The 60,948-nt window shown below is 40.5% G+C and overlaps 1 long non-coding RNA gene across 1 annotated transcript; it reads left to right on the plus strand.

The window, feature by feature from the left end:
* The first annotated feature begins 44,888 nt into the window (after positions 1 to 44,888).
* LOC149916520 (uncharacterized) lies at positions 44,889 to 55,343 on the plus strand. Its single transcript, XR_016469531.1, has 3 exons — positions 44,889 to 45,262; positions 48,803 to 48,861; positions 51,215 to 55,343. It is a non-coding gene; the product is annotated as an uncharacterized LOC149916520 (long non-coding RNA).
* Positions 55,344 to 60,948: the final 5,605 nt, after the last annotated feature.

A 60,948-nucleotide genomic window follows, 5' to 3' on the forward strand; every position in this document is an offset into this window, starting at 1 on the left:
ATTAGGATAGCTATTTATAATCAAAGCAGACTCTCCAGCAGCAGAGTAGATGCACTCAAAGCAGAGGTGGAAAAAAATCAAAGGGGAGCGAGCAAGAAATTGAAGGAATCAGACAGAATCACAGACTTGATAGAGATGAGAGGCAGACTGTATAGGCTTGTAATTAACAACGAGAATGTCCAGGGAAGGAAGAGGAAAAAAGTAGGGAAAGAAGTTACTTTAGTTTTTCTTGTGATAACATACAAAAGTCTTGTGAATGTGTACAGATCAGCTGCTAGCTGGAGTATATGCTGCAGCAAGCACTCGAGTTTGCTCTTTTAAAACTACCCACAGCTTCCATAGAAGTAGTTTGTTCCCAAATACCTCAGAACCTGGATTAGAAAGAGGGCTGCATAAACCCTAGTTGAAGCAAATTTGCATTTCTTAAGCACAGGGAGATCTCTTCTATCAGTTCAGAGCCCCTAGGCTGTTGGTTACCAACACCACACACTTCCTCAATAAACCACTGTGTTTAAAGAAGTAAAACACCAATGTAGGATCAGATGGTGGGGGAAGGCAATACAGCTCTCACTTCTGTCATTTTCACCTGCTCTGTTTATTATGCTTCAGTAAGAGCACTCTGTGTGACACTGACTGGAGGAGACATTTCCAGACAGTAGCAGCAGGTCAGTGACCCATCACTACCCAGAATATAAATATTAGCATTCAGCTAATTCTGCTTAGCAAGAAAGTGCCTTATCTTTTCAGAAGCAGAAAGCTTAACTACCAAAATAAAAATCCTTCAAGCTTCGTTATTCTAATAATTGATGGTTCCTGATGGTAAACATGTTTAAACCTTTAATCCTTTGAACTACTTTATTAAAGGGTAGAAGAATATGCATATGGTGGTTGAAATATCATATCTGTCCTAACTCATAGAGTAAAAGCAAGACATTTATCTTCAAAGTAGTCCAGACTTTTAACAGAAAAACAAATCTTAGGTCTGTGGCAGAACACAGCTAGACAATCAACTGTGGCTTTATAGGTGTCCTGCAGTACTTGACAAACCCAGGAGCACAAGGGCTCACTCAGCCACACCTGCACTGATAGTCTTGGATCCCATGCTTGAAGACAAGCTGGCAACTAACAGAAGATCCTTCCTTCCAGCAAAGCATCATAACATTTCCCCATGTGGCTTCTTCAATTAGTCACTTTGAAACCAAGGGCTTACAGGTTTGTTCTGCCAACATATCTTGCTGGAGCTTGAGCACTCCTTTGCTCAAAGAAAAATCATTTAAACTCACAGAAAATCTGCTTTTCCGCTTGTTGGCTGTAGCATCAGTAAAAGGTGGAGCCTCTTTGAAGAAGCCAGCTGTTCTGCATCTGTAGGAGAGCGTGGGCACAAGCTTCTCAAGAGCATCCCCAAACCAAATTGCAGATCCCAAACATCTAAAATTCACTGAGTTTGGAGATAGCAGATACTAATCAGAGACCCAGATAAGAAAATAAGCTATTAATTGATATCATTGGTTTAATACAGCCTGCAAGTAAGTTGGAAATATGAAAATCTATTTCCTCTCAAAAATATTAAGAATAGACAAAAAGTGGAGAAGCTTTCTCTTCCTGGCCTATAATACACAACAGAATCCACAGCAGAAACATGTTTAATCAGTGGAGTTTTGTTTTGGTTTGTGGTTTTTTGTTTTATTTATTTTTAAAGAAATTTCCACTTGACAAGCTGCTATCCTTTAACACTTCAGAGACTCAAGTCATACACAGTAACTTCCTTGACTCAAGCTGTCTTTCAGCAGAGATGAACTATACATAAAATCTGAGAGAATCTTAGCCCTGCAGTCAAGACGTTCTAACAAGATATTTTTAAAAAACAATGTTACAAACACTCAAAATTTAATTATGCATATTACCCACATGCAACACAGAACATTAATTCTACTAAGCATTCCACAATCATTTCAAGTACCTAGGATAACAGCAGGATAAGGTAAACCTAGATTAAGGAAAACATCAGTATAAAGTCTCCGTAAATTAAGTTATGCAAGTCTAGTACAGTCACCTTAAAAAAGCACAGTCAGAAGAATAGTGTGATACTTCCACTGTAGCATCTTCAGCACTGTCAGATTGGAAAAAGGTGAGGCACAGTTAATTCAAGATGCAAATAATTCAATTACATAGAATCATAGTTGAAAGGGGTCCTTAAAGGGCACCTACTGCAGCTCCTCTGCAATGAACAGGGACACCTACAGCTCCATCAGAGCTCCGTCCAACCTGACCTTGAATACCTCCAAGGATAAGATGTGGTTTCCACCACATCTCTAGGCAAACTGCACCAGTGCAACACCATTCTTACTGTAATAATTTTCCATGTATCCAATCTAAACCTCCCCTCTTTTTAGTTTGAAACCATTTCCCCTTGTCCTACCCCAACAGACCTTGAGTCTGTCTCCTCCAGCTCCTGTGCTTCTTCTTTGAAGTCTAATGGAAGACTACATGTAATTAACAAGCACATGTGTTACTGCCAGGTAGCCAAAGGATCGTAAAAAAAAATACTCTCTCATTCTAAGCTGTGTAATGAACACCTAACTTCTTGAAGTCTTCACAACTGGTAAGTGTACTACATAGTAAGCAGCTGTACTGAGCCCTCATTCAGGAGAAAGGGTTTACTTAGTAACAGCTGCATACACTACTCAAATTAGGCAGAGAATAAAGTATTCCCTTCATGCTTGAACAGAGAAAAGCTAGGTGTCCTAGGAGAAAACCTACTGCTACTTAACCATGAAGTAGGACCAAGGGAGATACAAATCAGGAATGTGCAACATCCCTCCAGAAAAAAAAAAAAAAAAAAGGATAAAATATTTAAGAAACCCTGATCCTTCTATAAACATTAAGAAACCACTACTTTCAGTGGGGAAAAATCATCACCTAAATCACATACACCATTTCATTTCCCCCATTGGAGAATATTTGATAGAGGAGAAAGAAGCATGTCAGGACTTAAAACCTTGCACTGTCAAGTCTGTCCTCAGCACCAGTCAGCAAAATGGGTGCAACCTGCCTCCCACGGGTGGAGTTTGGTTTAACACTTGAATTTTAATCAAGAATTCATGACCCTCAAATATCCTTTTTTAAAACAGCCTGGTAGCGATGTAACTTTGGCTCCAAGGCAACTCCTGAGAAGGGACTCAAGTTTCCACTGCGGTACATCAGCTTTGATAAGGATAATAGGGCTGAATAAAATTGATGTTCAGACCACGGTAGATCATAAATCAGAGGTTATCTGCTCTATAACAGTAACTATCATGAAGTGGCATTGCTCTTCAGTCCTTTTGTGAGGGTGGGAGGCAGTGGTAGGGGATGAGGTGGGATGAATTTGTTGTGTGGTATGTTTGCTTTAAAAAAAAAAAAACATTTCTCAAAGTTAAACTTGCAAGATGTTCAACCACCTTTGTTTCTACAGCACCACATGCCACAGTTGAAAATAAGCAGAAATCAGGCTGTATCCAACTGCAACAGCCAGAGTTCTGCTGCATGAACTTGAACCAAAAGGTCCATTCAGCATCTTTATCTCCAACATTAGTCAAGAGCAGACAGAAAGCATGCAGCTCTATACACATTCTCACACTTGAAATCTGAGACTCAGAGGCTTTCATGGACTACCTTAGATAGATTATTCTCACGTGGATTTAAGTAGCAACATTATAAAATGACCTTCTGTATCCATGTGGCAATTGTAGGAGCCACTGAATGCTTTGCTTACAGCCTTTATGTGAATCCAACCCATCCGTAACAACCAAATTCCCCCTGCTCATGTAAACAATCACTGACATTTCCAAAGCTTGACATCTTCCAATCAGAAACTTGTGATACCTAGATTACAGTTTACATGTTACCCATGTATGAGAAAAAGGTATACTCCTTTCTTATTCATGGCTCAGTACTGGAAGTGTTCCACATGTCCCAGGTCTCAAACAGCAAAAAGCATTCTTGATTATTTTAAAGAAACAAAAAGGAGTTTAAGATGCAGCAAGGGACTCAGAAATAACTACAGCAGTGTACACTACACCAATCAAGTAGCATGAACGTGGTGCCAGAATGCCAGCAGCAGAGGGAAGGAACCTGTGTGTAACCAGGAAAAAGTCATAATTCCAATGAAAAGCTCATGCTCAGCCCAAGTCTCACTTGTACTTTCTAAACGAATCCTCCAGCTTCTAAAGCTCTGATATGAATAACTGAACAGAATTATCACCTCTTGTTTTACTCTGTGCTGGACAGCCCTACAGACACGTTTTCTGCAATTGAAAAACATTATTTCATCCTCAGAAGATTTTGCCTTGGTCCTAATACTGTTTTCCTTTCTTTCACCAACTTTTACAGTGGCTATGTTTGTCTATTCACTATCTTAATGTCAAAAATATCAGCATTTGTCAAATAACATCCATTAAGTTCTACAGCATCTTGGTTTAGATTATAATGATGCTTACTAGTTGGTGGTTCAGAGGTCTCCTGATAAGATGAAAGAGCAGAACAGGAGGCTCTATGGCAGGCAGCACTTGACATCAACCTCTGAAACCTTGAGTACATCTCCTCCTGTCTCCCTCTATCAATTTGACTGCAAATTTGCAATAGAACACCTGTACTCACATAGCATCAACTGAAACTTCTCAAAGAAAAGCACTTGTCCAAGACATCTTAGTGCTGCAACTTACAGCTAGACCATAAAGGCCATTAACTTTGAAAGCTGTGCATGGGGGTCACCAGAGTCACCATCTCTCTTGCCTGGGAATAATTAAACAGCTCTGTTAAGGGGTTATCAGCCTGTGACTTGCTGTTGGCTTTTTAGCTGTACCACCAGCTATGTTACAGAACATTTGGAGAAAGATCAACAGTTTAGATGTTTTACAGAACAGGACTGCATCATGGCTCAGTACAGAAAGAGCAGTTACATCAACAATTCGATAACACCAAGGAAGAAATCACATCTCAGCATATCTTCAGGAAGCCCTTATCTCTATGCTTAGAATTTAACAAAAACATTCATTTCCTGCACTCTTAATCAGCTTATAGCTTCCCTTTGCCATACAGCACACAGTAGCTCAAATACCCCAGTGACCAGCCAGTTCCAAAGTAAATGCAGTAGTGACTGAATTTGGCCTGAAACATCTTCATAAAGCCAACTCCACTTTAATAACATTAAAGAAAAACCACAGTAGCTGTTTTACTATCAGAGGAATAATTGTGCATAAGCAAGAGTTAGTCATACACATAAGTATGAGATTGAATCTTATTTTCTCTGTTTACTTTATGACATAAGCCCTGCTGACTCCAAGACATCAAAATAAAGAATTAAAGGCCAAAAAAATCCATCATTAAGACAGATTAAGTTATATCCTTACTTCTAGCAAAAAGAGAAGCTAGGGAAAACCAGGTGAGGATGCAATTTGTTTTCTGTCTCACTTGGTGATGATGCAGTATAACAGCAAGAAGACACACATGCAGAAGTCTGCCTTCCTTTACTCTTCACAGCTGTTTAGATAGAAACTGTAAGAAAAGACAAATAGAATACAAATTTCTGCACAAAGGCACAAAGGTTGGAACAATCCCTTTACCTGCTTATAGTTCTTTTATTGTATGCATTTTAATCTTATTAAAAAAGTAATGAACCATTGCTCTGATTTCTCAGCTGAACTGCCTGGCAAGACTCAATTGCTTGTGTTCTGCATGAGGTTTTGGCATAGCTCTCCACAGCTCATACTGGTCTTACAGATTGATCTCAGCCCACCATTTGCCATATGGTGCTTACGTCCCTCCCCACTTTGAGAAAGGACACCTCATGGACGCTTTCAGTCACTAGAGCATCACAGTGCTGCAAAAGATAGTTTAAGATCTACAGGTACAAAACCTGAAGACAGACATGATGGTAAGAAGGAGAGGAGCACCAGTTCCATGACTTGTGGAAGCAACTTTCCACAGCAGACCTGTTTGCCCACACTGCAACCCTTGGCAGTGAGGAGGAAAAGAAGAGAAAATTTCCCCCCAGTTCTTTACTTTTCCTCCTTAAGCCCTCCTGAGTCTCAATACAACACCAACCATGAGCAAATAGGGTCCCTGCTCCTGTGGTCTCCTGGTTTCACCTGGCAGGCTTTTCAGTCCACTCCATAGACTTGACAGTTTTTAGTATCAAGTCCTGCAGTCATTGGCATTTTCAAACTGCCCATCCTATATTTTAGTTAGCTCTAAATATGTACAGTTGGTACAGAAACTGAGCTCAGCCCCATGCCTACCTAATGCTATTTGTGTGGAAGAACTGAAGGATTTGGACATAAGCTGCACCTGACAAAGAAAACTGCCCAGAGCAGCATACAAAAGCTGAAGTGAGCACCTGCAGAAGAAATCAGATACATGACAACTTTCATTTCTTTAACATAGTCTTCTTCTCTTTGAGTTTGGACAAAGTTTTTCTCCAAATTAAGCTATTTTAAGCAATATTTCCTACAGATACAAAGTGGATTCCATGGGATTTTGAGCAAATAAACCTGATAAATATTGGATGCACACAGCTTCATTCGTCCTCCTTGTGTGTCAAGCTGTATTAGGAGAAGCATCAAAATGCTAACCTCAAATGGCCACTTTCTGTTTGCCTCAGCATTCTACAGGCAGCAACTCTTAGTAGAAATTATGCACCATTTTCATCGTGGCATTCAAATTCAGCTTTATTTGAACCTCTAACCTCACTCTCCACTGTTTTCCATCTTCCAGTACTAGCGAGAAAAGCAACTCAGTAGCTCCTGCAGCTTCTTCTAAGCCTAAACAAACATAGGTTTCCTAACTGTAATGGACAAGTCCCCAGAGAGGAAATACAGCTCATGCTTTTACTTGGAGACATAGGTATTACACAAACAGGCAAAACTTGTCATGAAGTATACATCAGCTCTGCTTGCAAAGTTTGGACATCAGTCCATTCTTAGCTGAGGAAACAAAAAAAAAAATAGGAAAAAAATCTTTGTGTTCCTTAAAGCAGCACGTATTTTCAGCAGAGTTAAGAGACAGAAAAACAAAAGCAGTAGAATACTTAGCTCACATTATCCAATTCAGGTAAGAGGCTCTTACCTAGAAGATCCTGCTCTGGCACAAAGCAGTTAAAGCCATGTGCATGCCAGCACATATTTGCACTACAAAAGTTGTAGAAATCTTCACTAAGGTACCACAGCAAAGGAACAGCAGCATTTCTGTAGCTGTCATCTTCAAAACAGAAAAATCAGTTCAAACAAGACCTCTTCCCCTTTTTTTGAAAGAATCCATTGTTTGCAGCTCTGTGGTGACCACCAATCTAGACTCTCCAGCATGATACATTGCCACAAAGCTGCACTCTGATTTCTTAGCCCTTAAAAGAGTCTTCACATCCATCCTCCTGCTGAGGCATCAACGTTCACTTACCCTGCCCTCCTCAGATACACTCTTCCCTTAGAACTCAAATTAATCTAAACAGACATTTTTATGATTAATTGCCTATAATTTCAATTGCTCTTTGAAAGATGCTTCTTCCTGTTGCAAAATGTAACCCTAGTGTTTCCTTCCTTGCAGGGAAGTATTTGGACACCTCATTCTAAAAGCTATCACTTCAGTTTTCACAGCTGAGGACACCCCATGTGCCCAGTAGGGACCAGACAGCTTAACATCCTCCAGTAACAGAATCAAGCAATTTGAGTATATTTAGGAAGTTCAGCGATCTATAGAGACATTTCAGCTTCTGAGTTTGTACTTCTTGGCTGCAACTTTTGTTTCTGTTCCCCATTTAGGAAATGTTTTTAATTCTGCCTTAGCTACAGCACATACAATTGTCCCATCCTGCCTGGACAGTTCCTAGGCTGTGACAAATCCCTAAACAGTCCAGCATAAAGCCACATGCAAACCAGTTGCACAATTCCTGGTTTACAGGAAATGTTTGGAAAATGTGACCTCTTTGCTTCAAGCCAGCTAACAGCTTTCCCCAAGCACAGGGATCAGAACAGACAGAAATTTGGCCAAATCCCCATTTTCCCGTAAGTATTAATTACATCAGTGGAAGAAAAGAGGAAGGGGGAAAGTAGCAGAAGAGTTGCTACGTCATGCTGTTTAGGCACCTCTTAGCATTAGAAGGACTCCATGCTCCATGCTGATAGCATTGCCTTGGCAGCCTTTCTGCAAGAAGAATTTACATGATAATTTTTCTGGTTTTAAATCCAGCTCAGATAACAGAATTTGAACAGAAGAGTTTAGGATGCATGCAAGTTAAAAATACACAACAGGAGAGGTATGTAAGGAAAGGGTATGAAGTTATACCTACTATGCACAAGTACTTCAGTACAGTAATTATAAAAAGATGAACTCTTAATGAGATTTTCTAAAAAGAGCTTGATCGCATTCATGATATGAGGTGAGAACTTGATTATGATTTGACATTTACATGCTCATAACAAGGTCACCACTGAGATCAAGAGACAGTGAAGGAAAGCAGGAAATTAAACTGAATCTGAAGTAGCAGGAAGTGTTAAAACTTAAAAATATACCAATTGGTTGCTGAAAAATGTGTCTAGGAATATTAAATACATATTGCAATATCAGAACTTAAAATTAAGAATATCTGAGTCAAGAACCAGGAAAGACTCCATGTGAGTTAAGTTTATACGCACAACTACAGCTCATCCCTTGTCTACTATGCAGTCTGTTCTCACCCTTATAGAAGCCATACCTCCTGTGCACAAAGAGTATGAATACATGAGAACCTAAACAACGTTCTTACTTAATTTTCAGCAATTCTGCTCCTACTCATCAGTAACTAAGCAAAATTCCATCCCTTTCAGTGCATAGCATTCTCCCTAATGTAGGGCTTTTCTAATTTGGGCAGCAGGTTGAATACCTCAGCTTTTTCTGTACCACTTGCAACAGTTTGCTTTACAGAAAACTCAAGACTGTCTGCAAGTCAACACATGCAAAAGGCAGTCAAAAAACCCACAAAACATGTGCTCAGAATCACTAGAACCAGAAACCAGGATTTTCTCCAGGAGATTAACTAGACCATGGAGGGTTCTGATTTCCACGAATGAGTACTTTGTAGAACCAATTATTTACCTAACATATCAGAAAGTCACTTCAAATATTCAAGTCACTTCAAATATTCACCACCATTAGAAATTAACCAGCATCTCCCAAAGCAAATACTGTTAATATTGGCTGTAGTGTTGTTAGAAACCAGAAGGGACACACTTGGCTTGGTCCATAAATTGAGTCACAACCAGCGTAAGTCTTTGGATACAGACGTACCATGTTTATCAAACTGAGAAGAATGTTACTACTCTTTTACTGTCAATCTTTGATTAACCCATATTTAAACATTCTTGAAAGTGCAGAATGAAAAAGATTCAAGGAAAACACTTATCCTTTTGACAAGCACAGTTGAAAAACGTATTACACGATGATAAAGAGGCAGTGGTTTTCACACTGCTGCTCTGTGATTTCTTTAGGCTTCCCTGATTTTTGTACTGTGATACTCATCCTCCTCTTCAAAGAAGTTCAGCAACTGAAGAACAGGAGGCTCAGGGGTGACTTTACTGCTCTCTACAACTACCTGAAGGGACGTTGAGGTGAGGTGAGAGTTGGCCTCTTCTCCCACATAACTGGGATAGGGCTAGAGGGAATGGCCTGAAGTTGCACCAGTGGAGATTCAGGTTGAACATTAGGAAATGCTTCTCCAAAAGAGCAGTCGAGTGCTGGAACAGGCTGCTTAGGGAGGCGGAGTCTCCCTGGAGATGTTCAAGAAATGTTTAGATGTTGTACTGAGGGACACTTGAATGAGAAATACTGCTGGATGGTTGTACAGGATGACCTGGTTTCCAAACTTGATGAGTGTATGAACTAAAAGACCACTTGCCCTATTACCTTATTCTCATTTAACTTGTTTAACACACAGATCTTCAGAGTAAATAATTACGTTCATTTACAGGACTTAAAATGTAATTAAAGTTGGAGTCAAGTTAGTATAGTGGAACAAGCTTGCATTTCCTCTCACAGATAGCAGATCACAAGAAGTTTAGTTCACCACCTTTTCATTACAGTGAAGAACGTGTTTGGGTTGCCAACAAAGGTTTGAGAAGAAATGAAAACTTTGACGTGACTCATACCTTATGAAAAAATATAGAACTAGTTTTAATATCCAAAGACAGAAAGCACTCAAAGACTGCCAGCACAGATATTTGTTCTTTTTCCATAGTATTTTTTAAATCAAGTCATTGGTTTGATTACACAACCCTTACCTAGACCAGAAAGGGAAGAAATAGTGAATTAAAACCAGACAAATTATGGTGCCTCCTCTATTGACTCCTGGGCTCCTCAGGGAGACAGACAACTTTAACAATGCCTAGATCACAAGGCCATGAAACAGGCCAAGTAATTAAGGAATATTTACATTTGTTCCGTGACCCAACACATCAGTCAAATTCTGCCTAGAATTTATAATGCTCTGCTAATCTGAAATGTTCTTTTTACAAGGAGCTGATTTACTCATTCTGTACATGGGGGGTGCAAAGAAAATGCCTGATTAGCATTCTTCAGCACAACAGGTGAACAATGCCTCCCATAGAAAGATAAGTTAAAGGAACACTTAGCCCAAGTAAACTCTTAGCAACCAAGTGGCAATCCTGCCTTGACACAGAATTTCTAGGAAGTCTAGGTCAGTACATTCCTCAGCTGAGAAAATATCAAAGACCAGATGAAAAGCAGATGCTTTCTTTTAAAAATACAATGTATGTTTAACTGACAAGAGATACTCAATGCATTTGATATTAAAATATATCAGCTGGTCCAGTATCAAAAGAACATTCCTTTTCTTCTGTGAAAGCATACACTGAGAAATTCATTCGTAAGGCAATTGCAAGCAGGTTATAAGTTCTGAAGCACTTGCCATCTCAGCCAGGTGTGAGACTGGAGTAGTTCATTTTGAGCTGGCAGTCATGATGTGCACGTGTCCAAGAACTGATGTAGAAATGAGACATAACCCTCGTGTTTTCTATTCCAAACAGCCAGCATTCGAGTGCTTCCATTTGTCTCTCCCGGCTTTTCACACAGACAGTTTGAGCCTTGACTTGCACATCAAGTGTTTTATACTCACAGGTACAGTGTTCAAGTCTTGATTTACATCTCCAGGTTTTATACTCACTAGTACACTACTCAAGACTTGATTTATAGCTGGGTTCAGGGAACCTATTCAGATAAAATACTGCTCAGCCAAACCTTCAACCTTTTCCTTGAACCAATATGAAAACTAAGCTTTCTCTAGTCTGAGACAGAGGTCCAACTTTTTGCTCCATTTTCACAGCAGCTGTTTCTTTAAGAGTTTCAGTTTCTTTGGTTTCCTCTCAGAAGAATCAACAAAAGAAAAATAGAAGTCTAAAGGAGATGAATCGCGTTCATTGAACTCAGTTTTTCACCCACACAAAAGCAGAGATCAGAGGACAAGATAATATTTGTTCAATTCATTCTTAGACTAAGTCAATTTGGGCTACTTCAAGAAGCTATTACAGCCACTGTACTGCAGTACCCAGCATTATGGCTGTCCTCTGATGAGACCAATCTGGATTTGTAAGAACAAGAGCTCAAAGCTTTTCAACACTGATTTTTTAAACCAAGAAGTTATTTCAAAGTTAAACAATTTATTTGTCATTAAATCTTCCTATCAGAAATCGCCCAATTAGCAGAGTCACCATAGATTCTACTCTATGTATTTATGGGATATGCCTGACATTAAACAGTTTTAACTGAAGAGCTGAATTTGTCTCAGACTGCAGCCATATCTCACTTGAAGCACACTCCCAATATGAAATTGCAGATGTCCCAAGTATTTCAGGCTTTTTATTCCTCTAATCCATAAACATAAGCATCCTTCCTTCCAATCAAGGTTTACAGAAGCCAAAAGGCAAATAAAATTAAAATCTCCATTTTACTACTAAGACATACACAGAGGGCTGCTATAACTAAAAAGAATATAATTCAACTGTCAGGAATTGTCACTTTGGTTACTATTTGGAATATGTGCCGCAGACACAAAAGTAAAGCAGTAACAGATTTTCTAGAATCTGTATTCGTAAGCACAAAGCAAGCTGACAAAATATTACAAGTTTGAACTGCAGGTTACAGGAAGCATTTTTAAATTTCACACCTTTCATAAATCAAGCTACTTCCATCAACCGACTCAAAAAGTGTTAGGCATTTTGTTTTCAGTGCTTAACAGCAATTCCAGGAACAGTTGTCTGTTATTTCTTAATATTTTAAGCTATTTAACTGCCTCTGCTCAGGCTGCCCACACGCTCTAGAAGGATGCTGCCAGTAGGCTTCAAAAGAGCTGCATAGGACATATTCCTGCACTCTGCAGCTGGGTTACCCTCCTCTGCTCTGAGTAAAACACCTTGAGATTAAGCCCTGCTCTGTTAGTCTCAGAACATCGCTGTATCCAAGTACTATTTAAGCCATTTTTCCCAGTTCACAATGACAAAGACAAATGAAGCTTGCAACGCACACGGAAATTCTTCCCAAAAAGCACATGCTGTTAACAGCAGCCTTCCCCAGATTGAAAGCACTATAGAAGCCTACAGGAGATCACAGCTCCATCGCTCAGTACTGATTCCTGTCCTGGAAACCTTAGGAGGTGGAAGATATGAGACAAACCCAGTGACTTGCTTAAAGTCATTCTGTACATCTGTGAGCTTCCAAGGCTTCTTCTGCAGCCAATTTAATAACAGAGTTGTTCTCTGGTTTGTTTCATCTGCTTCCCTCCTTGAGACCTGGGCATAAGGCAAACCAACTATTTCTCACCCTGTTGTGGGGGTAAAGGGGCAAGAGGGAAAGGGCAGCACAACAGCAGAGCCTTGTATTAAGCTTACCAATAGGTAAGCTCAGCCAGAGCCTTCTGACAAACTCTCTGATAACTGAGTGATCAAGGGTTGGATCCATGCAGTTATATGGCAGTGGGGTACATATGCAACTGCACATTAAGCAACCACGACAAAATTCCAGAATACTAAAGCAGAAAGCATCACTCATAATGTGATCATGCCATCATGAAGTGTCCGTAGGTCTTGTAGGCAGTATCCAGAAGTGCAAAGGAAGTTGTTTTCTTCATAGTAAGTTACCTGTGTTGATTCTGCATGTAGCTTCCCCCTCTACTGCAGTTAAAACTCATTCGTTCTACCGAAAAACCTTTTGTTCCTTTGAGAAGAAAGCGTCAGGGTGCCCAGCACATCCCATGCCAACTCATCCCTGCTTCCCTACCACTGCACAGGTGGGGAGCACACATGGGGAGGGTGGTGTGGGCAGTGCCAGCCAGGGCTCACGCTGTGCATGTCAGATATCAGAGGAGCCTCAGGCCAGGGCTCTCCACTCAGACCCCTTCTAGCAGCTGAGAGATGTGAAAACACCATGCAGATGGCTTGGATTCCTCAAAACCCATGAAATTCCATTTGGGATTGTTTGCCACACTTCTGCTTTTTATAGTTCCAAAGTTTTTCAACATTCGAGACTTCTGAATGTTTACCATGTTCTTTAACAAAATATTTTCAGGTCAAATGCTCACTTCCTCATCCTTTCAGAAGGGGGAGACATGAAAGACTCTGCAGATAGTGCTCAATAGCAAGACATCTAATAATGCAAGGGATTTTTTTTTTTTTTTGGAACCTGGATGTTAGTAAGCAAGCCATTTACATTTTGCTTTGCACAGAGATCTCAGAGTATGACTTCCATGGCAGTGTATAAACACAATCCACAGAATAAACTGCAAGCTGAAGATAAATAAAGACAATATCAGAAATAAAATGCAGTAATGCATGATTTAATAGTAGGAAACTATTTCACCCTGTGGCTTATCTTTGGTTTTCCTGTGTAAATTGACCTGATATTAAACATCAGAAAACATGCCCCCAGGCCAGAACTTTCCATATCAAAGTCTCTGTGGAATACTTCAAGGACACTGCCTCAAAATTACAGCTAAAAGGCCAAGCTTTAGGAGACTGATTAGCTGTATGTTTACCTATGCAAATGCACGAGTCAGAATTTTGCTTCAACCTCTTTTTTTTACTTATAAAAAAAAAAAACAACACAATAGCGCTAACCCACCTCTTCATCTTGAATCCAAGATGAGATCTCGTTTTGTTGCCTACGGATCATTCTATGATAGATGGTTCAAGTGGAAACTTCTGATCTGCACGGGAAAAATCCATACAAACTATTCTCAATGCTGAAAAAGAACGGTCAGGTTTGCATCTTCCACTTGAATCCTCATACCTGCACCAGCCTGCACCCCTTCTAGTCCAGGCGAAAAAAGCAGTGACAAACGTCACCACGAACAAACAGGCTTCAGATCCAGTCTGCGTGCCCCCTCTGCTATGTCACAGACTACTAACACTCCCTCCTCAATCTGAACAGCAGCTATTTCTTCTCAGACGTTCTTTAAAGTCCGCATCCGACACAATCTCAAGGAATACTGCCCAAGCTCTTGCTCAGCAGGCAGCTTCTAATTAACCCTTAACCCTCATCTAGCCGTGTAAACTATCTGAACCAGAGCCCACTCTTCCTGGTTATTTCTGCAGTCAGCACGTTATGTATAGAATTATACAATTATTGTGCTTTTTCAAGCCTCAGCTACAAAAATTTTAGTGATCTCACCTATGCCAACCACTGCTGTTGCAGGAACTACTTACAAACCACTTGCATAGATAACACACCTGAGTCTCACTTGCTTCATAGCCTTTAAAAAGCTCCTTTTGGCACTCAGCAGATGCAATATATATGTTGATGAGCCTTGTCAAAGCAGATTACAGCAGTATACAAGTCACATGGAAAACAAGGCACATTGCAGTTGATAGCCAGCAAGACATGGACATCCAAGTCTTGCAACATGAGGTTCCCTATGCTGTATCGGCATCTCGTAGACAAAACTATCAGCACTAGTAGGCAAAGCTGCTCAACAATTCCTATTCCTGAGACTCCATTTATGCAATCACTTTCTCCCTTTCCAAAGGAATTTTGGATGACATTTCCCACAAGACTTTGTGGGAAAGATTTTAGGTTTGTCTTCAATCCACGCTTCATTTTTGCTCAATGAAAAAATACTGTTTTGCCAACATTTTTGAACAACTGTTCAGTCAAAAAGCTTTTACACCCATCTGCTTTTTAGCCAAGACTGGAAATTATCAAACTGACAGGAATGTTTCTTTTTCAGCCCTATAAAAATGTTTTAAGTTTGGCAGTGTTAAGCCCTATAAAATCGCAGCTTGCCCATGCTCTAAACTGACAGGTTAGAATCTGGCAGCTTGATTTCTTGAAGTTACCATCTGCCCTGATCAGTCTCCAGTCTGAGTTGCATTCTCCTCACAGTTACCATTTTCAGCTCCCACCAGTTCGGAGCTAAAGAACACTGGATGTATGCACTTACATGAAAGTATTAGCCATTTGTGCATAGGAAGTACACATCCATTCAAAAACATATTCCATGAACTCCAAATGACTGCCTGAAAAACTGAGATATCTTTTTCAATTGTCCTTTCATGTCTGTATATGTTCAAATATACTACTCAAGTCTCTCCAAAGACCAAGAAAGATTTCTTTTAGTTACTCATCTTTACACAGTGAACTTCAACGTAAGGTTGCAAGTCAGCAGGTAAATTCTTAAATTCTTAACTAAAATCCATTAGAAGTGTTTTGATACACAAATGTATTGCATTTTTTAAAGCCTTTGAGTGTTCTACCACAAAATGAGCAATACACAGCCTTTTCCTTTTTGTACATGCAGCTGAACTCATTTACAAACAGCTTCAGGGAGAGAATTACTGGTGACAATAGCAGATTCATTAATTGCACAATTGTTTTATCGTAGAATGGCTTTGGTTGGAAGTGACATTAAAGATTGAGTTCCAACCCACTGGCCCCCAGGTCAGGCTGCCTAAAGCCCTACCCAACCTGGCCTCAAACACCTCCAGGGATGTGACATCCACAGCTTCCTGGGCAACCTATTCCAGTGTATCACTGCCCTCTAATTAAAAAACTTCTTCCTAGCACGTAACCTTAATTTCCCCTCTTTTAGTTTAAAGCCACTTGCCTTTATTCTATTACTGCCAGTGAAAAAGTCATTTTTCTTCCTATTCATAAGCTCCCTTCAAGTACTGGAAGGCTGCAGAAAGATCTCACCAAAGCCTTCTCTTCTCATTGAGCATCCCCAGCTCCCTCAATCTTTCTTCACAGAACAGGTGCTCCAGCCCCTTGATAATCTTCATGGCCCTCATCTGAACTCATTCCAACAGCTCTGCATCCCTCCTGTACTGGGGGCACAGTACTACAGACAGGGCCTTACAAAGGGCAGAGCAGAGGGAGATGATCCCCTTCCTCTCCCTGCTGCCACCCCTCTGTTGATGCAGCCCAGGATACTGTTGGTTCCCTGGGTTGCAAGAGCACGCTGCTGGCTCATGTTAAGTTTTTTCCATCCACCAGGATTTCCAGGTCCTTTTCCACGGTGCTGTTCTCAGAGTTGCTCTCCCAGTCTGCAGGCATATTCTGGGATTGCCTTGACCCACGTGCTGAGCCTTCACCTGGCCTTGCAGAACCTCATTAGATTCACACGGGCCCACTTATCAAGCCTATCCAGATCCCTCTAGATGGCATCTCTTCCTTCTATTGTGTACCTGTATCACTCATCTTGGTGTCATCAAGAAACATGCTGAGGATACACTCAATCACAGAATGGCCAGAGTTGAAAAGGACCTCATGAGGAACAAGTTTTGTGAATGTGAAGCTGCTCCTATCTGTTTATAGAGGACTTGGTCTTCCTGATCAGGCAACCTGTAGCAGACCCCTGCTATGATGTCTCCTTCCCTTTAATCCTAAACCATAAGCTGTCAGCTCCTCATCTGTCTCTGGGTGTAGATCCAGGGATTCCAGGTGGTCACTGATGTAGAAGGGAACACCACCTCCCTTTCTTCCGTCTTTCCTGAAGAATTTATACCTAGTCCTACATTCCATTCACAAGGAATCAGTAAGGTCTCAGGACACAAAACTGCATAACAGCAGTTGGAACTTCATTCCAAAACGAGTGTCCTAGAAGACAGCATTTAAAAATAGTTATTTTTCTAGCTTAGATCTGTTTTCCTCATACCCTTAACATGACTAGGCTCACACCTTGTTCTCAAATACTTCCTGAGACTAGTTTCCAGTCAGAGGAAAGAAAAGATGATAGAAACTAACAAGTAGTTCTTCTCTTATTCCATATAACATAAACTGGAAGTCCATATTTCCGAAGTTCCAATCTTGGTGTTTGTTTTTTAAGTAGACCACAGTTAAGTGACCTCATTTGTATTTATTGCTATGGAATTCCCTTGTCAATACTGAATTCAAGTAGAATATGCAGAAAAAGTAATTTCACAGATCAGCTGTGCTTTTTTACTTCAATGTTAGAATCATACCTCCAACTTCTGTGAAAGTACATGTCAACAGTGCCATATCAGTCCCTTCTAGACAGGGGTTATCTCCCATCGTGAAGATAATGTACAAAATTCAGCAGTGTCAGCTCAACACTACTGATGTCTACTGATGAAAGTAATGTCTAATCTCAGCTCTAACTCAAATGCCTCCTGTCCTTCCACAAAACGTTTCAAGCTTGGTTGTTGGGTTTCCTATCACACCTTTTCCCTCATCCATGTGGATTCATATTGAAGATCAAGTACAAAACTTTCTGCATCCAGAATCAAAAGGCCCTCCTCCTAGCATCACTACGCATAGAATTAAACATGCACCTGTGCATTTATAAGGATCTACAGTTATCATTATCACATGTTCATATCCATTCAGAAAGTGACACCAAGAACAGGGCTTGACAAATGGCTTAGTAGTTGTCAAGACCAGGGCTGGCCAGGATGGATGGGGTCCTCGGCAACTTGATTTAGTGGCTGGCAATCCTGTCCATGACAGGGGGGGGTAGAGTTCAATGATCTTTAAAGTCCTTTCAACCTTAGCCATGTTATGATTTTATGAACAGTTTAAATTCAGCGTTTGCTAAAGAGTCCCCGATGTTCTTTTGAAGTCAGGAGTTAAGCTTGCTGTCCCAGCCCTCAAACACCCTTTGTTAATAGAAGACACCTCCTACCCTCCTCCATGAAAATCAGTCTAAAGTACCTGGAAGTACAAGACGAAAAGCACTTCTACTGCTGAAGACCTATAGTACATCTGCTTGGAAGCTTCAGAAGAAAAAAGCTAATGCAAGCACAAATATGTATTTAATGTACTTCGTGTTAGCACTGACAGCAAGATCAACTGACATATATATACGGGGAAGCTTCATATCTGGATTTGTCTTTTGTGAAATTAAAGTGAGATTTACTGAGCGCATCTGGCTTGTCTGGATTGGAACCTTTAGTTCTATGCTTGACATAGCTACTGATCAGTCCTGTGACCTTGGCCAAGTCACACACTTTCAGGCCCTTACCACCACACACCTTAAGCTAGCATGTTTTTCAGACAGCCTGCATTTCAATATGCCTATATACGTCTCAATAAGATTAGGCCATCAGTATCAGTTTGGGGCCTAAGACACTAGCACTGCTTTTATTCAAAGTTTCATTTCTAGTTTAAGGTGGCTACAAAACTGTTGAGACCACAAAACTGCAGAAGTACGCAAATCCCCTTGAAAAACACCTGAAATTTTATGAGCTTGAATAATAGGAGTAAGAAATCCCCAAACTACACTCAGTTGTAAAATGATGTTTCTCCTTCATTTGTACATATATTCTTGTACATTTTCTCTCCTAACCATTTAAACCGCTTGGCAAACTAACAAGTCATTTTTATTATCCCTCTGTAATATTCCATAATTATTCTATAAAGGTAAAAAGATCCATTATTACATGCAATTTATTTCAGTGCAAAGGAGGGTTTGGGTAAATTAAGTATTTTCAACTATTTGGATGCCTTTTATTTGCTTAATATCTCATTTACAAAGCATTCAATACCTATAATAACTCAGCCCAATTGAACAAAAGGTACTCGGGTAGCTTATTACAGATCTCTTATGTCAAAGTCCCTCAATCTTTTACATATTTCACAAAACTCTGAGGTAGGAAAGTTTTATTACGCCAATTTTAAAGGTTAGAATTTGAGGAAAATGCACTAAATTGCAAATCACCACTTCGGTTGCCCTGATCTGCTGCCCTGAAAAGGACAGAAGATCTCCCTCTCTTCTGTGCCAGTACATTTAGTAAGCAGACCCAGGGTCCAACACACACTTACAAAACCAGGGCCTTCAGCTGATATCAAGAGGAAGACTAATATTCACGCATACACACCTTCCCCCTGTGGTGGTATTCTCTCGTTTTGACTGATTGGAGGTTGAATACCTAAACACAAAACTCTTCCATTACACTTGAACACTGGCAGCACTTGAGATAAGAGTAGTAACTACACAGTAGGGATACTAGAAAAGCTTAATGCACAGATTCTGGTAAAGTCTATCACTTAGCATTAAACTGTCAAGAGTACAATAAGCAGTAGTTGTACTAACTGCCTACAGCTTGCACTATGGCATTTCAAACACTCACTGTTTATTAACTACTATTTGCAATGCAGGCCAACAGCTGGAAGACTGGCCTTAAGCAGCCTACTCAGTGGCATGAGATATCTACGAAATCAACCTAGATCCTCCAAGTTTGAGATCACAGGTCTCCATCTGTTGTAGTTTAACTGGCAAGGAGCTGAACAGCTCTTTGCTCACTACCTCCCTTCCAGTGAGACTTGGAAGAGAAACAGAAATAAAATAGAACTTTCTACTAAGAAAAGGAAGAGAAACAACAGCAATGATTTCATACATACACACATGTAATACACAATGTAATTGCTCACCACTTGCCAATCAATAGCCAGCCAGTCCCAGCAGTGGCAACACCTTCATCCAACCCCCCCCATTTTTATAGTTCTTTTTCCTCACATAATGTCATAAGGTATGGAATATCCTTCTGGTCAGTTTAGAGCAGCTGTCCTGACTCTGCCCCTCCCAGCTTCTTGTACCCCCCCAGCCCCTCACTGGCAGGACAGCACAAGAAGCTGAAAACTGAAACATCCTTGGCTCTGTGCAGCACTGCTCAGCACCAACTAAAGCATCACTGTGATATTAGCATTATTTTTCTCCTAATGCCAAAACATAGAATCATATCACACACCACAAAGAAAATCAACTCTGTCCCAGCTGAAACCAGTTTAAGAAACCTTGACCTGCAGGGACTTCTCATGGTTTCTTAAATCCTTAAAATATTCTAAGATGACAAAGGCAAGGTGCCCTCACACCATTACCCAGGACATGGGACTTCATGCACAGTCAGTAGGAAAAGACTGCTGTGAGAACTAGCTGTTCAAAACTACTCCCTGAAAGAACCTGACAAACAGAGGGGGCCAGAACTATGACCTTCGTCTAGATGTCCTTCCCATGCAACTAATACGAGTGCACAGACAAAGCACACTAAAGTCTATAGCAAAGTCAGTTGGAATGAGCAGCATGGTTGGTCCATTGCTTTCAGAGCCTTAACATTCAAATCTATTTTGCTTAGCTGACAGAAATCAATGCTGATTCAGAACAAACTGATTCAAGCATTAAGTCTGATTTGCACTCATTCTGTGAAAGGGGATAAGATGGTAGCGATAAAAATAAGAAGCACAGCAGAAAACTCAGATTAGTAGTCAAGTATCTGTCTATTATATCACTTAACACATAGAACAAAGCCTCCACGTGTTATTAAATGGTCATACAAGTGAGAAGAATCTTCAAATGCCACTCATCTTTTCTTTCCTCAGTATTGTAGGAACCAGTGGATATGCAGATCATTGCCTCACTACTGCTTTTCCTTCCTTGCTGAGTAAGAGGAACAAGGAGAAGTTTCTGCACCTGTCTCCACTAGTGCAAGATTGTTCTTTCCTAAAGGCCAGGTTGGACGGGGCCCTGGGCAGCCTGGTCTAGCATTAAATGAGGAGGTTGGTGGCCCTGCATGTGGCAGGGAGGTTGGAGTTTCATGATCCTTGAGGTCCCTTCCAACCCTGGCCATTCTGTGATTCTGTAAAGACTTCTGTGACACAGAACAAGTAGCACTATTTTTATGATTTGCCATGAAGTGTTTCTAGGACCACACAAAATCCAAACTGACTTCCAAACGTTCCTTGAATGCTGGCAGCATGGGGCCATGACTACTTCCCTGGGGAGCCTGTTCTATGCCCTGGTAAAGTGCCTTTTCCTAACACCCAGCCTGACTGCCCCTTGTCACAGCTCCACACCATTCCCCCAGGTCCTATTACTGGTCACCAGAGAGGGGAGACATCACACACACTTGACCAGTTTGAGGTTTACTCAGTCTGCTGCCCAAAACACCACAGTTAAAAATGAAGTTAGCATAAGCTAAATCTAGCTCATTTTAACAGCAGTACAGAGGAAACAAGCAAGTCTTACTAGCTCAGATTGTTGTGAATTACACTCCTTGGATATCTGTTGAAGAGTTTACCTGCAAGTCTAGGAACAAGGAAACAGAACTTTTAAACTTCTGAATTACAGTACCTGACGTTCAAATTTTACATATGTTTTTATATAACCTGTGTGCAAAGTGGCAAATGCACGTTGCAAGGGTTGTAAGACTCAGCTTTCCCAAGATGAAGCACGGAAATGATTTGGGTCATAAAAAAAGCTTGATGCTGTTACATAATCAGATTTAGGACCAGATTCAAAGAATCTTCTACCAATTCAGTATGCAATCCCTTATTCTTGAGTTAGTTGTTAATGCCATTAATATACCACCTAATCAATATGCCCTTCCCATCCTATCTAGTAACAGCAGAACCACAACAGCTTAGTCATTGTTAATCTGATACACAACACATTGGTCCCTGAGGGATCACACAGATATTCCAGGAACAGGGGCTGATTTCAGACATGGTATCTGACTAAACATTTACACTTCTCCTTGAAATCTCATCTAAGCAGTTACCAGATAATTCTTCTGGATAGAGATGACAAAGGGTTTATTTCTATGTATAGCAAAGTTACTCTGTCCTGAAAATAGTTTCCATTGCTATCCAGCAACAGGGGAAACGCTTATTTCATTAGTCTAAGATGAATTAACATATGCATGCCCAAGTATCATGCTTCTACAAATCACAAGATAAATTAGAGATGATGGAATGTCAGTAGAAGCTGCCACATCTATCAGTTGAGGCAGGTCAACTTCTACTACAAGGAAAGACCATTTTAAAATCTTCCAGTGAAGATTTTAGCAAATGAAAAAGGCAGAACACACCAAAGCATTAACATCTGGAAAAAAGTTTCCCAAAGAAACAAACTATTGTTGACGACTCATAAGCAGATACTACCATATTCTGTCAGGTTGCTTTAAAAAATGTAGCAGCTGCTAAATAGCAGCAGAGGACCCAAATGCCAGCATATGTCTACTTGCCTAACAACAGCACTACGACAAACAAGAAAATTGTCAAAATTTATTTTGAGATTACATTCATTCTGCTTCTCTTTTGTCAGAGCAGTCTAACTGCATCCTATCTATCAGCAAGGGCCTCAGGAAGATGCAAGTAATTCCTACACAGACAAGGCAGAGAACCACAGCACTACCAATTGTTCCTCCACTCCGGATGTCCTGAGCTTGACACCACACAACATACATGCACTGATTTTAAATTAATCCTGGAAGCGAAGGCAGCTGCTGAATAGAAATAAAATAACACCCACTTCACAGAGCAAAAAACTCAAAGCCTTGGAAATGAGCCACCAGCACTTAAAAGTGGTCTGCTTCAGAATGAGTTCTCCCTGACAATGGGATCTAGACATCTTTAAACAGATGAAGGAAAGATGAGCTCCGATCCAAGTCAGTAGAGCTTTCAGGTATACTGGCTACAAGTCTAGCATAACAAGTTTACCCAAATGCTGATTTTCAAGCACATTAAAGGCCAGATCATATTTTACAAGCATAGGTACAGTATCTGTAAGGACAAAACTCACATCTCTTCTCAATTTATTATTATTTTTTTTTTAAACGAACAGTTAAGAGAAAAGTATTTCTGCACAAAGAGATGTTGGTTAACTGTTGAGTCAACTTCCCAGTAGGTACAAAGTTAACAGCGTCTCCAAACAAGCTAGCTGCAGATGCTGTTCATAGGGCAAAACTTACACCCAACAAATTGGACACCCCAGAAAAAATGAACACCTCTAAACCATAATAGAGTCCCTTCTGCCCTAAAACTTACAAGAGCAAATTTTCAATAAAGAGAAGCAACGAATGACAGTTTCCACAACCTGACTCGCTGTTGATCCCTGCTAGTAGACAATGGCTCTGGTTCTGGTCCAGACAAAGACCAGGATGGATTGACTTCAACAAATGTAAGCTATTCAATATACGCCAGCAGGAAAAGCAGACCTGGCAGAATTATGGCTGGCTATAAACATCTTGTCAGTATACACACAACTACTTTGTAGTTATCACAGGTAAAACATTATGCTGGTGAATAAATTCAGTAGATCACTAATTGCCACTAACAGTATTTTCAAATAGACAAGGCATATATAGATAAAATCATAACTGCTCACCCTTTTTTATCTGTACCTCTTTTACTGAGGGATAACTGAGCTGTGATGTGGATACTCCCAACTAGACACACATTACTAAGTATGATGTAAACCTGACCTCTCTATAAATACTAAAGCAGAATTGTACTAGCAGTCATCTTTCTCATCTGAAAGAGTCTATTATCAAGTGAGAATCCAGTTCCATTAACCTATTAGCCTTACACAGAAGCCTCAGTATGGGCTTTGTTGATCCTAAAGAGACAATACTTCCATTGTCCTGGGATAGCAGTGGCAGATGTGCTACATTAACAGGTAACACCAGCCCCTCTCTGCAAAAGACACTGCCTGAGGGGTACAAATCCATTCCCACCTCCTATGGTGGAATCTAGAGCTTTACATGCAAGTTCCTTTCTCCTATCCTCATTATAAGAAAAGGTAATACTGCAGAAACTCACCGCAGCACCGTGAATGGGATTGCCTTGATCAATGCAGACTCCAGATGTATTCAGCCATACCCTTCTAATACAGCAGGACATAAGCAGCTGACGTGTCATTTCAAAATCACGTTTCTGCCATCATCAGCAAGTGACCTACAGCCACAGTCCCATAGTACTGAATGAACTGATTACAGGTGCAATCTTTAAATAGGAAGTACTTAACATTAATAGCTGGCTGCACCCTTTGACAGCATTTTTTAAAAAACACAATGTGTAATAAGCACTGTTCAGAGAAAGACAAAAATAGCTCTGTATCAAAGAGGTTGGATCCTTATTTGCCTCTGAGGACAAATGAATGTGCTGGTAAGCATGTAAGTAAATATTTTTCTTATAAAAAGATGTTTCACCAATTCTGCAGATGAACATCTGTCATATCAATATTGCAAAACACACGTGCTCCTTTGCCAGAACATACAGCATTACACTTGTCAAATGGAGGTGTTTCTCTGAAATAACACACATACATAAAACAATTTGTGCCACTGCCCAGATAGGACCATTTGCTAAGACTTCAAAAGAACTTCAAGACACACATTCAGCTGTTCTGTATTCAGTAAGCTACAACTTTATGTGACAGGATGACATGGTGTGAAGTCCCCTCATAAAATGAGGAAGACAATAAAAATCTCAACCAACTATTTGGCAGAATTAGGTGAATACAGCAGGTGACTCAGTCCACCAGCCACTGTCTTAAGGAAGATGGATCAGACTTGCAATCTGATTCAGACTCCTGAAGATTAAACAGTACTAGAGAACCTGACCAGAAAACAGACCTTTCCAACCCAGAGCAGGTGAGAACAGATTCAGTCAGCTTTCACCTGGTCTAGTCAAGGCTGTTGCACACATTTGATACTCCCACCAGTAATTTCAGCAGATGCGTAATCAAAAGCATCTTTTTGTAGCCTTTAGTCCTATACTTATCAAAACACTACAGGTCACATCAACTCTGATCAGCAAGTCCCATACAGCATACAGACTTAGACCTAATGACTTTCCCAACACTCTTTCATCTTTTCTCCTTCTTCATATCATTCATACACAGAGGGCGAGGGACAGCAAAGGTGCGTTAAGTTTGATATAAAGCTCCTGATTTGCCAAGTTCTTACTCTACATATTTCCACATATAAAACTAATCTTTTGCCTGTACTGAGGCAGAGGAGAGCTCTCTAGTCTATGGTGCCTGACTTAAGACCAGCATGCTTATTATTATCTATAGAACGTGATCAGAAGTCTCGCCAGTCCCAACCGTGAACCATTTAATGGAATTTCCATGCCAGGGAGAGCAGCAAGTGCAGAGCAAGGAGAAAACCGTGCCTTCATTCCCTCTCAATTCATTCAGAAGCCCTAGTAACCAAATTTTCTGTCAAAACATGAAGTCACTTCATAGAAACTAATTAGTTTCTATACAAGATAGAGCCCAGATCAGAATAGCTAAAGGTATTGCACTGGATCTAAAGGGGGGAGGGAGGGGAAAGCTTATATATTTCTATTTAAGGCATAAGAATAACCATGAGGTCATTTAGCTATCAGAAAGAAGGAAATAAAGAGCAAGAAAATGATGTACTCTCATCATTCTTAATATAAGACTTCACCCTGAAACTAGCTAATAAACTAGCCAAGAGCAAAAAACTTCCCATGCATGATGTTAATATGACCTGAGGAAACAGATGCAAGTGCCTACTACTAGAAAGATATCAGTGCTAACTTAACCTATGGATTCTCCAAGGGTAGTAAGTACACTGTGCCAAGAACTGAAAGACACAATCTGCATGAACAAAAATTAATAAAGAACCACACAGAACTACTAGGCCAGTTACACTGGAAAAAGGATGAACTAACACATAAATATCCACAGTGATGAATCTGAGTCACTACCATTTTCAAATAAGTCTCGAAATCCTTACATTCCTGCATCCAGGTATCTATTTCAGTAGGTATTTAGAATCAATAACAATACACAGCTGACACCTGAACCCACTGTGCATCAGATTCTGTCTTCAGTAGACAGCTTGAGACAGAAACCTACAAAGGTTTAGGTGCACAGCTGGGTAAATGCTTAGAGTGATTAGACTCCACATATTAGATAGGTCAGCACAGCAGAATTCCATCTGAATATCACTCAAAGGCAGTAACTTTCCTGAAAGCTACGCATAACCACAGCCAGTGGCTCCATGTCCCAGTAAAGGCACTTCAGATGAGTGTCTAACATCCTTGAATTAACTCTACTTATTAAATCTGCACAGAACATACCATTATGCAGGCAGTTATTTCTTCTACGCTACCTCCAAGGTTCAAGGGTGGGTCAAGGCGTCCTCCAGGGAGCTTGGTGTGAGGCTCAGGACGGCCGCAATGAACTGATGGCACTGCAGCCCAGTGCTGGATGCAGGCCCTGTGGTAGGTGTGCCCAGAGGGGACAATACTGGCAGAGACAGATGGGGCACATCTCCTCAGGGCTCTCTGCCATCTGCCCGCACCTCCTGGCTCACATCTACAGCTTTCCCAGCACAGAGGAGCTCAGCTGGCTCACTGGCAGCTGCCTCTCACAGAAATGAACTTTACAGCCATTCCCTCTGTTGTGAGGTCATGGCGTGACAGTGACCCTCCAGTGACATCACAAAGCACCCAGATACAGGCCTAGCTTTGCTTCCTAGTAGTTGTCACCTCCAGGTTTGAGACATCCATAACACCCCCAGACAACCTATTCCATTGCCTTGCCATCTTTTGAGTAAAAAGTTTTGGCCTAACATCTAACCTAAGATCTCTTACTGTTTAGTTTAAAGCCAGTCCCCCTTATCCTATTACCATCTACCAATGTGCAAAAAGACACCTTTCTATAGTTGTTAGTTTTAGGTACTGGAAGGCCATAATGAGGCCTCCCAAAGCCTTCTCCACATTGAAGAAGCCCACCTCCCTCCATCTCCTTCCATAGAGAGATCCCATAGAGATCTCTCCCCAGGCCTAGGTACTGCAGGTAGGGCCTCATAGGAACAAAACAGAGGTGGAACAGTGACCTCCCTTTCTGCTGGCCACCTGCCTTTTGATACAGCCCAGGATATACCTGGCCTTCCAGACTGCAAGCATACACTGGTAGTTAGCATCAAGCTTTTCACCCACCAAGACCCCTCATTCTATTCTCTAGGAGTTCTCCTACTCTGTGTACGTATTTAGGAACACTGTAATTCAAGTACAAAACCTTGCACTTGGTCATGACAAATCTCACTGGGTTCACACAGGCACTCTGGTCACAAAGAAAGAAAACAGCACGTGCCAGGTTCTTAGCAACACCAGATAAAGAATTTGCAGATCAGTTAAGAGCTATTTAGAGGAAGAAAAGTCAAACTCACCCAGCTACCAAAAGAGATCTCTGACAGCACATCTTCTCAGAAAGCAGCCCAGACCCAAGAGACACTCACTTTCAATGGCTGGCCCTTATATGAGCTCAGGGTGCTCCACTCTTGAGTCCTGTCCTTCTGGTCACCTGGGGAGCACAGTTGCACACAATTTGACAGTGCTCCCTGGGCAGTCACAGCCCTTCACCAAGTGCTCAATCACCAGCTCAAGCCCTGACCTGATAGTTCCCCACAGCCCACATTTCAAGTTTGCAAGGTTTTCTTTAGATGGTCTCTCTTCCTCCTGTTGCATAAACTGCACCACTGCATGGTTAAAAATCAGCAAATTGATCTGTAAGCTTTTGCATCACTGTTTCCCTTGAATGACTAATGCTATAAAGCTACTGTAGGGAGTTATTGCAATCAGTCAACAATAACAAAAAAAGGCAACAGGCTGTTCAGATCTTGCTTGCAGTTGCACTTATTGTACTTATCCTAGTTCCTTTCAGTTTTCCTGGAGGGCCTACACTTGCTTCTGGCAAGCAGCCCAAGTATTAAGTCCAATACACAAACCTAAAGTCATATCTAAATCCCCTAAATGGCCGGGGAGACTTCTTTCTTAAAGCCAACTTTCAACACAGACCATTGCAGGAAACATGTCACAGCATAATATAATACTTCAGCCTTCTCGTTGTCTGTTGTTACCAGCCTGCCTACATGAGTTGCTGTAGCAGAAATGCTCAGTCATGGCCTGAAGCAGTGATTGAGCACCTGGTGGAAGGCAGGGCCAACCCAGAGAAGCTCAGGTGCATGCAATGTACTGAGTGACCAGAAGGGGTGCAGCCAGGATTCAACCCTTCCCAGACCTCATTTAAGGGCTGGCAGTGGAGGTAAAAGTATTTTGCTGTAGTTCTCTGTCTATGTGAGGCCTTCTGAATGTAAGCAGAGTTTTTCCTTTATTTTTACCTCTGCAGCTGTTGTATTTGAGCAAGTCCTTACTTTTGCAGACTACAGCTTTGCTACTGTGTTGTTTGCTACTGTTGCTGTACGTTCTATTGCATTACACTCTGTAAGAAGAGTATGCACTCTCAGCCTTGCTTTCAGTTTACATACCCCTAGAAGCCTTTCTTATTTTACTTTGCCCTTATTACCACTTCTAGCTGGGCCTTGGCCTTCTTGACCCTATCCCTATACAGCCCAGGGGCACTGCTGTACTTCTCCCACAGTATTTGTTGTTGCTTTTGCTGCTTGTGCATTTTCTTCTTGTTCTGCAGTTTGACTAGCAGGTCCTGGTTCAGCCATGTAGACCACTTGCCTTCCTTTTCTGACTTCTTACTCTTAGGATTGGAGGATTCTTATGTCATATGGAAAGCTTACTTAAAGGTCTTATATCTCTGCTCCCTTGTCTCGAGGACAGATTCCTAGAGCATTTTGTCAAGCGACTCCCTAAGGACTGGAAGCAGGCTTTACTAAAATTAAGCTTTCTGATTTTGCTTTTTGTCTGTCTGATATCCCCAAAGAGTGTGAACTCCATTGCATGATTGCTACAGCCCAGGTAGCTTTCAGTTTTGGTGCTGCCGATAGCTCGCTAGTGTTGGTAAGCAACATATTCAGCACTGCATTCCCCCAGGGAGGTTGTATGTTACCTGGTTCAGAAAGCTATCCTCTCTACACCCTAGGAGCCTCTTGCATTGCCTACAGCTTACGTGCTCCTTTTCCAGTAGATATCAGAGGGGTAGGAGGCCCCCAACAGAACGAAACCTGTATCTTAATGCCTCCTGTAGCGAGAGGAAGAAGGCTCCATCAACTGGCTCCACTTGATCAGGCAGCCTGTAATAGATACAGAATGTTTTTATATGTTATTTCTAGCTTTATTCACTTAATTTATTACCAAAAAAAACTGTGTTCCCATTATGACAGTAGGATCTTTCTAACTGTATTCATAAAATACTAATGCTAATATAGAACAAGTTGAGAGCTATACCTTCTCTTTGCTTGAGTTTGCTCCTATGTGCCTATCTTGTTTCAGGCAATGCTTTCTACTCCTCTTTGCACACAATGTCAAGAAACTTGCTCTAATGTGTGGTACAGAATTTTATTTTTTTTAAACCAAAAATCATCCGAATATTTCTAACTTTTCTTTCACCTTAGTCAGTACCATGGTACTTACAAATATAACTTTCTTTCTGTGTAAATAACTCTTCAAGACTGACTGAGACATACTAGGCACTGCAGAAAATTGCCAAAAGGTCAATTGGTGGAGGTTCCTCTTCCAGGCCTACAGATTGGCACACATAGTTTTTAACATCTAATATATTCATTGATTTGTGCCTTAAAACAGAGGGCTACTGCTCATCTATATTGAAGGCGTATCACATGAGCATTCAAAACCAGGAACACTGTAGGATTACATAGGTTCATTGATATAGATGTACAGTTAACCAAGGTAAGCCTGCAAAATGAATTGAAGCACGTTGAATTGTGGGGTTATAAAGAGCTGTACCAACAGAATGCATGCCCAGCCCCAAATTTTGGGGACGACCTTATAGGCCAGGCCGAGGAGTCAGCAGCTGTTAGAGATTTGTTACCTAATGCCATGAAACACTCTTTCCAAATTACAGCAGCATCCACTAGTACCAGGATAATTCTATAAAATTTCCACTTAATGCATGTTAATTGGATTATTACTTTAAAGACATGCTCACTGCCCTCATGTTAACAACAGTTCTCTCTAATTGTTATTAGAGTAACTCCCATACAAATTAATGATTAGGCCATTAAGACTCTGCAGTTGAATTGCCATTAATTCTTACGTTTGAGTTAGATACTGAAAGGGCTTTATGAAAGGAAATTCCCCGAAGTATTACTGAATTCTTTCATTCACATACATACATCAAATGTCTGTTAAGGTTTTTTAAACTGTTAAGTTTTTCATCTGCTTTTTTCTTTTATCAAATGTTAAGTTGAAATTATCCATTGTCATCTAGAAAGCTATATATAAACTCTTTTCTTTTTTATTTCACTTTGGTAGGCTGTAATCTCTTTCACTGTTGCTGATATAACATCATATAACAGATATTGCATACAGGCTTAACATCAGACTAGGTCAACATTTTGGAGGCAGTCCTGCTCCATCTAATAGTATTAAAAGCATTTTGTAGCTTTTGTATCACTGGGGCATTCTAGATGCCTAGAATCTCAAAGTCAACACCTTTTTTCAAAGGAAATTAACTTCGTCACCACTCAAATGTGAGTTAATATCTTAAAATACTACATGAATTAAGGATCGAATGCCTAAATTACATGGATGTGCTGTTGTTATAAGTTTTAGTGCCTCTACTAAGCACTAAACATACTTTTCAGGCAACCATTTACACATTCCATAGTAATACACCCATCCAAAAACAAGAACAGCTTACATGTGTATGTTTGGCCCCAAGCTCCTCATATCTCCTTCAAACTGAGCTTTCTAATTTATTTTCCCTATTACTGAAAATGTAACACACTGAGAAACTGGAGACCTTTCTCTTCATCCCTTTACTCTGTTTTTTCCTAATGTTTTAAATCATCTGTGTATAGTGAATACTTACATTGCTAACATTACTGAGCACACTATTGTTTTTTTCAGGTTTTGACATTACAAAAATTAGAACTTGCTAGAAATATGCAGCTGTGCTGCTGAAACCAATATCCATTAATTTTTACAGGCAGAATACCCATGAACTAGAACATATAAAAGATGCATAGCTCTGGATGTGATTACTACATGCTTTGGTACAGAAGCAATAAAGACATCTTTGGCATTAATCTAAGTCATCCTACTGCTCACAGTAGTAGAGATGCATCATTTGATATTGGGACTTCAATATAGATATTAAAATTACCCAGCTGATCTAATCAGAAACGTTCAGCAACTCCTTCACAAATGAAGAGCAGTAGCAATCAGCACCTTCTGCTGCTTTTTGAGAAGAACTTTTACACATGGATTGCCTAGCAATGTGATTTCAGATTAGCAGTACTCACAGGCATAACCATAACTACTCACAGGTGTAACCATAACCAAGTGGATGAATCAGTAAACAGCGTGTATGGCTTACCAGATGAAGAATGCTCAGCAGCCTGCAGGACCAAGCATTAAACATGTAGGTTACCTACAGCAGCCAGACAGATGTGCCTTACAGTCTGTAACTACAGCTGTGTGAACCAGCACAGCCACACAGCATAAAAAAGGAAAAATAACTGCTTCTATTTGAATGACACCAGAATATATTCCCCTGTGGTTAGATAGTTTACTTACATGTTTAACAAAATGACCTCAGAAGACTATGTAATCCCCACAAAGTCAACAAGTCCAGTGCTAAGGGAACATGTTCCTGACACTGGTTTGGTTGCAATCACTATTTTAATATTTCACTTCTTCCCTTTGACTCTCCCTTCCTGGAGGACACCAGCTGAAACACACTGGGGATTCCATATTCTTTTAGCCAGGTAGCTACAGCATTGTCACTGACTGTTCTTCATGACCTAAGAGAAACTTGGTTCTGTGAGGAAAAAAAAATCTTGCTTCTGCTGGATGCGTCTCAGAAGACTGGATGGATGCAATGGGTCATGACTTGGTGGCTGTATGTGATTTTTTTTTAATAAATATTCTTACACAAAAATTATGTTAAACCTCTTGGATAACTGAGAAAAACAAAATGCTCTTGGTTAAGAAAAGCAATCATTGAGTTGTTTAATTTGAAAGGGACTTTAAAAGGACTGTCTAGTCCAACTCCCCTGGAATGAATAGGGAAACCTACAGCTCGATAAGGGTGCTCACAGCCTGGTCCAGCCTGGCCTGGAATTCTCCAAGATGGGGCTTCCACCATGTCTCTGGACAACCTGCGCCTCACCACCCTCAATGTAAAAAACTGTAAGAAGCTATTTCTCCTTGTGCTATCCCCACAGATGCTGCTGGAAAGTCTGTCCCCTTTCTTCCTATAGCCCCTCTTAAGATACTGAAAGGCTGCTCTCAGGTCTCCCCAAATCCTTCTATTCTGTGTGCTGAGCAGCCCCGGCTCTCTCAGCATGTCCTTTTAGGAGAGTTGTTCCATCCCTCGGATCCTTTTTGTAGCCCTTCTCTGGACTTCCTCCAACAGGTCCATGTCTAATACAGCTACTCCCTTAACATCTATGGCACAGCCTTAAGAACAATTTCCTGTGCAATCAGTAACTAGCTAGCAATACAACTTCAGGTAATTGTGGAAGGTCACATCATTTTTCCTACTTCACTGCACTGTCCTTCCTAAACGTGGTTTGTCTTTCTGAAATTAATTCACTTTGGCTTTATAATAACGATAATCACTGAAGTGTGAGTCCATTGCCAGAGATGAAGTTGTAGTTGGAACATTTGTGCATGAAAACATAATGATCCTTATCTGATGTCATAGGGATCCCTTATCCTTCACAGGATGGTGCATGATGGGGAGACCTTGTTATGAACAAACTTCTGAGTTGAGCGAATTGCCATTTTCAAATTGATCTTATTTAAAGGAATCATTCTTATGTGCTAAAGAGAACAATTTTTTTGGAAGCAAAGGCTCTGTCACTGTGCAGAGAAGGTAAAGGAGACCCTCAGATGCCACTGTGCATCCCTGTGTGAGGAAACAACAGGTCCTGTGTATCAAATACATCTTCAGACCAGCTGCTGTTGTGATACTGAGTTAACTGTTGTAACTGTACTGTTTGGTTAATATCAAATGTCTCGCTCAGATCTGCCTTACAATAGTGCTTTTCTGCTCATCACCCACAATAAATGAACGTCCTAAGAATCACCTGACACTTTTTGTGTCTTGCATCTAAACACATATCCTAACATTAAAGCCTTCCTTACATGAGGAATTGAAGAGGTTTTTTGGAAAATACTGACTTCTTACTGACAGCAGCTTAGTTCTGCAGCCAGCAGCAGGGCATTGCATAGCTGTGACAACTGTCTGCCTTTAAAGCTTGCATTGTTGGTGGATCTGGTCTCTGCTGTTTTGTGACTGATGTGTGTGTCTGCCCTGTGCAGCCAGTGGGGAAACACAGACCCCTACTCGGAACAAAAGGGTGGGAAACAGGGAAAGGCTCAGAGCAAACCTGCTATGGAAAACTTTTTGGTTTTTCACTCATTTTAAAGGAAACACAGGAAGAATCTTTCTTTTTGTTGAACTTTAAATTGGTTCTTCTCAGTGGGAGTCTAGCATGGTTATGCATGAACTGAAGATGCCTCCTTCAGTATCTTTTCAATAAAGGCTTTTATTTCATACAGATCTTAGTTGGATAAATTAATTTCCTTATCAATTACCCACCTGTAACAAAAGTCAGCATCTAGGCATGGCTCAGATGAGGAACTAATCTAAAGCTTCTGCAATTAAAGACTAGGTAGACCCTTGTACTACACCTTGCGTGACTCAACTGGAGTTCTGCAGTAATGTTTTTGCCTGGAATGATAAAGGATTTCATAATTTGAGGGTATTTCTGTATCTGCTGTCAGACTGCTGTGCTCTATTTGCACATAGAAGAATTATATTGAGAAAAATCTCAATGAGCATCAGGCTGCAAGGGAGCAAAATGTAATGTGTTATGTGTAAAATAATAAGTGTATTTTATTTGGATTCTGAAAATGTCAATGTGGTGGGGAGAAAAGGGATTCCACAAGGAGAACTGAATAGGTCTCTGCGTCACCCACAAGATTGATTTAGCCCAGCCCTGTGCCACTTCTCCCACAGCCATAACTTCCTCTTATTTTGCTGGCAAATGACTTCAAAGATCTATCAGAGAAATAAAAAAAAAACCTATTTGAAGATTTGTAGATCCAGCTTGAAAATTCATTTCCATTGAAATAATGCAACCGGAACTTGAGTATTCTAGAATGACTGATTCTGAGTAATAATAGTAAAAATTTTAAGTATCCAAAACCAAAAAGCTGAAGTTGGATTTGTTGAATCTTTAGCTGTGTTCACTTCATGTATCTTCAAACATGGTGCTAACATATAATTGTCTTAAACTCATGCTGACACTATTAGGGATAGGAGCTTAACTGCATAACCTTGATGGGACTTGAGCTTCTGAATCAGGTTCTTCATACCACAAATCCACTGGTGTATAACCCAAGAGAGAATTCCATCTTTTTTTGTTGAAGCACTATGTAATGTAAAATACATTCGTTGGAGTTAACCTTTAATAGTAAAAATCTCCAGTCCTTGAAAAGGATGTACCTGGGACCTTGTTTAACCAACTGTCTGAAAGTCTGAGGAAAAACACTTTGGCCCATTCTGGATCTATGAGTATTGCAGAGGCATTTGCTGCTATTAATTTACAAAACTGATTGGATTGCAGCCTGTTTAGTTTCATGGGCTTTCCCAGTTCTTGAAGCCTTTTTGATTTTCTACATAGTGACATGAGAAGTGCCTTGGGCAGATTGCCCCTTTAGTGTGTCTTAATGATGAATTTCCATAAGGGATTCAAAGGAGAGGATTTAGGTACAGCATTCAAATCTGGGAAAACTCCCAGCTAAACTGCCAGTAGCTGTCAGTTATAAATATTCTGGTTTTTTTAGTGGCAATAAGAAATCTGTCAGTGACAAAGCAAACAAATTCTGGTAGATTGGCTTCTGGTATTATGAAATTTGTATCTGTGTTCTGAGTGCACAAGGAAGTTTCTTGGAGCAGTTCTTTCTGAGAAGGAAGCTTTTTTAAAGGAAAAAAAGTGAGTTTGATGAACAAGAGGTCAGCTGAAAAGAGTTCTAAATACCAAGAATGGAACATTGATATTTTTTTTTTCTTAACTGTATAAAATGGTTCTTAATGTGTTCTATCCAGCCACAGCAATGTTTATTCTAATCACTGTCTGAAGAAAATAAATGGGAGGCTACCAAAGAAAACTAGTATGGAGAATAGATTCTTTCTTCAAGGAAGAAAAGGTTTTGATTATGATTAAAGGTGCTTTTACTGGCTGAGTTTTTAAGTAGGTGTAATTTCTAATTACTTCAATTATCTCATCAGGATTATGAAGCTAGAGCTATTTTAATCACACGTATAATTAAAAAAATTAATTTTCAAGATGCATTACAAAGCTTATAAGAAAGTTATAGTTCTCTTGTAGTTATGGAGTCAAAGTTCAATGTCAGAAGAACAACTACATAGAATAAGAAGTTGGGAACACAGTTCATCAGTTGAAGAAGCCTGTTTTTCAAGAAGAAAATGCCTGTACTTTATAGCCTTTAAGAATGGACCAATCCCATTCTGATTTCTATAATTTACTGCTTCAGAAATTCGTGTGCCAGTTCCTTACCCAAACAAGTACCTTCTGGTTACATTCCCTAAAAATACATCTGCTTGTAGGGCTTACCTTGATGCACACTCATGCTGCAAAGCCTGCAGTGAGCGGGCACTGACAGATTCCAGCCTGCCACCTTGGGAGTTCAATTGTTCTTTATGCATCAAAGATAATTTCCTTCTCATATTCTGAGAAATGATGTCTGATATAGCTCTGCAGCATCCAGGTTGTTTAGCCACAGTCTTCAAGAAGCATTACACTGTGATTAACTATAGAAGAACAGTTACATGATCTCACAACCACCACCTCTAGCCAGCTGAAACAGAACTTTGCTTATACAGTTCAGAAAGTGGCAGTAAAAGGGAGGGAGGGGGGCATTTTCATTTACAGCCAAGTGGAAACAGCTCTATTACAGAACAGACTGAACTCCCCAGTCTGTAGTCTGCTAGAACAAATCTGATGTCATTTTCACAGTACAGGTTGCTTCTAAGAATTTTAATTTGAAGTATGAAGTCCATAATGTGAAGCTTAAAAAGTAGCTGTTTGTTGTACTTGGATTTACCTGGACTGCTGTATTCAGCTTTGGAGCATCAGCAGAAGGACATGGAGATGTTGGAGCAGGTCCAGAGGAGGTTAAGAGGACACTCAGAGGACTGGAGCACCTCTGCCATGGAGATGTTAAGTCAGTCTTCAGAAGTGAGGTCTCAGGGGAGACCTTGTAGTGGCCTTTGGTATTTCAAGGAAGCCTGTATGAAAGGTGGATAAGAGCTCTGTTAGAGAGTGTAGTGATAGGACAAGGGGTAACGGCCTCAATCTAAAAGAAGGTAGATTCTGATTGAATGTAAGGAAGAAGTTATTTACTCAGAGGGCTCAGAGAAGATGTGGATGCCCATCACTAGAAGTGATGGCCAGGTTGGATGGGGCTTTGGGCAACCTGGTCTATGGTAGGTGTCCATGCTCTTAGCAGAGGTGGAGGTGGAACTAAGTGGTCTTTAAGGTCTCTTTCAACCTAAACACTCCCATGATTCTAATTCCTGGTTCTGCTGCTAGATAAACTGAAAAACAAAACAATCAGTTACTGCCATCAACAGGCAAGATATAACTGAAACTGATACATTCATTCTGAAGCTTCTGTAAAAAAAAAAAAAAATCTCATGTTTATGTTGATAATTAAGGAATTCATTATGATTTATGACATTTCCAACAATTGCATTGGCTAGACTAAGACTTTCATAGGAAAATAATATCATTAGAGTTAGAAGGGACTTTCAAAGGTCACCTAGTCCAACTCCCCAGCAACAAACAGGGACACCTACAGCTCCATCAAGTGCTCAGTGTTTGATCCAATCTGACCAGTATCTCCAAGGATGAGGCATCCATCACATTTTAGGGCAATCTGTGCCAGTGCTTCATCACCCTTATTGTAAAAAACTTCCTACTTATATCCAAACTACACCCCCTCTCCTTGGTTTGAAACCATTTCCCCTTGTCCTGTCGCAACAGACCCTGATAAAGAGATTGTTTTCTTCTTACAGACCTGCTGTGACTTCCCAAGTATTGATTTCCAGGTATCATTGAGGTGACCAAGTCAGCCAATTCTCTCTGGGCTCTGTGATGCATCTCACTGGGGCCCATAGGCTTACAGGTGTTTGTGTTCCTCAGACATCACTGAACCAGATCTTTGCTTACAGCTGGAAGGGCATTGCTCCCCCAGTTTCCACCAAACATTCATAGACTGCAAGAGTAATTAATGGGTTTTTGCTAATTTTAGGTAGATCTGCAGAGGAAGAAAAACATTAATCCCTCTTTTAATGGAATCCATTGTATGGCTTGTATTTGCCTGAATCTTAATGAATTGATTTCAAGAAAAGTGATTCCCAATGCATGACAATGTTGTATTGATTCTGGTGCTGGCATATTAAACTTATAACGCTTCTCTGTAGACATGGAAATCCACACTTCAAATGAAGATTCAACAGTTTACACAGTAATCTCAAGTGAATTAAGCTGGTCTTAGAAAAATTTTAAATCTCAGCTGACTTCTTTCTCCATGGCAGGATTCATGCTGTGCAGGACTCCAAAATACCAATTAATATTTCCCTTTTAATTAGTTTATTATTATCCATTAGAATTATGCCAAATGATTCTTAACCACCTGTCCTAAATACCTGTGGCATGCAAGGGAACAAAAACTAAAATTATTGGGGACAATGCTTTAAGGACCAATATGCTTCCCTACGATTTTGTAAGCATGCTGGTCTGTGGCTTCTTGAAACAGATATAACTTCACTCCTGATCATTGATTTCACAGCACAGAAGATGCTACTACGGAGTAGGATAACTTCATTTTGCATTTTCAACAGAGGAGTTTTGTTGTTTTCTTATTTGGGGACATTCTTTCAACTGCAGGGAAAGGCTTGCTTTAATAAATATTGATACAGAGGGCCAGCTGGGAGTGTGAGATTTGGCATTTTTTGGTGAGGAAAGAAGCAATGTTAACCCTTGACTAAAACCAACACAGACAATAGTATATTCTGTTACATATACTTTGTAAGAAACCCTTCTTCCTCAGTTTAACAAGTAAGAAAGATGTGGAAATCAGTCTAAGGTCATACATTTCATACTGAGGTTAAACATGAAGATGATATATAATATTATATAATAATATAATCTTGCTGTCAGTATAGATTTCATGAAGTTCTAATCTGAGACATCACTTCATGTAATGTGATAGATAAGTAGAGGCTCAGGGGGGACAGTTTGCTTATGCCAGTAAGAACTAAAAAATGCTTATTTCTAAAGTTTGCAGAAGTAGAACCTGGTGTGACTTCATAAATACATTTTTCTATATTTTAATGCTATGTCATCTTTGCTCCAGTTGATAAAGAAATAAGTGCAGTCTCACATTCCTGAACTTGTGCTAGGAAGTATGCATGCTCTTAACAGCATACCAAAGGATTATTTATGATTTCTAAGTTACTGCCAAACAAATCAATTAACTGCCAATTTCTTCTTCCACTTTGTCACTCTATTATAACAGAAGTCCTCTAATTGTTTTTATAGACTGAAACTAAGTCAATAAATGCTTTTATTGACTGGTGGGGAGTTCAATATGCAGTTAACATTAAAGTGGATGGCTTCTGGGGAGCTCTGAGAAGTGACTGAGTTCTATAAAAGGGATAGATAAATGTTGCAGGTTGTGAAGTGCTAGCAAAAATTTTAAAAGATTTAGTCTGCTGTGTCTTGACTCTTTTGCTCTCGGTGTAAATCTTATCCCTCTATCATGCTTTTTTAGCTAAAAGGATTGGGATTTTCAGTTCAGTATTTGTCATTAACTCTTATGGAGGAAGTGAGTTTGTCAAATGTGACAGCTAATGGTAGTTTGGTCGTTAGGTTCTGAGGATACTAATCTCTGGGTCACTTTGGGGACCGATAGCTGCAGGGCAAACTCTCTCAAATCAGGCTTTTCTCTGGAGACAGCATTGATCTAGGATTTAAGCTCTATTGGCAAACTATTGAAACAAGTATTCCACTGGACAGAACTGAAAGTATTGCTGATTCCTTCCTATGGAGCACAGTACATAGAAAAAGCACAAGAAACCAAACAAGAATTTCTAATGTCATGGTAACAAATTTTCTGGCGTAAGCTGACTTAGATGAGTAACGAGTGGAGACACACCTTGGAGACATGGGCAGCAGATTTGGAAAATAAAATGGACAACAGAATGTCTTTATGCTGCCTTTGTCTTAGCTTGTGGCCTAGCCTGCACCAAGATGCATCAGTAAGCTTGTGCCTCTGATAGGGTATACAAGAAAAGCTGTAGTGTTATAGTTGGCTTAGAAACACGGAGTAGTAGTAAATGCAACTTTACAGATCTTTATTTGAAGCTTCATCTAATGTAGCTCAAAGATAACAATTACTTCAAGTACCACAGCTAGACTATTATCTCAGCTGGATTCTGCAAAACCGAAAAGGAACAAGGCAAACATTCAAAATTAAGATCAGTACATCATGTGGCCACCAGAACTCAGTATGGCAAAACATGCAGTTTTTCAAGATTTTGTCTTTTTAGCATGCCGAGATCTCAATGAAGCCCTTGTTTTTTAAGCTTTATGATGACTTTCTGCTATGTACCTGCCTACAAATTGCTGTCACAGGCAGTGGTGTTGTCCACCATTATTAATGCATTAAGCATTATATCTCAGAGCTCAAGTAACGTAATACAATCTGTTATGAAATAGTAACTTCAAGCTAATGTGCAATATTTTGAAGATTAGTTCTGAAAAAAAATCAATGTTTATTGTTAAAGTACAACTCATTTCATGCACGCTGTGTATATTTCTCTATTTCTGACTAGCGAGGATGAATTCAAAAGAACAGCTCCAATTGATTTTATTACTTCCAGCAACAGTGGGGAAATAACCTGTGCCAGGACTATTCTGCACAAGCAGCTATGGAAGATTCAGTTTTGCTGCCATTATAACTTTGATGCTCCTGAAACTTCAGGCGGTACTTTCTGCTGGATGCTGCACTCAGACTTTACTAAGCCACTGGAAAGATGCCTGAAGCATGGCTGTTATGCCTTTTTACCCCTGTTTTTTGGCCTTAGCATGTCTCTTTTAAAGATAGAAGTGAAATATTTTATCCCAATTAGCATGGAAGAGTTACTTCAAATTTGAAGGAAATACTGAAATGTGATTTCTAGCAGTCTGTAAAATGATAACCTGTTTTATCTCAAATGAGAGAGATTTCTCCTATTTTATCTGCTTTGGTAGAGGAGGGAAGAAAGGTCAAAGTCAACCAGCCCACGGCAGGGGGTTGGAACTGGGTTGTCATTAAGGTCCCTTCCAAAGCAACTATTCTGTAATTCTATGATTAAAACTACTGTCTTGAACACTTAGATTTGGAATCCATGAAGGATCAGTACAGCTTCCTCCTTTGCAAGACAGTGTATGGAAAGTTAACTTCTGTCACCAGCTTTTCACAACTGGTGCCTTGGCCCATCTGCCATAAGAGCTTTTAAACTGGAGGCACTGAGTTACCTTAATGGCTTGCCAGCTAGAGATGTGCCTGAAGCCTGTTTCCAGAGGTATCCGTGTGCAGAATGACTTCTTAGGGAACCAGCATTTTTTGGTTTCTGGTTAAAGCAGCTGTTGATGGTTCTTTAAGTCAACGCTCACATAAGGAAGATCATCGTAGAATCATAGACCGGTTCATGAATCACAGAATTCCAAGTTTTTCCAAGTTTCCACAGAATAAACTTAGCATAACCAAGAACTTCATCCTCACATAGGTTCCTCTTAGCATTTTCAAAATATTTACTTGACTCTGGGTAGAGAATACTTGCTAAATTTTGGGTAGCTGGGGTGGAGTCGGATGTTGAAGGTAATTCAGAACAGAGCTTAAAAACAATTGCCACGTAACAAGGTACTGTGGTAAGATGTGGTCACACTGTGCTTGAAAATAAGAGCTTAATTTAACCTTAATAAGATTCTTGCATGCTGTTAAATGCAAACATACATTTCTAATCAATTTAAAGTGTGCTGTGGGATAAGTATTTACTGCGTAACTATTAAAGGGACTGTTTACATCAATTTGTAGTACTGAACACGAAATAACAATTGATAATCTAAATGCAAAAACCTATTTAAAAACCTATTTAAATCCTATTTAAAATTTGGGAATACATGCTTTCCAAAAATGTGCATCAGAACTTTAGATATCCTGGTGTTTCGAACTAAATACTGTTCATTTCAGTTTGTTTAGAGAAGAGGAAGGACTATGGCTTATGGCTAATTTAATCAAATAGTGAGATTTTTTTCTTGCCTTACCTGCTGCAGATAAATTTATAGGAGGGATATGATGCTTAATTAACCCCATAATTCTTACATATGGATTAATTAGCATATAAATTAGGGTTTCTTCTGTATTGTGTGGAATAGGCTACAGCATCAAACATAATTTATTCTTCTGCAGCTAAGATTTCTGCTTGATTGCTCTAATATAGAAGTATTAGATCTCGTCTGCCTTGTGTACTCTCTACACAACACTACACCTGACAAATAGCATTTCTGAATGTTCAGAGAACAAACAAGGTCCTGATTGCTGTGTGACAGAAATGGAAGTTGTAGGTAAAGATATCTAACAGAAGGAAACCATCAGAGATGTATATACCCTTAAACTTCCTGTATTAACTTACTCTAGGCTTCTTATCACTCCTCTTTGTGATAGACTGGAGATGTCTCAGGTAAATAAAAATCATAGAGTGTAGAACAGAATTTACTGTGGTTTGCACCTCCACAAAGCGTCTTTTTCAGTTGGTTATTTACCCTTGAAATAACCCTATTTACCTTTGAAACAAAAGGTGAGATCACAGCCCCCTGAGACTCCTGTGCTCTTGTACACAGCTCAGCAAGAATACCACACAGAAATTAATGCTTCCATTTCTTCTTCTTGGAGCAAACCTCCTTGCAGTATATAGCAGTAAGTTGCTGAACGTCCAGACTCCAAACTGAGTGACATGTCATCTCTCTGAAGGCTGTCTGTACTGAGCTACGAGTCCAAAGACTAGGTAGGTCTCTCCAAAAGTAACGCCTCCTATTTATTTCCATGTGAACTACAACAGATACTTAAGGCACAATAACGCTATTTACAGAGGAAATTTTCAGCTGCAAAACACTGTTTTTCTACATAGTCAGTGCTACTAGCTGTGCATTTTCACCAGTGCTGAACAGGAGCCTGTGTGACATGGTCGTACAAATCTGCACCAGCAGAGGTGACCGCTGTGTCTGTCATCAACTGCTGAAATGCTCTTCCCATCCCTCGCTGTGCTACATTCACTGCTTGGTCTCCATAAACATTCACCAAGTGTTGATGAACACCAGTGGGTGCCATTTTTCCCCACATAGAGAAAGTCAGCAACACACCTTTGCTTCTTGTGTCTTTTCAAAAACAGGGTTTTTTTTTACCAGAAATAACTTGGCTCAAGGGAGAACTATGAGTGCTTTCTTGACAAGCTCTTCCCAATTTAAGAGCATTTTTTGGAAATCTGGGAGCTGTGTGAGGTGTATGCTGAGAAATATCCATTGCAAAGACAATTCTGTCACTCTGCTGTCCTTTCTAAAATCAGTAGACCAATAGCAGGAATCTGTATTTTACAAACATTCTTGTTAGAAATTTGTCCTGTAAGATACGAATACTATAACTTATTCCAGTCTACTCCTAGCGTATTCCAAGTTAAGAACTTTGAGCCTAAAGCTATCAGATCATGGAAACTCTGGTTAGGTTTTGGTTATAGTAGAATTACATAATAAATTCTCCTTGGAACTCATGGCAGAAATCTGTGCTCTGCGTTTCCAACAATGAGGAGGAGCAGCCATGATTTGCATTATTTGGATGGCTTTCAGTTAGAGAGTTCCATGAGTAGAGGTCTGTGACTAATTGAGTCTCCAGTCAGCTCTTAGTAACTTACCTTGGTGTGTGTATAGCTTTCAAATCACCAACTTTCAGATGAGATGATGATGTTAAGTTGATTTTGTTGCTGTCCTGCAAATGAATATTTTTCTTTTGGCTTGTTATGCTATGATAACAAAAATAACTGAAGATACTGAAGAGCATTAAACAGTGCTGATGTTGAGTTGAAATTGTTTCCCTTTTTTTTTTTTTTTTTTATTGTATCTGAAGAATCAGCCTTTCCTAATGCATTATGCATTAACTTTAGGTGGCATCAGACCAATTAAGAAGCAATTTGATGAAAGTATTGTCTAGGAAACAGTGCGCTTCCCCTTAACCACTGGAATGAAATAAGTTAGCAGGCACATATTCAATACTGGTATTTCATCCACTTTTCTGTAACTGATCAAACCCAAGCTGTGAGGCATGGAAAAGCTGAAATTAAGGTATTGTGCAGAAAATCTGCACACAGTATGAAAATACATGTGTGTGTGTGCATAGCACTTCTGATGTACTTACTATTCTGGAGGCTGACAGAATTGCTTATTACTGCTGACATATCTATTGTGAGTAATTGAAGACAGGGTCTTGGCTAAAATGTAACTGTTTGAACTCAGTTTTTCATACCTGAACATCTGCTTGAGATGGATTTTTTTTTTTGTTTGAGGCTGAATTTGGCAACCTTACTGTTCTGCTAATGTAGTGCAAAGGAAGGGGGAGGGATGCAGATGACAGGAGGACAGAAGAAGGTGAGCAGAGAGAAGGAGCTAATGGAGCAGTGTCTGAACCAGTCATTAAGCTATTCATTCAGATATGGGGAAGCTAACCTGTGGAACCAAAACATGACAAATCTATTTTGATTTCTGCAGCTTAATTTTTCTTTAGACTATGTCTGTCTGCTCAAAGGAGCTACAAAGCTGCCTCAAATAGAGCCCCACAGCAGGGGTTGGAACTAGATGACCTGCAAGGTCTCTTCCAACCCAACCATTCTGTGATTCAATCGATGTTCATGCCAATGTCAGGGAAATCCCAGATGGAGAACAGCTGGTTGGATGATGCCCTGAGTTTTACTACTTTCAGGGCTGCTGGAGAATTATTGCCAGCTGTTGACTGGAAGCACTTGATTTTCAACCCGTATTTGTAGCTTTGCCCTGAATACAGCTTAGTATTGGATGTGAGAATTAGATTAAACTTCTGTCTTGGCATTTTTCTTGTCATTGTGTGAATCACAATACATCATTAAAGTCTGAGGAAAAAATGTGTTTGATTGCTAGTGCAGAAGTTGCTATACCATTTCATTAGTGGGGTTAAATTGCTCTAGTACTAGTGAGTTGATGGGGCAGTACCAGCATAGATGTGTGATGGTTTAAGTCTGATGGATCGGCTAAATAACTAGCCTAAGTGAAGAATAGTGGCATATGTTTAATACCTTTATTGATGACCTGGATGAGGGCATTGAGTGCACCCTCAGTAAGCTTGCAGATGACACCAAGTTGGGAAGAATGTCGATGTGCCAGGGAGTAGCAAGGCCCTACAGAGGAATCTGGACAGACTGATTGCTGGGCTGATTGCTGGGCTGATGACAGATTGATTGCCAGTGGGATGAAGTTCAACAAGACCAAATGCTGGGTCCTGCACTTTGGCAACAGAAACCCCAGGCAAAGCTACAGGCTTGGAGCAAAGTGACTGGAAGAATGCATGCAAGAAATGGACCTAGGCATGTTGGTCAACACTTGGCTGAACATAAACCAGCACTGTGCTCAGGTGGCTGAGAAAGCCACCTGGTTTGTATCAGAAGCAGTGCAGTCAGCAGGAGCAGGAGGTGATTGTGCACCTGTACTCGGCACTGCTTAGGCCTCACCTCGATTACTGTGTTCATTTTTGGGCCTCTCACTACACATAAGATATTGAGGCCTTGGAGTGTGCCCAGAGAAGGGCAATGAAGCCATGAGGGGTCTGGAGCACAAGTCCTACGGGAGCAGCTGAGGGAACTGAGATTGTTTAGTCTGGCGAAGAGGAGGCCCAGGAGCGACCTTATCACACTCTACAACTGCCTGAAAGGAGGCTGTGTGAGGTGGGGGTTGACCTCTTCTCTTAATTAGCAATAGGACTAGAGGGAATAACCTCACGTTACACCAGGTTGCATATTAGTAAAAATTTCTTCTCCAAAAGAGTGGTCAGGTGCTGGAACAGGCTGTCCAGGGAGGTGGAGTCACTGTCCTTGGTGGGGTTCAAGAAATATGTGGTACTAAAGAGCATGGTTTAGTGGGGAAATACTGGTGGGAGATGGACAGTTGAACTAGAGGGCCTTTTTTCCAGCCTTCTAGGATTCTATTGCTAGCATCTTGAATATTTGGGTGCAAAGTGGTCTTTTGCAGGCTACACCAAAATACTTGGTGAAACTGCAATGAAGCGGCCAAGACTGAAAACTATTAGCACAATTAGTTCTTCTGTCTTACACACCTGGGAATCAAATATGGTGATAAATGATTTCCTTAAGGAAATTTAACCTAGAATCGATGAGCAAAAACAATCCTTTGTGCCTGATGCTTGAATCAGAAATTTGGCTTTTGGGAGATCCTGTAAGGCAGTGATGCTGAATCCTCATTTCTAGTATCTTATTTCACTCTCAGTTTGCCATAAGCTACAATGCTTTTAAGGCTGACACAAGCCATTGTCTACTAGAGAAACAAGCTTTTGAAGAATAAAAGGGATAACCAAAAAGCCTAAACTGCACTACAAGTTTTACCTAGCAATTGCATCTTGCAATATAAAGTAGCCTTTGTGTTTGTAACTTTATTGCAAGGCTGAAGTAACACCAACATTACAGTGCATGTTATAAAAGCATGGGCAACTCAATAGTGACGTGCAGAAATAACAGAGCGTAACTGGAATGAAAACTGTCATAATCTGACACTGCACTAAGATTGCCCAAGAGGAAATAAGGAAACTGAAATCATGGAAATCACTATCACTATGCAGAATGTTGCTTTATCATATACAGCAGTATGTGGAATTAACTGTCAGGATTTTGCATATCTTCATATTTTGCTTCCAATGTGAGATCAGTCATTCAGACCAGACAGCATTAAATACCAGCTTAGCTTCCTGTTGGTGAACACAGAACATCTACCAACCCCTCCTCACCCAGCACTAGTTTAGATGAACTTTTGCAAATAGTAAAATGAAAGGGGAACAACTAAGATGAAGAATAAAATATCCACAAATCTGGCCATAATACAAGGATGGGATAGCAGGTGAAAAACAGAGCTGTAAATCTTGTGGCACTCGTCTTTTCTGTCTGTAATTACTGTGATTTACTGTCCATTCAGCATATGCAGAGGAATCAGGTAAGGCAGTTACTGCTGGGGCTTAGGAATTTGAATATTACTCAAGAAAAGCTTTGATCTATTGTAGATTCCTTTATGATACACTCAGGATTCATCACAAATCTTTCTACAAACCTGAGCTGAAACTAAATATACACACATGAAGTACGTGTTACTGTTGACCACTTCTTAATCCAACTTTAGATTGAAGTGATGTAACATCCTGGCACCTGTCAGATGTGTGTTTTAAAATGGGATTCCAGCAGTTGCAATGAGCTGTTCTGTTGTGGCAGAATACTGCCTCATAGCTAGGGGTGGGATGGCTCAGCCACTGGGCTTTTGTCCCGTATTGTTTCACCCTCCCTAGTTTTTTGTATGTAAACGTGTAAAACAATTCTGCAGGAGAAGAGAGGTGGTGATCCTAATAGGACAACATCATTCACTTCTGAAACAAAGGACAAAGTATGGAACTAATGCACTGGATAAGGTTTTGCTTGCCTAATGCAGGGTCGTGTTAGAACGGTTACTGAGATTGTCATATTTGTATAAATGAGAAAATTGTCATTTTTCTAAAGCAGGATTTTTTGTATCTAGAAATGAGAGTTGCTGGATTAAAAGTCTAGTTAGGGAGGTGAAGTATTATCTTGCTGTGAAACACCAGAACCTGCTTTCTGTGATGGGATTTGATTCATCTTGACTGAAATATGAACAAGCCTGACTATTTACTTGAAAAGATTGGTCCAGGATTGAATGGTTTAAAAACTTTACCATGTAACTCACAGATGGAGAACTTTGCCTTGATTCCCAACAATATAAAGGAACTTTCTTGATATGAGTTATGGGAAGTTAGGGGCATGTCATTTACTTGCTGACCATTTATGAATATACAAGTTAAAACCTGAAGAAAACAAAACAGACAGGTTGTTTTTAATATTTGCTAATGCAGTTTAAAATATCCCCTGCATCTAGATAATATCACTGGGTACTCATTTTAAAATTGCATATTGTACCTGAAGACATAAATATAACAGCAAAACTGATGAAGTGACCCACACAAACAAGCTGATTCTGTTTTCTTAAGTTTCTGTTTAGAGTTGAAGATAGGAAGCTTTCTTGTGGGGTCAAATGCTGGGATTAATTCTAATGATACTGTGGAAATTCTGAGTAAATTTGCTTGAATTATTTGATCTTGAACTCAAATCAAGTTTCATACTGGTGTTCTGTTAGCCCAAATGGACCATGGATACTCTAGCTAAATATTTGTAGGTTCCTCCTCTCTACCAACCCTCTTTCATCCAACATTACTCAGAGTTAGGAGAAAAAAGAAGCACAGGGAAAGGTAAATGAAGTTTTCAAAGCAAGATGCAGTAAGAAGTGCAGCTGGAATTATTTTACTTTGATGAATAAGTTAACATGGCAGTGAAAAGGAGTCCTGAAAATGTTCCAGCTTCAAATGAAACACATGCCTATCTATGCAGGTTTAGTGATGTCAAGAAGCAGCCCCATGTGTGCCACATGCAAACCAGAAGTTAATTTCTGTTTAGCACAGCATGTGCATCTAGCTTCAAGCTAGTTTCATAACAGGTCACATAACAGATCACAAACTGGGCAGGTCCCTAGAGAAGGGCTCAGAATTCACACTGCCTCTACCCCCATCCTATGGCTGTGTCATCCTCGGTCTGAAAAACACCCAATGGCTCCTCTTTCTGGGAAGAATTATTTCAGTGCTCTGTTCTGCTTAACATAGTCTGAAAGGAAAATGTAAAGAAGAGGTGATACCCAGTGCTTTGAGGGGAGAAAAAGGTTCCATAACTTCTGGACTCTGTTCTGGTGACTTATTTAGCTACAGCTGCTGGCACTACAGAGAGGCCTGTGGTTTTCACTGTGTTGCATATCAGTGCACAAATTAAAAAGTGTTAATAAATTTATTCCATGTCCTGGAAGAATAGGGGGGACAGCCTTCTGGCTAGGTCCCTTCATCCCCTTATCTGGGTTTGGGCTTTTTTGGTATAATTAGACAAGTTCTGTCAACCCGCTGGAAAAGAGGTGAGTAAGGAAACTTATATCCCAGAACTGACAAGCTAATTCCCATTTGTAGGGGAACTGACTGGGCTTGAACTGGTGATGGAGCACCAGGTGAAGGGGCACAGCTGCCCAGGGAACACAGGCAGATTGTGTGCACTTGTGTTTCCCACATGACCAGAAGGGCTGCACCCAGGGTGGAACCACCATAAGCTTATATAAAGGCCAGCCACTGATAGGAAAGCATTTTTTTTTTTTTTTAGATTTGGGCTGCTTCCTGAGGAGGAGTGCTGCATAGCAAGAAAGCCTCTTCACCAGCTGGGTGAGTTCAGCTCTTCTTTCTGTATGTGTCTGTTGGTTTATCCATGGATACTTTACCTGATATTGTCAAGAATGTGTCAGGAACAATTTTGTTTCTTTGTGAGCAGAATACCCTTGAACTGTATAACAGGATCTCTCCTACAGTACGGGTTGTAGTATAAGGTAGTACAGCCTATGTTTTAATTATAGTCTCATGTCCTGTTGCAGCTTTTCTTCGTTAAAAGTTGCCTGTTTGGAATGTCACAGCTTACTTTTAATACCCTTTTCTCAATGGTAGAGAAGCATCAGCACTTACACTAGTGTCCATCCCAGTATATTTGAGATGTGTCATAACCTATGTAGGCTTCCGTGCTTGCTGCAGTGGGGTGTGCAGACCTCTGCTTAGAGAAGTAGTGGTGGATGAGCCCAGCTGTAAGGGTGCAACTTACATATGTTAATTGGTATTACTTAAACAGCACGTCTTCTCAAATAATGTCCTTGAGATGGAGAGCAAGCAACTCATCTTTAAGATGCAAAAGGTTTGTTTAGAGGACAATGAGACCAGTAGCTGTTTGCCTATTTAATTCTAAAGGATGTTACAGTTAACTAGTATAGTTTATGTGAGATAATGAGTTCTGATGTCCAAAGCACTGAAACAATGTATTAGTGATATTAACTACGTATGCACTTTCCAAGTATTAAGCAGTTACAAAAACACTTCTCAATGTACTGGTTTCTAACAAGCATCCATATATATGTGTATATATATATTTTTTTAAGGAGTCCATGGTGTGCAGCCATTGCAATGATACTTTATCACTACAGTCAGGAACAGATCACAAAGATGCACAAAGTGAAATTGCAGAGTACAAAATCTCTGTTTCTTTTAGAGAATAACTGAATTATAAATAAATTTATCTGTGGGGACAGGCTGAGAGAGTTGGAGCTCCTAAATCTGGAAGAGTAGGCTCTAGGGAGACCTTACAGCCTTTCCAGTAGCTGTGGGGGCCAATAGGAAAGTTGGGGAGGGACATTTTATAAGGGCAGGTAGTGACAGGATGAGGGGAGATGGCTTTAAACTGGAAGAGGGTAGATTTAGATTAGATATTAGGAAGGAATTCTGTCCTGTGAGGGTGGTGAGACACTGGAGCAGGCTGCCCAGTGAGGCTGTGATGCCCCCTCCCTGGGAGCACTGCAGGCCAGGCTGGATGGGGCTGTGAGCAGCCTGGGCTATGGGTGGTGTCCCTGCCTACAGCAGGGGGTTGGATCTGAAAGGTCCCTTCCAACCCAAACCATTCTATGATTCTATTAGCTCCTGAATATGTCCTTGGAGGACATATGGTCAAGAATTGAGGCATAAGTTCTTCTGACATTTGTGCTGGTAGAAGATTCTAGTTGATTAGAGACAGTGTTACAGCTATGTGAATCAGCAGTATTCCTTTAATTCAAAGGAAATGGTGGGACCAAGTTCTGCTAAAACAGATGAGATCCCATTTTTTGCAGTAGGGTATCTAAGTGGAGACCAGTCAGCTCCCAGTTAGGTGCGTGCTGGCAGAGCCCTCTGTTTTTTCAGACCATTGGAACAGAAATACAGCAAGTTTATTGCAATATTCACTTCTTTGGTTTACGTGAGTGACTTTCAAAAATACTACAATTAAACATAGCTGTGCAGTTTCTTTGTGCTTTGATTTTCACTTGTGTCCTCACAACTGCATCACCTGTGAGTTGTGTTCCACCCCACAAGAGCTGGGTTTTTTTTAAGTTTTTTTTTTTTGAACGTTGGTTCATCTCTGTTTTAGAAAGAGCTAAGGGTACTTTAACATGCTTGAAGTCATGGAATAAATGGCCATCACCAGTTTTCTTGGGTTTCTGTATCTCCTGTTAGCACATCAGTATGCAGCACTTCTGAGAACTGTTGTATGGAAGTAAAGCAGTCCTGTGTGGCTGGGAGCACACCTCACCTCAGTTCTGTCACAGCTGTATTGGAGGAGCAGTTCCTTCATATTTCTCAGCGATTTTCAGCCCAGCTCTACTTATAGTATGATGGGTCCTCCTTCTGAAAATGGAACTGTTCTCCAGCCAGTAACTGGAGGGAGATGAGGGTGACTTCAGACCTGTTCTGTTGCTGTGCCCCTGGAACAGAGCTGTTCTGCAATGTCCCTCATGTCCCTGTCATCTCAGGCTGGTTTGGGTTATGTACAGTTTACTGAAGCAAAAACTAATCACAGTAATTAAAGCAGTGCTACCTCTAACACCTACAGTAGTAATGATGAGTTTAAAAGGCTCTGCTCTATGCTAGTTTATGTGATGTTAGAGCCATGTTGTGAAGTATGAGTTGGTTCCTGCTTTCCCTCTGTGTCCATCTCTTGTTTCAGAGTGGTGTTGATCAACCTGTACAAGCACAGGAACGTTTGTATGAATCCATGTAATCAGTTCTGAAGCATTCTGCTTAGGAGACCAAGGAAAGTTGTTGGCCCAGTTCACTTCCACTGCATTTCCTGAAGCCATTGTGCCAAGGAAGGCAGAATTGGGTCTTGATGGCTGCTTTGTTGAGGTGCAGAGGCACATTCAAGTCTGCATAGGCTTTGCTGTTGCCTTGAAGACCTGCAACAATTTGTACGCTTGTGAGCTGCACATCCTTGGTCATGCCTGTGGCCAAGCTTGGAATAGATCCAGGAAGAAGTTTGTGGAAAAGAAGTAAAGAAGCCAAGCTCTCCAGCATTCCTCTTGTAAATGAATCTTGAAACAGCACTGCTCCACCATCTGCCAAATTCCTGAGGAGAGATTCAATACCTTCCCCGAGGGAAACAAATTCAATATACATAGCTGAGCCACCCATGACTGTGAAATTAACTCTTTTGTCAGGATCTATGTGGATCCTGGCTCATGCAAAGCAAGTAGAACAACCATTCCTGTCCCCATCCTGCTCCCTCCTTCCAAATGCACCAGTGTGTGTATGCAATTCAAGAACCACCATACAAAAAATAAGTCCTGGTTTTTAATAAGTTGTTTCTGTATTAAGGGCTTTGTGCCAGAAATATGCGGGATGTTATCCTAGGTTCTGTGAAATGGATTTTAAGCAGCTGTTTATATGAAACATGAGTGATGAATTTACTTGTTTCAGTGCATGTTCATAGTATTGCATATCATAACGGCTTGTTCCAAGAGTGGACCAGTACTGCTGAGGGCACTGGAGCAGCAAGGGAGTTTTACATAGTAAAAATATAGGTGTTTATGCTGTCATTTTCATTATGGTGTGAACTCTAGACTTTCTCTTCAATGATCAGAATTTCCATAAACATGGACCCTCTAGATGCAAGCACCTAAAATGACAGCCTGTATTTCCAGATGGGATAGGACTACTGGATGTCAGTGGAAAAAAAACAATGTGATCAGTTCAGAAAATCTGGTTATTCTTCTAGACTGAACACATGGAATTAGACTCCTGAAATGTTCTGCACTTCTGCTTCTGTAGAACTGGACTTCTTGGGTCTGGGGAGGTCCTTACCTGACAGTGCTGAATGCTCATACATCAGACTGCTGTTCTAACAAGGATCCATTCTCACCAGTGACAGTGGAATTTACCAATTACCAACTGTATGACAAAGAAAAAAAGCTGGATATTCAGTTTGGGGCCTCTTTCTGTAACTTTTTGTGGATTGTAATCTATCTCATGCGTGGCCTTCAAAGTTGACATTATTTCAAGTCTCCAGCAGGCAGAATGTATTGTAAGTGGTAAGGAAGAAAATACCACTACTGATCATTCTTGCAAAAACAGCTTTCTGAGTGCTTAGCCCGTTTCTGGTCTAAAAGACAGTTCCTCTTGCTCCACGAGTAAATCAGTCTCGTTTATGCTCATCTTAATTTGTTGGGACTAATAGCACTGATTCTCTTTGTTATCTTGGTATTTTTATGGATTACTTGTGTCTGTTAGGTTGTTCTAGATCCTTCTGTAAGCAATAGTGTCATTCATGTAAAGGCAGAGCATGACTGTGAAATGCTATTTTTGCCAGAGTATTGAAGAAAGAGCAGGGAGCTGCTTCACTTATTTGAAATCCTGCTTACAGAATAGGGGAACTAGTAGGTTAGGATAAGTACTGCTCTAAAAAATATTTTTTAAATTAGGTTGTTACCCGTTGTGTCACCTGGCAGTAAGAAATGTGAGTATCCCATCTGGTGATATGACAGATCCTCTGCCAAAGGTAATGGGCTGCAGCTGTAAGTTCTCTGGGAAAGATCACTTTCATAGCTGCCCCAGACATACCTTATTCCATATACTGCAATCTGAGATTGAAATACGTGAGAAACTATTTGATATTTAATTGATATATGGTCTTAGGATTCCTGAGATGACTAAGGAGCTTAAGCTTCTATTCTTCTTGCTGAAGAAGGCTCTTGAAAGCTTGCTGTTTTGTTAATAACATCAGCTTTCACTTGTACTTCTGCGCCACGATGATAAAAACATTGATGTGAACTCTCGTTTGAGTATTTCTCTGTTTGAATGTGAAAGCTGCTGCATCTTAACTCCAGAATCTGTTTTTATTGCTAGCTATTAGCCTGAAATCTTTCAAAGAAAAATGCATGGTAACAGATTGGCTGGCCAGCAGTAGTCTGTTCCAACTGTGCAACAGCATATTCTACAATGCTGGTGCCCCATGGGAGCTGCAACAATATTCCTATTGTGTTCTGCTCAGATGTGTCTCCCCATTCCCAGGCTCTTTGCTGGAGGGCTGAGCAGGAGAGGTCGTGCAGCTGTGAAAGGAACAGCAGCCAAATTTCATTCTGTGCTTGAGCTGATTCAACTGCTGCTGCCTTCCCAGTACTCAGCCTCTGGCTCTGAGGCCTGTTTGTTCAAGTGGTGATTCCTGGATACCTTGAAAGCTCTTTATTGTGTGTATGGAAATGTATTAGACCAAGTGATGTGTCAGAACAGCTGAAAGCTGATCAGCAACGTAAGGCTTTATTGGCCCTACCAATTTTCCACGAAGCCACAGCAAAGTATGAAGCTGCTTCTCAGAAATCTCCGGTATAACCCACTACAAGAAGAGCCTTTATCTTAACTCGTTGCAAACAAACAAAACTCACCAAACTTTTTCCCAGATTCCTCATGTCTCTGGAACCAGAAGGTCAATACTTTCCTTGACCTGCTGAGATCATTGCCCAGCTCGGTAGCTTTTTCTCCCACCTAAGACCTTTCTTCATTTTTGCTAACCTTTGAGTCTCTCTAGCTGCCCTGCAGCTGTAATCCTTCAGCAGCTCACCAAAGTAAATAGTTCAGGGAGGATAAAAACAAAGGAACCTTTAGTAGTAGCCTTTTCTTATAAGCACCCTGAAGAATCTGTTTCTGTCAACGCATACGAGGTTCTTGCTGTTGCTTCCTGGCAGTGGGCCTCACTGAGCCACCATACAGAAATTACTAAAACTAGGGCATGATGCAAAATAAAGATTAAACATTCAGGGGTTTCCCTTTTTGTGGAAGGAAGGATCCATTCTGTGTGCACGCTGAGTGCAGGTTTGCTGCCAGGCAGCTGGGCACAGCAGTTGGCACAGCAGCCTTCCATGCTGGGTCTTAACCTGCTTGGCAGCTTTGGCCAAGAGTAATTCTGTGTTACTTTTAGGCTGTACCTGCTGCTGTCTCCTTTTGTGGAGGAACAGAAGTACCTTCCAGAGTACAATTAATCCTCCTTTTTTCTGAGAGCCAATCAATCCTAGCCATAAAAAAGAAATCTGACATCAAAGTCCAGATCTTAATGCTACTTAAGCCTCTGACTCAGAGCAGTGTATATTTTTAACTGCAAGTTATTGCAATCAGAATAGCAGGTAGTGGCACTTCCTCAACTTCACATCTCTGATTTGTATTGATTTTTAAAGTCAGATTACAAAGAATAAAACAGCTGTAGGTTTTCTAGAGTAGAACATCATACCAAAATCAAACCAAGAAAAAGATTCTAGCTCCCTGCTGACATCTGGAAGTGCAGTAAGTACAGAAAAACTGCCTAAATCACGAGGACCATGTTTAGAAACCGAGTTACTCAGCTTTGTCACTATTCTAGGGAGAAAGCAGAGGGGTACACAAAATGGGCAAGGGATACTTTGCAAAACATTTGGGTTGAGATGTAACAAGTCCCATGGAGAACTTGCTGTGTTCTTCCCTGGAATTCACCTGTGCTGGGAAATGTCACTCTGTACAAACACCTGAACTCCATTTTTAAGTAATGAAAGAGCAGTTTGCTTCTAGTGTAGATCTGAGCTTGCATGTGTTACAATGCAGTTTGTTGTGCTGTATGATTACTGCTTGGTTCAAAACTTTGTTGCATGCTTCAAAATAAACTGCAGAGAGAGCTAAGCTTGTGTGAGTATTGACTACATGTGGAGTCTGTGAGGAGTAGCTTGCTACAGAAGGTTCAATTTTGGGTAGGTTCTGCAGAGTGTGAACTTAGTAAGGCAATCTGTTTACAATTGAGCTTCCCCTATGGCACTAGGCAGATTCTTTCTGGAAGGGGAGCAGGGCCAAAAACAGCAATAGACTTGCTACTAAATAAATAGGACCAACTCTCAGTAAGACAACAGAAAAACCTTCTGAAGCATCACCTTTTCTAGATTTGTTTCAGTTTAACTGACGGCCCTTACATCTGTTAGAAGCCGTTTAGGTAACATCAACCCAAGAGAAGTATGTTTACTCTAGTATTAAAAGTCAGCTAATTGTGTCCACCACGACAGGTTTCAGCCAGCAGATGGCAAAGCCTCTGACTTGGTGAGGTACAGGATTGCAAGTGCAATTTCAGGCTGATTTGGCCCATGTAAACAAAGCTGTGCATGCAGTCTGCAATCAAGTGAGCACATGTGCACAGCTGTGTTTATCTGACACTTTGCAAATCAGGCTTCTCTTTCTAAATAGCATGCTGACAAGAGCAAGGTCATGGAAATCTTCCTATTAGCACTGAAGTTGATATTCTATAAATACTTTTAAGAGCTTGAAAATTGGGATTCTAACTTCTCACAGAGGACTGCCTTTTAATGTTTCAACCTTCACTTGCATGTACCCAACTACAGGGCCATAAGGAAGATAGCTGTTAAGAGCCTTAGATAATAGATTGACTTTGAGTAAATAAAAAAAATTAATACCTACCTCAGCCTTCCAAAGTGAAGTGTTAACAACAAAATACATGGTTGTGGCATCTCCAGTTTGTTGCACAGGGCTTCTATTTCCCACTAGAGTTCACTGAAATTATAAGAATACAGTCTGTGCTGAAGGTAAACTTGAAGCACAGTGGCTATTGCTCGTGGCAGTAGGGAGCGTGTCAGCGTGGTTTGTGGGTTCTGTTGTGAAGTTAATTTTTAATTGAATCTTCTCAATCTGTTTTGGAAAGACAGACCACGGGCTTTCAGAAGTTAGTAAATAAGATGAATGCACTTACTCCAGCTGACAGCATGTCAACAATACAGTTATGAGCTAGATGACAGGTATAAGGACTGCTGGCAGCCTGAAAGGTATTTTAGAAAGCTTGTTCAAGACATTGCTTTGAAGGGAGGAACATCATCTTCTCGTATCTGAGAGCTGCATTTGGACACAGCTGGGAGTGTTTCAATCAAACTGCAGGCAGCTAAAAGTCAGGGCTGGTGGTGAGCAATTCACGTAGAGTCAACTTCATCCGCCTCTTTTGATAAATCTTCAATAGTTTTTTTTCCTAAGGACTGGCATTCATCAACCAAGCCAAGCATGTATTCTGTCTCTATAAGATCTTAGTAGATTACTGCTTGAAATCCAAGAGACTTAAACAGCGTACCAGTCAAGATACTTTAGTACTATCATCTACTGCTACTCTGTGTATTGCAGAAGTGTGTATCCAGAAGATGGTACTGCCTGCATAGCAGCACTGAGTTGTGCTGCTTCCTTTGCATGGCTGCTGGAGCACAGCTGGTGAGTGTAAGCACGTGGACTTGCCTCTGCTTGGCAAAGCTTCTGGGAATGCAGGGAGTGATCTGCTAACTAGAAAAGCTGGGGAGTAGCTGCGGGTTTTTTATTTTTTTTTATTTTATCCCTGGTTGTTGTGCCAGGGTTTGGTACACCTGACTGTGAAGCTTTCTCCATAACTCTTAGAATGAGGTACATGAATAATCAGAAAGCTTTAGAAAACTTGCATTAATCCCATGCAAAATGGTGCAGCTAGAAGCTTTTCCAGAAGTACTGTGAAATCATAGTGCTGAAGATATTTGTCAAGCAGCTAGGAGGATACCACATACATGCATTAACTCACGGTTTTGGAGAAGTTGGCTGAGGAGCCACTTGGAGAGAATGAGGACTAGGAGAGCTTCTGAGGGGCTTCCCTGATCAGAGCAAAAATAAGTCCCTAGAAGCCTTTATGTGGAACAAAAAGGAAACAAAAAAGAAGAATTGTATGGCTCTTAAATTCTTTCTGTTGCACGTTGCTTATGTGGTCTCTTATCTGTGCTATGAAGTGTTCTATTTCAGCTGGCTATCTATTTGCCTAGAAGTATTGAAAGGTAAGCTTTATGTGCAGATTCCAATATAATGACCAGATGCTTGCATCTGTCTCTCCTGGGTGGCTGTGAAATAAGATCCTTTTTCTTCTTTTTTAAGTGGAGAACTATACCAAGTATTGCTATGCAATGAAGTAACTACACTTGCTGTCTACCTGTGCTCGAGAAAAGGGAAAAGAATAACATTTGTTTCATATTTCAACTTACTGTTGTGCTACGAGATGACTTTTCCAGTCTCTTCCTTTCTCAAAGTATCTTCTTACTGAAATAGAATTAAAGGAAGCGGATCCAAGAAAGGCTTTTTAACTTACGTTTAGTCAAAACTGTAAATCTCCAACTCCTTAGAAGCTGGGTGACTTGTGCAGTCTTAGTACATCTGAACATATTTGTGGTCAGATCATTTGAGGAATCTGTGCTTTTTGTGCTGAATATACCTGTGCAGAAATTCATGTTCTGTTGTTGACCTCCCCCCCAGGGCAGTTCTGGACTTGGAGGACACTTTTAACAGAAGTATAAACTTTAAAAGCTGTAACTCCACAAAGCAAGCTTATCTTTCAAGGCCCTGTGCATTGAGTGTAGCAACTCCATGCAGGCTCCCAATGACTGTTCATGTGAAGGGTTCACCAGTAATTTGGGGTAAGTCAGAAAACTTAAGAACAAACTGAAAATGTGACAATATATTAGTGGTGCATACCTCACATGAGAGATACATACCTTCTCTTAGGAAGCTTCTGGAGATCCCGTTTGCCTTTGCATCTACTATAGGTGATGTCAGTTGGATGCTGAGATGGTGCAACTTACCTCCACTTCAGTAGGGTGGGCTTGGATAATGAGAGACAAGTACTGAAGTTTAATTTTCTTTCCTGTAACTTGGTACCTGTGAACTTATTTACAAAAATATTCATGATGGCACTTGCCCATGTGGAGGAGCGTTTCAGATCGTGGTGGATCACACAGTTTCTCAAATCTTTTGGTTGGGTGCAGTGTAGTACTTCTTGCTGGGGAGCTGTGACTCTTCCCAGTTCTTCATAAGAAGGTGCCCAGCCCTGCAGGTTCAGCATGTGAACCTCATGTGTGTTGCATTTTAAAATGGCAGGCCTCTCAGTAAATACAGGGAAGGGTTATGCCCTGTCAGACCAGATTCAGCTGAGTTCAGCTGGCCCTGAAATGTCAGAGCGATGCCACATGGGGAAGTGAAATTCCTGACCCTTGACTGCAGTCTGTACAGAAGGTAGGAATTTACATTTACGTGAAAGGGAAGGTTGTTTTTGGTCTCTGACACAATGAGGGTCCATGACCCTCTTGGGAAAACAGTTAAGGATGGGACATTAAAGAAGAATGATATCAGCTTGGTCCTAAATGGCTCATCTTGATTTTAAAAATAACTCTGGCTGCATGGATTAGGAAAACCAGTGATGGGGGGAAAGGCAGCTAGAAAACTTCAGCTGTACTGTTTCGAGTCCCAGTAAAACTTCCAAGGGAGAGCTCTGCACTGCAAAGCCTTGAGCAAATTAATTCTGAGTGCCTCTTACATAATTGAGGAAGGCTTACTCTGTCACCTGGAAACTTAGGATGCTGTAGTTGGTATCTTATATACTTTGCAGCTGTGCAATAGACCTGTCAGTAAAGAATTAGCTCTCATTAAAATTACATGAGATCTTAATGCTTGAGCTACAGTGTTTATTATTGTGGGTTTGGTTTAATACACAAGTAATTTTTGCCACAGTCTGGGCAGAAGGTTAATGGCAGATGACATGTAGGCAATGAGAACCCTGGGCATTATTACAGCTTACTGCAGTTCTGGGAGCAGGAGAGCTGCCTTTGTGTAGGCCATCCTATTTGTGGCTGATAAACTGTATTTCTTCTTACATTAAACTGGATAAATGCTGTAAGATTGGGATAACTGTGTCTTGAATGTGAATACTTGTCGTTTTAATAACTCTTTAATGAATCTGCTATCTCTTTGCCTGATCCTATATTGTCAAGCATGTGAGAAATGCCAAAGTGAACTTTGAAGGTACATACTTCATAGAAAAAAAGGATTAACGTAGTCCACAAAGACCTCTCTAACATATACTCTAAAAACACAGTAAATGTCACAGGTTACCATTACTCAATATCAGAAAAAGATTCCAAGCTTTATTTTTTTTGCACAGGTCACTTTGTTATATCTGATTAGCAATATTGAATTTCAGTAAATCAACATATTTTGCAGAATAATGCAGATCAAATACAGCCTTAAACACCAGTAATCAGAAAAAATAAATGGTTTTGAAAATACCATTTCCTTTCATGACCACAGCTGCAATATAAATGTATCTTGTAGCAATCCAGTGTGTGCTGCACGTGATGACTGATTTTCTTTTTTTTTGATCCAGTTTTTCTAATTTGGAGGTTAATTGCTCATACTTGTCTCTTCTCACTCGTTCTCTTGCTTCCTAACACTGGGCACTGTTTAATAATAAAGTAATGATAAAGACACCGTTTAATGATAAAGTAACCTATAAATTTGAGCAGAAAGCACAAAAATATACCCAATGTTTTAATAAGGATTTCATTTGCTGATGTTTCCTTAGGCCGCAAACCAAGCCTGCTTCCTGTCTTTTTGATGGGGATTGCCAATGGGAACTGGGTGAATATGTTCCCTAATGCAGCGCTGAAGCCTGAGAAAGCAAGAATGCTACATCTGATATTGATATACATTTTAGAAAGGGTCCAGAGGAGGGCCACTGGAGTGATCAAAGGAGTGGAACACCTCCCTGCAAGGACAGGCTGAGAGCTGGGGCTGTGCAGCATGGAGAACTGAGGGCTGTGGGGAGAGCTGAGGGCAGCATGTCGGTATCTAATGGAAGGCTGGGGGCAGACGTCAGCAGGGTCTGCTGAGGCAGGACAAGAGGAGATGGTTTCAAACTGAAAGAGGGGGGATTCAGATTGGATGTAAGGAAGTTTTTACAATAAGGATGGTTGCACTGGCAGATTGCCCAGGGAGCCCTGTTCTTGGAGACATCCAAGGTCAGGCTGGATGGGGTTCTAAGCACCAGATGGACCTGTGGTGTTCCTGTTCATTGCAGGGGAGTTGAGCTAGATGACTGTCAAGCGTCCCTTCCAACTCAAGAAATGATATCATATATAATTATGTCATATATATTTCTTCTGCAAACAATGGCAGATCAATATAGTGTACAGAACACAGCAGATGAGCAGTTCGTGTGCCCACAATGGGTTAAGTTATGCTGAGGGCTACTGAGGAAAAAGACTACCAAAATAATCCCCAACTTCCTTCCCAAAATTTAATAATAATAAAAAAAAATTACTCTAATGTGAGTTAAAAATCAAATCTCCATGAAAATCAGGGAAGTGGGGGGGAGGGGAGAGTATTCCAAACTGAGAGTCATGTGGCACTCAGATGTCTGGTGGCAGTAATATTTACTGACTAATCCTTAATTCCATATCTTTTAAAAAATGATGAAGAGTGGCTTATTGCAATATGGAACTCTGTATAGACTGTAAAAGTTACTAAAAGGAGAATACTGATAAGAAAACCTATCAAGAAACCATTAAACTTTATTCCACCTTGGTAACACAGCCTCTCTTGAAATAAAGCATT

This window comes from Phasianus colchicus, chromosome 10 (genome assembly GCF_987193195.1).
Source record: "Phasianus colchicus chromosome 10, bPhaCol1.hap1.1, whole genome shotgun sequence".
In the NCBI taxonomy this organism is placed as follows: Eukaryota; Metazoa; Chordata; class Aves; order Galliformes; family Phasianidae; genus Phasianus; species Phasianus colchicus.